Raw genomic sequence first — 72,089 nt, 5'->3', positions numbered from 1 at the left:
TCTCCTGCTCCCGGGGTTGCGGCGAGTCAATGCGGGTTATTATAACATGGGTTTCGCCAAGAAAAAAAATTCTCAAGAGTGGATCAGTACCAACTGTTCGCGATCAAGCTTCATCTCCGGAAGAAGTAAGTGTTACACATCGTCTTTAAATCACCTTTTTTACATAATGTGTTAAGCATGTTAGGGGCTGTTCGCGGCTAAACCTGAGACATGGTCTAAAGACAAGTGTTATGTCGTAACGTCAGTGGTTAAACGCATTTATATTTTCATATATATAAATGTATGCAGAACTATGTCTGTCCACAAAGTGAATAAAGAGAATGTATCTCCCTACATTCCACTAGGTTGTAAAATAATCTTATCTTGATGGTTTGGTGTGGGTTGCTATGGTCACCAGAGATCTGGTCCTGCGCCTGTGTTAGTTGCAGATTGGGGGGTAGACCCCCTGGTGACTTTATTGCGTGTCTGAGGCACTACATCTAGTTATGTTCTCATTTTTTTGTTGATTTGGGGACAGTCTCTCAAAAGCTACAACATACTGCACCACGATAACAATGTAGATTCTAAGTAAATGTTATTTCTCTCATTGCAAACTTCGTATTTATTTATTTCATGCCAAACACAGTCACAAGATCGCAAAAGGAGAGACTGGGAGCTGCCAGAACATTACAAGATACAGCTGTGGCCACCTAGAATGCATCCGATGGACTTTTAGGGTGTCTAGACAACCCAGAAGTGTGAGGAATGAAAAAGCTAATGAACTGCATAACAACCATCAACCCATTTCCCCACTTATTCTGCATGTATAATCATTGCTTTTCAAACCACTTTGACTTTGCCACATACCATTCTGTTCTTGGGCTTTGGTACTCTAATGGACATTTACTCACCATTTCATCTTTTTCTAATCTTATGCGCTCTCTCCTCCCCTCTTTACAGTCAAGCACAATTTATCCTTGGACCCATGAGAGCATTCCTTGAAGCAGAAACATCAAAGGATGTATCCGGTATATGTGACATTAATTTGTCTGAACGGCTTTTAACAGCCTCTCATGCAGACATGGTCGAATGCAAGTGTTTCTGCAGTGCGGGAGCTGTTGTAGACTTTAGCATGCAATCTCTCTTCAACCTTTTTCCTTTCTAATCTCACTTTCTTTTCCCACCTTCCCTGCTCTCTGCTTCTTTCTCTCTTCCTGGCCAATAAACCATCTGGCTCAGTTTGATCATTGTGCTTAGAGGAAAGCTGTAATTGGCTATATGTTTATTCTGCATGCTTTATAAAGAACCTCAAGAAACCTTGTCATTTTATTTGTCTGGGGAAGGCGCATTAAAATCTACATGAAATTAAAACTGACCCTACGACACACATTTTTGTGGTTTTGTTGTGAACTTGTGTAAATCAATTTACTAATTTTATAGTAGAGGAGTAATTGTAAGTTAAAAGGTGAATCACGTGATAAGTATATAATATAGTATTTGGGAAGTTCATTCAAGTTCAGTTTATACTGGCTCATTAAAACTGTTAAAGGTCAGAATATTTAGTTTGCTGGCTGTAATGGAGAGATGAATTGAGCTCCAAGTCTCACGGGTGAGATTTCATTAAATAAAAAAATTAAGTTGCAGTTCTAATTAAATTGATAAAAAGTTCCAGGATCAAAAAAGTCAAGTAACGGTTTATATCTTATGTTTGCGGTTGAAACCCCTTTTATGAGGTCATATAATCATAATGGTAAACAGGTTTCTAAATGAACAAAAGTAAAATATGTCTCCTGTTTTTCATACCCATCTCCCACCATATGTTTCTGCAACGGGAATGCCACACGGGAGTAAGAATAAGAGCAGCTGTTGTGACAAAAAACGTAAAATTCACCCAAAAAATTGAATCATGTCATTTCGAACCTGTAGGACTTTCTTCAACAGAACACAAAAGAAGATTTTTGAAGAATACTAATAAACAAACAACGGTGGTACCCTTAGACTTGTTTTTTTGGTCTATAAAATAGATGTCAAAGAGAACCATACCACCACTGTTTGGTTACCAATATTCTTCAAAATATCTTCTTTTGTGTTCTGCAGAAGTAAGTAAATAATACAGGTTTAAAATGACAAGCGGGTGAGTAAATGATGAATTTTCATTTTGGGTGAATTATCACTAAAAACAGAAAAGTGACAGAAAAGTTGATTGAAAGTGATAGAAGGCATATACAATTTGAAGACAGCTGGTGTTTAAGATCATTGCATGAGGGGGGTTGAAGATCTCAAACTCTAGAGAATTTGGGGACCTGTGATACGCTGTGGCTTCCAACTGAGTGATGTGGATGTAAGACTCTTCACTTTGCTGCTTCCAAAACTATTTTTAAATAACTGTATAAAATAGCAATTGGCTTTTAGACTGTCTGACTCTTATAAGGGTCCTGAAGAGTTCGACTGCATGGAACACTAGCATTAGGGACCATCCAATGAAATAGTGTAATAGGTTTATTATTTGTTAATTTTCTTGCAATTGTTTTACAGTTTGTCACAAAGGATAATAGTCAGGGGTCTGTATATCGAAATTCTTCACTTACACCCACACACATAAATATGCAAGAATGACACAATAACACAAAGGACTCCAATCAAGATTAATTTAGTCCAAAGCAGAACATGGATCTTGAAAGTGGGTTCAATCTACAAACCGAATGTGATTACCTGGTTGTTTATTTTGTAAATTACGCTTTCTAGATTCTCCGTGAGATTTTATTAGTTCCACTCATGTCATCTGTCTCAGTCAGCAGTTTAATGATCAGAGTGTTTTATTAATGCTTAGCAGGTAGAAATGAGGAACCAAAAACATGAACCCAGATGGACGATTTTGACTTAAAGAACCCGCAAAGATCTTTTGCTCTCTTTCTTTCTAATGAACAGCACTTACAGTAATCGACTAATAGAGAACTAGCATCTCTCTGCTTTCTCCAAAGAGTATTAGAGATAATCTAATAATGGAAGATTTGTTCTTTTCAAATCCTCCCCCAGGAAGGTCTTTTCATAAGCGGTGAAGTGCCATCTCTTATTTTGCCCTTGTTGTACCGCATTGTCATGGGAAGCCTCGAGAGACCATTTAATCATAACGGCTCAGTATCTTCTTTTATGAGATGGTTTTATTTTTTAATGGAATTAATTATTGAATAGTCTAGTTCATAATTAATTAATTTAAGTTCATAATGTGTTTTCTCCTATTTGGAAAGAAAGTTTTTTAACTATTGTGGCTCTCGGAGCAAAACTTTAAATGGCTGCTGGATTATTTACAACATGCACACCATGTTTTTCTGGGTTAAATTCACATGATTTAATTATTAGATTAGGAGCATCAAAGTAGTCACAGGGTTGACTAAAAAATCTCAATCATTCAAATCTTTCCAAATATCTCATATGACCTTAACACAATGGAATTGCAGTATGTCTTGATCAAACAATTTGAAGATTGAAGCATGTGTTTTTGAAACAATTACTCATGACAAATAAGAGTCCATATTGCAATCAGGATGATGTAAGATGATGTGTTTCTCTAAGTGGAGTGAATCTGGTCAATTTTGCTAGAAACGTTACGTGTCCTTTACTCAATGAAGGCTGAGTAAAGTTATCTTTTAGGGCCCTTCATGCCATAGCAACTGCTATTCGCCTGTAATTACAATCAGCTGCATCAGAACATGCTGTCCATAATTGCTTTGAGATGAAGGGTACTTTGGAAGACAAAACCTTTTGAGCAGGTTTACACAATAAGTATAAGAATTATATGATATATCTTCCATTTAACAGGTGTTTAATTGCTGTTTCGATTAAAACCATTGAATATGTATACTTTGATTCCTAAAACGTCGACTAAAAGATGCATGTGAATATAACTATAAGTATTGTAGAAATGTTAGATAAAAACATGAAAAACAAAGATACGATCATACCATACAAGTTTCACTTATCAAACACACGTAGCATTTTAAATATCTAGTATTTTATTAGTTTGTTGTACTTAATATACACTACTAAGGCAATAACTCCATATATTTACAATTACATATAGTCTTTGTTTTAACAACAGAGCCAAGTAGTCAGAGACTGTAATTAATCACAACAGCATGCAAATCTTGGCACTTGGTCAACAGATTTTGTTTTCAGGATATGTTAAAGGTTGAAAATCAGCAAGTCCCTGGTTGCATAAAACATTTTGAGTGTTTATATGAAAATATGCAAATGAGGAGTGTTTAGTTAATCATATCGACTACGATAAGATATCTGTCTACACAAATTATCACATAAGAGGGCCACCTATTAAACAATTACAAGAATCTGCATGCCGAAAAATGTTCAAATACGTCAATATGCTTTTCATTACATTCAAAGTAGTTACAAACACCACTCTTATGTGTACAGAGGTGACCACTATACAGCACATAAAGTACAATGTAAACACCACTATCAAAAAGACAACCACTGTTTACAGCCCTGGGGTAGACTTCTTCTCATTCTTTAAAAACTGTTTTTTCAGAATTTCTATTTCAGCAAACCCAAGAGTACCCAGAGACTCCCGCTGACACAGGGAACATGAAAACTCCACTTAGCTGATGGACCAACACGTTTGATCCAGTGCTGCCCCCTACAACCTACAAAACCTGAAGGATCTACTGCTGGATCCTAGTGATGGATACCCCAAGAAACCTTCAGGGGTCATATGTGAGTTTTCTTGTCACAGTGTTGTGTTTATTGACTTTGTAATCATGATAACCAGAAACGGTTGGTTGGGAGGGTGTGTGTTGCAGCAGGGGGTTCATGGTGTATTGGCGCATGGGCCTCCCCGCTCATAATCCATCCCCGTCTACCACCTATACGCTTCATGAGTAAATGCTACTTTTAAAGAGTGCGAGCGGGAACATTTCCAAATCTTCTTTACACTAGTCAACTACACCGCAAATTAATTGAAAAATGTTTGTGCAGCATTGTGTTTGTAGATGTAGAGTTTAGATGGCACTCAGCCAGTGTGCCAAAGCCCTTTCTCCAAAATGATACACACATGCATATTTCACTGTTATTATGTACGTTTGTATGAAAGTTAGATTAAATGTCTTTATTTTGTAAATGACTTCAAGCTTAGTGATGATATAAATAATAAAATGTATAAAAAGCAAAGAGATGTTTCGTGATGACCATTAGTGGGGTGCTTTCCAGAGCTTTAGTAAGGGTCCTGTATATCTATATCATTTGTCTTGTCTAGACCCATATTTCCTAATGGTGACATTAGCATTGCTAACATCTGACCATCAAATACACTCATTCTCAGACGTCAGACATCTCACCAAAACAGATTTTTAAAAACATGATTTTGCATTAATTACAGACAAGTAAGCCCGCACTACACATTTCCCACCCTTTCACAAAAATTACAGTTGTTCACATTGACCATTAACCAGTAGCACAAGGTCCTACTTGTATTCTTTTAATGCATGTTCACATTTTCCTGTCTCTCATAGATTATAAAACAATCAGTAGTGCTAGTATAATTATTGTAATTAAAATCTGAACATTATAAAGTAACTCTTGAACAACTGGATTTAACAGCTGCCGGGTTTTGTTAAGAAACAAATAGAGTAAACATAATTATGGGTAAAAGCATTGGTCTTCTACACAGTTAAAATGACCAGGATTCTGGATCAGGTTAATGCAAAAATGAAAGTGTGTGTGAGACATGGATAAATGTCAGATGAAATAACCAGTGCCGGTTCCGACACATGCTAAACCTTTGGTGAATACGTTTCCTCAGGCTTCACACACGACCATTCAAGTTATCATTGTCTTTGACTGCGAATGCTCTCATATCGAGGCAGAGGACTGCTCATGTACCACAGTTAATTTACAATGACTTCACGACTCACAATAGATCCACAGACATTGTCTTTACCGTCAGGGTAGAAACAGCTAAGTGCAAAAATGCCAGCCTCTTGCAGTAAACTGTTTCGTCATACTCCTCTCTTTAGTCACAAATACAATCTGAAATGGTCTCCTGCTTTTTCCAATCAACCTGTAAACTGTTCAGCAACAGACCTTTACAGTAAGACTTCCTTTGACGTCTAGCTACAGTCGTTTTGGTTAATGAGGGAAATTGTTGAGCAGGCAAATTTACCAAATGGTGGTCATTTTAAAACTTGGACCGGGAGAAGAAATCAAACAGGACATTTTAACAAACTGCCAAACCGCTTGGTGTAGTAAAAGATAATTTAGCATAGTGCAATGGGCTATGCATAATAAATTATACATTTATCACATTTTTAAATAATTTTTTAAGTTTCTCAATACTACATGTTGATCTACAGTATAAACGGTGAAATGTTTTCTATAATGCTCACACGTTCTCCAGATCGTGCATGATCAGGTCCTGTTCCTTCATGTTCTCCTTGCCTGAAGACCGGCTGTTTTCACGTACACTTCTCGCATTTCCTACCAACACCAGCCCTTGAATGCGACTCTGTTGGGGACCTCCAGCCTCCACAGGCAAATTGGCAGGAAGTACAGCATTCCCCTGCAGTCGATGTGAATAGGTCCTACTTTCCCCCGAATGTGTTGTACAGAGCTGCAGTTTAAAGGCCGCCTTGAAACCTTTGCGAAAGTTTTCATTGAAAAACCCGTACACTATGGGATTGACACTGCTGTTACAGAATGCCAACCAGTGGGCCAGAGGGTAAACATAAATATTAATAATCCGATGTTGCCGTTCACTCAAGCTAGCGTAGTCGCTTAGCATCATGAGTGTCCATAATGGCAACCATGAGAGGATGAAGAGTAAGGCAACAACAAGCAACATTTTAATAACCCTCTTCTTTTTTCCTGACACCATCTGACGGCTTTCATATCTGCCTTGCTTTCCTGATCCAGAGCCTGAAGTCCTGACTTGGCTCATAGAGGTGGGCATTGATGTCTTGAACAACATGATACCAATCCGGGCATACATGATGACAATGAGCGTGAGAGGTGCCAGGTAAATGTTAGTAAAGAGCACTGTGGTGTAAATCTTGCGCATTTCTTGGTTAGGCCAGTTTTCACGGCACCAGTAGAAGGGTTGTGTGGTGTTGCCGTCGCTTAGCAAGATGGAGACACTGTGTTCTTTGGTGACCTGTAGCATGACACCTGATGGGGACATTATGGAGATGGCTAGAACCCAGATGATAAAATGATGAGGGTGGAGGTTGAGATAGTCAGTTTCTGTTTGAAAGGGTATACAATGCAGCGGAATCTGAGACAATCATGAAAGGCAAGGGAGAGATGATAGGAAGGAGGAAACATGAAAAGCAATGAGTAGAATGAATGAAAGACAGAAAACGATGCAGATGATATTAGACAGAAACAAAAAATCTAGCATGTAAATGGACTCACAAACTTATTTACTCTTAATTTTGAATGTATTTTTACCCACCTGTCCACAGCGATAGCCACCAGTGTGAAGACAGAGGCGGAAACCGATATTCCTTGTACCATCCCGCTCAGCTTACACACTAAACTGCCGAAAGGCCAGCCTGTCAAAGAGAGATGACAACTCACAACAGGCCAAATACCACTTTGAAACACAAAACACATTTGCTCACAAAGGTTTACTATTGTTCAGGAACATTCCAGTTCTTTACAAACATAACAAAATAGTTATAATCTCTATACGCCAATGGCTTTGGAATTAAAGTCTTCTTGGCATCAATTTGTAATGCATGTTAAGTGACAGACTCCCCCATCTTTCCAATCTCGCCTTTACCTTCTCACTAATATTTTGCTCAATTGTTTTTTTCCCCATTATTGACACCATTTTAACACAATCCCATGACTCTTTCGGCTTACGAAGTGTGACAGGCACTTGTTGTGTGTTGAGTGGTGCTATCTATGGGGATTATAGAGCAGGCTGAAGAGAATATCAGCGCTCAGTCATTCTGGGACCTATTGTTTTTGCTCACCTCCTGCGAGTGAACTCAGAAGATTGTCTTAAGAGGCCTCTGATTCAATTTGTAGATATTGTGCAGAACCTGGTCGATGTGTGGGTGTGAATAATGATGTGAAATAAGAAGAGGTTTTAAAAACAGATGGTGGAGTAGAGGCTATCTATCTATATCTATCTATCTATCTATCTATCTATCTATCTATCTATCTATCTATCTATCTATCTATCTATCTATCTATCTATCTATCTATCTATCTATCTATCTGCATATTACTCACTTATAAAGATGTATGCTTATTCTAAAAATGGTAACGTCATCTGCAGCAATCAAGTGATATGATGGATTCAAAGTAATCATCTGTAATAACTGTTCACATTTTTTGAAGAAGTGCTTAAAAGTCTTCACATGCATTTAAGCTTTTTCAGGAACCCTGGATTTCAACAGGGCTCAGATTTTGTCAAAGATAAATTGACTTGACTAAAGAAAATAGCCTACAGTGTTTGGTCAATTTCAAGAAACCTTTTCTTTAAAAGGTTCTCGTAAAGAAATCTGATTTTAAGCATTCCCAAGCAACAGAACTCATTCAGCAACAATAACCTACATTATACTGTATGAATGTGTTCTTAACCTTGTTCTATTTTGAATTAATTCTAAAAGAGGTTCTTCGTCAAATTCAGAGGACTATACATTTTAGGCCACTGCTTGGGGCAATGCAGTCGCCTTTGGGGTCACTACTCAGGCATGAATTTAATGAAGTCAGATTTACTGCAGTTGAGCGTGTTTCTTGACAACATAATACCTTGATTCCTGAGGTGTTCTGCCTTTAGAAATCTCTTTGCAATTGATGAAATATCATGGTTAGGTGAGGTCAACCTTGGTGTGTTGTGAATGTTGTACAGTGCTTTGGTGACCTTAGATTACACATTTTTGTATAGGATTACATTTAGATTACTTTTGATTTAAATCTTATTTGATGTAGGTAACATATATTGAAGCAGGACAATTGTGTACTAATTTGACAGATACAAGGAGGAAATATATTATATATTTATATTTTATATATTATTTTATATGATGTTACACATCCCTGTACCGTAGGTGGCGATATACACCTAAACATGTTGCGACCCGCCATTAAAAGGAAAGAAGAAGAAGCACGTTCGTTGATCGTTATTCACTGTTCGATAACGTTTAAAACATCATATGAGGAGATTATTTCACATGTAATTTCTGTAGACGTGTGTGTGCGTGTGTTACTTGCAGTTGATGTGTTTTGTCAATATAGTTAGTTTTTTTACTCTAAACAAAACATAATTGTGGAAATCATTCAATATTTGACTGTGGTTGTTTTGTTAAATTCCTAAATTATTTGTCCATACATTTCTCATTTTTATAAAAAAATGTTTATTTGAAGTTTAATTTATTGTTCACTGCTAACTATTATAATGTTCACTTTCAAATACAAACCTGGAAGCAATGTCCGGATTTAGTAACATTAAAGGTATTTAATAACATTTAAACATAATTTTGTAGCAATAATACATTACAAGTATTTATTGCCATTAAAACAGCGCCGTTTCATAAATTACTTCCGAGTTGAAGTCAGAATTAGGTGACGTGTATCTGCACGGGCTTCGAGTGGAGTTGACGTATTTCTGCTTTTGAGTGGAGCTCCACTCGCCCCATCGGCTGCAGCCAGCCCCTATTGCAAATCCTAGGTATTTTTGCTTGGAGGTGTGGTTCAGTTGTAGCACAACGCTTGGTATAAACTTTCTCTGTCGTGAGGCGCGTGCACCTGAAAGTGTGACACGTGCGGCAGCAGACAATCATACGGAACATGGAAAGCATCATCAGTTTGATTGACTTCTCGCGAGGATCAGTGCAATTCACTTTTCTGTTGAAGATGAAGAGATCGAGACTGAAAACTCTGCGTATGCTCAAACTAAACATGAACTTACCTGGTTAAAAACCCAAACCATCTTTGTGATACAGGCCACTGGTCAGAAACGAGATGATGAAGTGTGCCATGTCGTTTGTATTGCACTCTATTCTTGACTTCTTTTGGAGCGGAACATTGTGGTTGGCAGTACAACTGTACTATTCATCTTTAATTAAGGAGGACCACTCTCCTGCGGAGTTTAGCCCCAACCCTTATCCAATACATCTGAACAAGTCAATCGATGTCTTCAGGATTAGAAAGGTAAAGCCAGGAGAGTTTAATTAAGGTTGGAAGTAAACTCAAGGAGCATCACACTTTGAAGCAGTGTTTAGATATTCCACAGGCCTTTGACTGAAAGAAAATCCTTTCACAATTTCTGCTTTACATACTCAAACGCGACTTGACCCTATAAAGTTATCTTTGAGCACTTGATGTACTTTGAAATTCGTGAAATTTAAAGGGCCCTACCTGATCAAGGAGATCCTGTGATAACAAATCAGGTTCTCTAAAACATCTGAAAAGTCTGGAAGATGTGCAACTTTGAATAATTTCTGCTTTGATTTCTCTGTCAGTATCTGCAAATTAAGAGTCCTTTGCAAGTGCATCAACTTTTGGTACACATCTACATTTTTCCCTGGGTGTTGCATACCATTTCTTAAAGGGATACATTTTTTATCTCAATCTCAAATTATTCCAATCCTACATGACTATTCTGCTGAACACAAAATATATTTTGACGTTTGTTGGTAACCAATCAACACTGGACCCCATTGACTTGTATGGACACAAAACCAGGCATTTCTTGAAAAAAAAATATATATATTTGTGTTCCACAGAAAGCCAAACCGGTTTGGAAAAGCACAAGGGCTAGATTAAGCAATGCAAGAATATTCTAGGTGGAATGTCCCTTTAAAATATGCACCATGAGCTTTTTACAGTATTTGTTGTCTTGACAAGCATGTGGTTAATAATGTGCAAGTAAGCCTATGTGATCTTCTCAATTCTAACTGTCTTGGAATGGCTAGATACAAAAGCATACTACGGAGATATAATCCAAAATGAGAGCTTTAATTTACATAACATAAACACAGGTGCTAAAACAACCACATGTAACATAATCAAAGGCAGTAAATGAACTCAGGAACAGAAAGGGCTTAAATACACAATGAACATAATCAGGGAGAACAGAAACTGGTGTGGGGCATTCAACAACCGGGGAAACAAGGGAGCACAGGCAATACAGGAACACAGCAAACAAAATAAACCACAACATAACGTAACACCAAAACTGACTGAAACTGACACACTAACAAGTTGCATGAGTTGTATAATTATATCACTGCTGATGTTTATTGCAGTCATCATTATTGAATTGCATCCCATTAGTTTTTCTTTTTCTGTTTAAAAACAGAACAGATCATGTCCCATCATGTGTTCTATTCTGATCTTTTGATACATGCTAACACAGAATGTGTTTTAGTAAAGCTGTATGTCGCTCTGCTAAATTCTGCACATGAACCTGCAAGTCATTTCATACATGTTCTATGTAGATCTATTTTACACTGAAGTTACAATAAGTTATTTTAGATCTCCTGTCATCCAACCTTTTTTACTGCTCAAAAGCACTTTAGACGTTTTCCATAAAGTATAGAAAGATCAATCTGTTATCCAAATTGTTTTCTGCTGCTGTTTTGCTGCAATACTTTAAATTAAAAAGTTGATCTAGTAACACAACATGCTGTGCACCACCTGGAGTTTTCTGTAAGAATACGTGTAAAAACTAAAAACGACTACCTCCGCAGAGTGGCCATGATGAGCGATGCATGGATCTTTAGATCAGAGGTTCCCAAACTGTGTGTCGCGCCCCTCAAGTGGGTAGCTCAGGATAATAAGGTGGGTCAGCATGTCCTTGGCTGTTGTGGTCCATTACAGTAAAAATAATGAGCGTGGGCAGTATGAAACCCCTGGTTCATCTGCGCTGGTGTCACATCGGTGAAAGCACAATAAATGTCATTGTTACTTTTGGGAATAAACTGTTTGTCTTATGCGCCGCAATAGCCAAGTTACTTTGTGGGTCATGACTTGCGAAGCTTACTAACATCATTTGCTTTATATAACTCATTACTCCCTGACTTATTTTTAAAACCAAAGAACAAGTCAGCTCTGAATGCTCGAAGCGTTCTTATATTTTTCGCCATGCTCGCTTTCACTTACTTTTGGCCGCATGTATATGACATGATTTTTAAAAATCTATCGAAAGTAGAGGTATCATCATCGATACACTGTCTGAAAAAAAATACTGCGATAGTTACATGTTTCTATATTTTTGCACAGCACTATTAATAATATTATTTATCTTAATTGTCAGTTGTTCTTTTTAGATTTTTGCTATCCCATACACATAGGACACATCATATATGGTATATTTGTAAACTATACATAAATTATATTGTGGAGAATGGCTATTGTTACACAGAAAAAAATTATGTACAAAGAGTAGTCACCACCATTATATTTATACTTTAGGTTTCATCTATTCAAATAATATTTTTTGTTTATCACTAACAAATTTAGTTGTATATTCAAAACTGTTCCTTACCTGTGATGATGTTGTCCACCAATGTTGTGGGCATGCAGAAGATGCCAACCAACAGGTCACTAATGGCCAGGTTAAGAATAAAAAGATTGGTGACTGTACGCATGTTCTTGCTCCTTAGCACAATGAAGCACACCACTCCATTTCCCACCATGCATACTATAAAGATGAGGAAGTAGGACACTATAAAGATTGCAGACACCAAAGGCTCATGCAGGTAAAAGTCCACATAGGTGACGTTTGAGTAACGATATGGACGAGTGAAGGTGGAGTTCTCTGAGACATTGGGGATATTCTCTACAGTGGAGAAGAATGTTGGTGATGCAGTGGAGTTTGGGTCCAATAGTTTTAACGCCATCTCATCTCTGTGGAGAGAGAATGAGAATATTACAGACAGTATGTGACGTGAGACAAATGAAACTGTGGACAATAGGTGTTATATTAGAGGATGATCTCATCCTCAGAGAGGATACATTTAGAAATGCTGATACTGGCAAGACAATTTATTTCACATTTATACATTTGGCAGACGCTTCTACCCAAAGCAACTTACATTGCACTGTATTATACATTTATTTCTGACTATGTGCAATCCCCTGGGATCGAATCCATGACCTTAGCATTGCTAGTGCCATGTTCTAACCACTGAGCCACAGGAAAGTATTATTGTGAGTACATTACTTCCCCCTGCTGTGCTGTTGCATATGTTCATCACATGATTGTTTTAAATGTTTTATTCACATTATTACACATTAATATTCAATAATATTCAATAAAAGTGTATAAACTCCATATAAATTCCATTAGCTAACATTTAATATGTTGTTTTCTGTGTAAGTGCGACATACTGTATAAATGAAATATCCACGAAGTAAAGCACATGCATTTTATATTGCTTCTTGAGTTAAATCCACTTGTTTCCTTGCAGCTGCTCTGGTCTTTGATGCTTGCTAAGATAATGTCAATTAGAAGGTAAAACTTTAAATGTGCACATAAACCCTTTAAATGTGAAGGAACTAGAGTTCTTGTACAGCATCTAGCTAGATCCTTCACATTTCACATATTTTTACCTAAAAAATGGTTTTAAGGACATAAGTAAAATAAGGTGTACCGTACAAGTTCATGCCCGTTCAACATTTATTATAGGCATTACAGACGTTTTTACTGAATTATTTAAGAAAAATGTCAAAAATGAAATGCCACACTAGCCTTAAAATTCATTATTCATCTTGATCCGACAAAGGACATTACATTTCAAAAGAATAAGACGTGGTGTCTGTAAATGGGTGAAATTCAAGGTTAGGTCCATGTGCATTTACTGTCATTGTAACATTTACCTACCTAGTCTCTGAAATTGGCAACATTGGTCTCTCTAAGGATAATGGAGTAAACTAAAAAAATAACTACTGCAGCTTCAAATACTCAAAATACGAAGAACAATATGGCCATCTTCAAACACACTAAAGCAGTGGTTCTCAAACTGTGGTACTTGAAGAGAACCTTAGTGGTTCGTGACACAATGGAAAAAAACACAGCTTAAACACAGAGAAGGAGCAGACAGATGCTTGTGAGTCTCTCTTCCGATGAGCTGAGTGTAAATTAAGCTTCTAATGTATTTCTGAACTGTTGTTCAGAATTGTTGTTAATGCTGTAAAGCGCTAATTCAACACGCACGTCTGCATCCATTTTGAGATTAAATCAATGAAGCGCTGGTTTAGCAAGAGTCTCCACAGTAAAGTGTGAGTCTAATAGAAAATGAACAAAACAGACTTACTTAAAACAGACTATAAGCACCACCATAACACCTATTTAACCTGTCCCATTTATAATACTATCTCTGGATATCTGTTTGTTATACAGCTGTTCTCTGCATGTTTATGCATATATTTATTCTTCTTATAATATTCCTTCCACCTTGTCTGTCTTTAATGCTGGTTTGTAACAAAGTTAATAAATCCCCCATAAAATTCATTTACAGAGTCCCGTTTACAGTGCACTACAGAAAAGTGTTTTGTGTCCACTATTACTGCTGACTAAATTGAAGAACAAAACTATAACATAAATAAAATAAAGTGTGTGTATTATTTATAATATTGGAGGATGAGGTCTATATCTAATCACGGGGCAAGTGAAGTTTCACAGCTCTACTATTAGTATTAGTGTTTATTTCATGTGATTTTCTATGTTGTTCATTAGGTGGTACTTGGAACAACTCATTTTATTAAAGGTGGTACTTGATCTGAAAAGTTTGACAACCACTGCACTAAAGCTTAAAAGGTAATTGTTTTATCAAACATTTAATGTGGTCAAATTGAAAAGTTTGCTACACCTTTTAAACAAAAACATTAGAGGGACAAACCCTTCCTGTGTTGCAGAACTGGTTGTGTTTAAATAATTCCAGAGTCCCAAACACAGAGGGGGCTGAATCTTCAGATGCATGCATTCATTAATCTGAATTAAGTTGTCCTCCAGTTGTGTTTTATATCAGGTTGACTCAGACTGGAGACAAATTTCAAATAGATAGATTTCAAATCCTTCAAAGTTATAAAATAAAATTTCATCTTAGCTCTGTTTACTAATTAAAAAGGGGTTTCCCTAAATGTTATACATTTATTTGTATTTCTGAACACGCTCAGATGAGATAATGTAGCAATTAAATCATGAGTGCAAAACAGTGCATAACGTGCTAAGAAAAAGATTGTGAGCTATACATCAAAAATACATTTGAAACTGCCATCCTTGTGATCAACATTTTTTATATTTACATATAAATTGCCATGCATCATTTATTTACAGTCTGTTTTGACAGAACTTGATATATACTGATCACTCTTGTCCTACAGAATTTATGAAATGTTGCTGTGGACTCTGAAGGATGTGACCTTCCCTAGCCTCATATTTCAGGCAATAGGGTGAGCAGATATCATCTGAGTTATAAATTAGAATGGGTTTGACAACTATTCTAGCTACCTTGTTTTATTTTTTAAATAATGGCCTTTGGGTTGAATGGAGAAAGTAGAGAAAGGGGTTAATCCCTTTGCATTCCTTTACTGTAGAAAGTTTTGATGTGTTTTTAAAACACAGTCAAGACAATGACTTGCATTAATATATTACAAGATATAATTTAATCCTGCTCTCTCGGGATTATGAAGCAATATAAAAAATGTGTCTGGATATTTTATGCATGGGCAGCTCAGTCCCTTGTGCTTTGGGACTCCAGTCAAAAGTTCACAAGCACTTAATTGCTCACAGACACTGATCCATTAAGTATGAAGACTCACACACACTGGAGAGATGGCCCAGGGATGATTTATGAAAATAAAAACAGTCAATTTGAAATTGACTGGTGGAACATCTACACACAGCCAGATTGCTATTACTCTCAATAAGCACTATATGGCACCCTATTCTGACAAGGACAGTGAGACAGAGCCGTGAAAATGTACTCATGATTATTAAGAAGATTAACCCTTGTGCATCAATTTAAAAAGCTTTACACTAAGACTGAAAATGTGTCCAAACACGGTCCTAAAAATATTATATATATACATCCATATATTACACACTTTCAATGACTTGTTTCAAGAAAACAAATTGTTAATTCTAAATATTTTCCAAATACTAAATGTGAATATGATTTGACAATGAACCCTCATAAAATTATTATATATTCATTATTTCTTATTATTTTTATATATACACTCACATTTTTGATCAATTTTATTGCTGTTTTATTGTTTCTTAAAATCTAAAGTATTTGTGGTCTTAAATCATTTGAATTTTAAAGATACGTCTTATTTCTCTCTGTCAATCATTTTATGTAAAGCCCTTTGAATTGCCCTTGTGTATGAAATATGCCATTTAAATATTTCTGATTTTTAATTACAATCTAAAAAGAAATATGTAAATAAAGCTAAAATCAAAGCGCAATGCTAGTTTTTAATACATGGAGCTTCATTTCAAGTCTGAAAATGAGCTATGACATTCATACAAATGCAAATTGATGACCATAAAAACTTTCCAGCCACAAGATTTCTCCTGCAACAATAATCTGCTTTTACCTAAACCAAGTATCTAAAGCTTTTCTACATATCCAAACATAACTATTTTCATTAGACATGCTAAGAAAACACCAAATGTGGATTGCAAACTTGCGATTACCTGGAGTAACCTTCCACATTGACAGATATTCATGTGAATTTTTCTGATATAGCCAAGAACACTGGAGTTTCATGTTTCCAAACACAAATAAGTAAACTCAAAATAGGAGCTTGATTATTCTGTTCTGTCAATGAGGCTTACGATATAAAGCAGCTGCCTAGCAATGACAATTCCACAAGCATCCGGTCCTAACCCCAACTCCTCTATTCTTTCCCCCATTATTTAATTAAGTAAATATAATTCGCAATACTGTATCTCGTGGTATGACGTTTTATGAAATTCTAGCCGTTCCACTGGTGCTACTCATAAGTCTATTTTAACTAAAGCATTTTAAAACAGACAAAAATGATTCTGCCTGGTTAAGTCCAGCTTTCAAACATTACTCAGTTCTGCCATTTATGCAATGCAATCTAACCTTCAATGTAGTTGGAAATTTTATTCATGACCTTTTGCATCGGGCTTGCTTGAAATCTTTTTAATGCAGTCAGTATGGAGAGCATTTTACCACACACCAACCAGAGGAGTATGCTTAGTTAAAGCGGATTTTAGTGAATGAAGCCTGCATCTATTTAGCCTAAACATTTTTACTAACTGGGTTCTGATCTTCTCTACAGTCACTATATGACAAAGATTAAATATAATACATAATCCAGGCCATGTATTACTTATTTACATTATAAACAAGTTTCCTAAAAACATATTGTATCAGTGGCTTGATAATATATTGAGATGTCCTGTCCCCTACTGGCAATAATGCCTCGTAAATGTCACAGTGTTTTTGTACAATCAAAAGTGATGCATTAGTTTATTTAATTGCATAATGGTAATGTTGATATAAATATTTAACTTATTGGATCAGATAACCCTCACCATGGGACAATAGAAAACATTTTAAAATCCAAATGAAAGTGATGAAATCGAAAGGATGCTTACCTCGCATGTTAAATTCAATTCAAGCATTAACACAGCCACAAGAAACTGAGAGGAACACATGTGTGCATGAACATCAAACTACACATGAGCTATAACAATAAAGGATAATGCACTATTTTACTATAGTTAAGCTTTTATGCAAAGCTTAGGAAAATCTAATTAAAATTTTAACATACATATATTATAAAATGTCTGTATTATAAACCATAAATAGCCTACCACGTGCCCTATATATGGCTTTATATTAAAAAAACGTATCGCTTTTCCTGTGCAGTTTTATCATTAAATACATAGGCTATTTAAAATGTAAACTCTGTTCGTGTTCAATATGTGAAAAATGTTCTACTTAAAAACAACGAAAATGTCTCACCTGCTACGAGGTCAACAGTCCCACACTTGATTCAGAGGAAACTCTAAAGATAGGCCTATATGTAGTCAGAAACTATTTGATAAAATATCCACTGTAAGATGTGTGTACCCTATAAGCTGTTTTTCTTCTGAGTGAACTTGGTGCTGTTCTCCGCTGCGCTCACGCCTGAAATAAACTGCTGTCACTGCACGTGATGCGCTTCCAGTGATCAAACCTGACGGAGATATTCCCGCCCCACCGATGAGAGGAGGAGAGTATCTAACAACCTCCACGAAGGCTTCAAATTACCTGAATGCAATAAGGGAGTCATGATTTTTTTATTAACCATTCTCCTTAAATAGAACAAATGCAAACATGCTACTTTTATGTGACGTCGTTAATCATCCACTATCCTATGCAAAAAAAAATGATGAAGACTGGAATCACTATTGCAGGTTTCAAACCCCTACAAAGCTTTGTTTACACTTAGTAATGCAATTTGCAAGGTTTGCTTTTGGAGCACCATTTTATAATCACCATAATCTAACAAAATAACAATTATTTTCCTGCATCAATTTGTGTCTTATGGGACACAAATGTATCAGTTATTATATCAGAAACATTCTCTAGGGGAAGAATGGGGGGCATGTGTTATGTGCCTGTTCTTTGGGGTACAAAAAAAGTGTTTGATGCTGTGAAGAACCCATTAAAGGAGTAGTTCACTTTCAAAAGACGTTTTCATGATAATTTACCCACCCCCATGTCATCAAGGATGTTTATGTATATGTTTCTTTAGTCGACAAGAAATTATGTTTTTTGATGAAAACATTCCAAGATTTTTCTACACGTAGTGGACTTCAATGGACTACAAACGATTGACGGTCAAAATTACAGTTTCAGTGCAGCTTCAAAGGCCTTTAAACGACACTGGACAATGAATAAGGGTCTTATCTAGCGAAATGATCAGTCATTGAAATGTATATGCTCAATAAACACACATGCTCGCCTTGCTCTGCGATTCGCATTCATGACTTCACATAATACGCAATTATGTTGAAAACCTTGCATGTTAAACTTGTAAACACTGATTCTGTACTTCCGCCTACGCCAAGCGTGACCTTTTCAACGTAATTACGTATTATGTGAAATCATGAACGCGTAAATTATCATGAAAATGTATTTTGAAAGAGAACTACTCCTTTAATAGAACTTGTTAACCTGCGTCCAAGTTACTGTAGGCTACATAGACTATACTTTGGTCATTGTTATGTGAAGCAGATAGTATTCATAATACTAGCCCACTCTCATGAATTGCGTATAAATACCACGACCTATGCAATATTGTGTAATACGTTGGCCTACGCCAAAGGTCGATTTTGCGTGCATAATATGATACGCCAATTTAACTTGGGTGCATATAAAACAGCAATTTGTCTCATTAACCGGCCCACTAACCCAAACCCTAAACCTAATGTTAGCGTGCGTGCAAATTATAACCTCTACCCTAAATCAAACCCTAAACCTAACAGAATTATTTTAATTATTTCAGTGTTTCCACTTCATGTACGTTTAAAAATGGCTGCTCTCCACCCAGGTACACGCAAACATTGACGTATCATATGCATGCAAAATCGAACTTCGGCTTACGTATTACACGATAATTCAACAGCGTGTTAAATATTTATATATATGTGTATTCTTATCATATTTATTGATATCAGATAACTGTAATATTTGTGAGGCCATTAAAAATAGATGGATTACATTTAGCAGTTTTGCCACTAAACCGAAGCATTTTCCTCCTTCTCCTTAACATTTGTGGGAAATTAAGAATGTGGAATACAAATTCAATAACTGGTCTTAAGGATCCTTGTTATGGTAAAGATTACCCTAAATATTGTAGCTCATTTACCGTGAGCAGCTGGCTGCATTTATAATAAATCCAATATCTTTGAAGTGCTGTGCCCAGCTTTGGAATAGAAATGTTTTGACATGCACTGTCAGAACATCACGTACATCCTTTGTTGTTTTTATGAAACTTTAATATGGGCTGTCATACAGAGTTGTGGACAAATATTTTTTAGTGAGCCTCAACAGAGAGTCTGTGTGTGAAATGCTGTGTGTGAAATTCACACTTCCTCTCCCTTTCTTTACTGTTTTACTGAAAAACAGCTTAACCCATCTGTTTTCCCACATATGCTAATTTAACACATGGAAGCCTGCAATGTATTCATATGTTGTCTTTAATTACCTGAATCAAAAAAATTGTTTGTGGTGTTTTTCCATTTTCTGATCTATGTTAAATTAGTTTTCTCTATTTCAAGAACATGTTACATTTATTCAAAACAGAAAGTTGTTACCAGAATCAATTGGTTATGCAAGCATACATGCACACTTGCATACAACCACAAGAAAAAAAGTTGTCAGTAATTTATCCAACTAGCAACAGTATTTTTTCTTGGTTTCTCTAGCTTTCTCTAATCCTATAACTACCTTTCTCTCTATCTTTGAAAGTGTTGACGAGGAAATGCATTGTGCTTGCAAAAGTGGCCTTGGCGTCGATCCTAATGGTTAGTCAAACTTTTTCACATCACCTACTGTGACAAAATGTTTTTTGCACAGCTAGTGGTAAGCAAGGTAACAGAACAGAAGAATAAGCAACGTGAGTGGTTCCCCCAAACACTGATTTCAAAAATAGTTTGACAAAAATCAAGCGACTGTTAAATGCATGAGGCATTCTGCTGCCAGACATCTTGGTTGAGAAATGAAATATTTGTAAATAGTTCAGATAAACTACTGTTTGACAGCAACGGAATGGCACAATGGAGGAGTAGGAGAACAGTCATGGCCAAGATTGTTACATGATGATACAAGCCTATTTGTGACGTGCACTATTGGCACGCATCACAGGTGCCTGACATTCGGAAATTGTACAGTGACTAGAAAAGGGAGACATCTGAAACAATCAAATAGCTAGGATCCTGTAGAACCTCTAAATTCAGACTGGCAAGGAAATATGTGTTAAAGATTATTATCTGGATAATAGAAAATACAAAGCATGAGTATACTGCAGAGTGATTTCCTGTCAGGTAGAAAATTGGGATGCAATTGCTAACCCTGTGACTCGATCAGCTCCCTTCTTCCCGAGGTCATGAATCAGAATATCGTGTACACGGGTTCGGGCACTGGTAAGAACTCTGGCTCACTTCACATTGGGACACTTTTACCTTTTTTTCCTGTGACGTGTCTGCTTAAGCGCGTTGTTATACTTCACAGCTGGTATTTATCAACAACCGGCAAAACCGACATCTCTCTGACTTTATTTTATTAATATCGGTTGAAGTACATATGAGAAACGCTTTCATTATTCTGTTACATATCAGTGCACAAATTTACTCAATTATTAAATTGAACTGTAAAGTAGATTGTGTTGCCTGCCTGTCTAGCAACGTTTGATTATACATAATATAAAATAGCCTATGTCTTTCAAAAGTTCTGTAATGTTCATGACAAAAAGGTTTTGTTAAACAGATTAGTTCTTCAGACGTTTATTTATTGCACTGTAAACCCGAACAAATTTAGCAATACCAAATTTTGATTACTGATTAGCTAAATAAAATTTTACTACAGTTCACAGTATTATTCTAAAATGCATAAATCAAACACCTTGACTTGTGCAACTCAAATTGAGCAAGGGGAGACTGATCATAGGGCTGTATGCACAGACTATGCTCATTGGTAAAAACACGCGAGCTTCGCAGACCGTAATCACATGCACCTATCTTCTAAACAGTGGTAACCACAAAACTGAAAAATATGTCAAACTCTTCTAAATATCTAAGAGAAGTGAACATTAAACACTATCAAGTCTTTAAATTTATTAAAAACATATAAAATAATCATATTTTTCAAAATGTACTCTCCAAATGCAGTCTGGCGCAAAGCATGCTGGGAATCTTTTCTGCATACAGGCAGGATCTGCTCTCCACTGCCTCTCGCTTGTGTAGTAAAGTAATTGCTTCGCTTGCCGCTACTTGCTTAATTTAAGTCAAATATACTAAAGGCGAAAAGTAAGTTGTTTTATCTCCCTACAAGTAATCGTAACTTAATAAAAACTAGTAAAATGTATACATTTCGACAACTGAGTAAACTTAACAAATAATTTGTAAGTAAGGACAACAATTAGATTTTACAGTGATAATTCCTTTTGTATGTTTATAGTTCCACTCTTGATACCAGATTCACGTTTTGGATTACTCATTTTTTGTGAATTTATGTTTTGTGGAGTTTTGCCTTTTTGTTCATTTGTCATCAATTTTACTTGTTTTGGATTGTTTATTAATCCCTTTTCACTGGTACTCTGAGTTTGCTCTTCTACCCAGACCACAAGCGTGACAGTCATACAGAAAGACGTATAGTGAGCTGTCAACTGTATGTAAAACACATATGTGATATGCAGTTTAAATGTACTGTATGTTAAAATTACAAATAGAATTTTAAACTATTGTATCCCTGTCAATCACAACACAATGATAGATAAGCGGTTGTTAACTTCATACTCAATTTACAGGTTATTGTAATACTGAATGAGGAATTAAATAGTTTATGCCATGGGTTCATTTACAGCTCAAGTGGAGTGTTTAAGCTCTCTACAATATTACTCCTCCATTAGTCCATCAGCAACCTGTATACCTGTAACACTCTGAAGGGTGAGGTGAATATTAACTTGTGAATCTTTAGTTTAACACTGTTTACTTATTGGCAACAATAAAGGCCAGGAAAACAAAAAAAATCTGTGAGTGTATCAAAAAACAAGTTTTTCTGGCAAGTATTCCACAAAGCTGTTGCTTGAAGAAATGAGTGTTAGACTGCCATGATGATGTTTAATGAAGCAGTCAAGCACACTGCAAATTGCCAGTCAATTAGCATAAGTGTTTCTAAGCGCCCACAGCCTTGTTACGGCTATATGTGAACCAAATGGTTTAATGAATCGTGTGTGCTCACGCAAGAGACTCTCACTGCTTTTGATTTTGGTAACTTTCTCAATATGGGCAGAAAATCGCAGAGAAGTCATTATCTTTAGTATATTACATATAGAAAATGGTGGAAGATGAAATCCCATTGAAATCTCAACATTTAAAAAAATCTGAAAACATGCTTATCTTTGAAATATGTATTCATACAATGGTTCCCAAGTATCAGTCTACAATAATTTTGTAATGCCATCTAAATTGGACTGTTTGTGAAACCCTCAAAATAAATATTTTTGAAAGGGAAATATCATAGTTATATATTCTGGGAAATGTGGAAAGCTAATGCTGTTAGGGGATTAGTCTTGGTGAATACTGTTTACCATGAGGATGTTCAAAAGTGATACATGTTATTATGAGACAGGAGCTCCCAAAGCAAAAGGAAACAAAAAATAGTGCAATAGAGAGAATTCAATAGTATGGAAGTCAATTTTGAGGTTTATTAGAGGGGTACGAAAAAAGCAATCTATGAATATAACATTGTTGAAAAGATCAAGAAAACAAACAATTTTCAGAGGGATATGAAAGTCATCTAAATAAACTCAGAATTGGAAATAGACACAATAAACATAAGCTGTCCGTGCTAATACTACTTTTCAGTGCTCTACAATACTTTAGACCCAGCAAAAACTTTAAAAACTTTAACTCCCAGACTGATGGACACCTTACTCTTTGTGATAGTGTAAGTAGCTTTGTGCCAGGCGATCTTAAAGTTGCTTAAAGTTATAGCTGTTAAAAATATTTTTATTCCATCTGTTCATTAAAGATATTGCAGTACATCCTGCTACCTTAATCAAAACTTCTTGTAGCTTTTATGAATAATGTATTTGATTGTTATTGATCACAAGAAAAATATGGCTTTTATTTTTTGGTACCTCACTATATAATCCAATAGCCGTTTCTTTTAGGTTTTACCTTTAAGATCAGAATGGAAGCCACAATAGTACACCATAAGGTAACATCAAAGAAGAAAGAAACAAACTCTTTTACTCATTAATTTATTTTGCGTTACACAACAGTCAAGCTCAAAGCTGCTGGCAGTGCTGATATTTTTACACCCGTGACAGCATATCAATTCTACAGTAATGTGCATATCTATATATATTCACCACAATATGCAGTCCGTAGTACCAATCTCCCATCGATGCTGGTGCTGACTGAAAATAAAAATCTAAATGTTTTCACAGAATGCTGCCAAACATTTTTCCTTTCATCCCTAAAAAATCCCATACAAGCAGTGTGTACGAAAGGTTGGCTAAGGACGTACTGGATTTTCAAAAAGTCTAGTATATTAACACGTTTCGTGTATTTAATATATTTAATTACTGGATTAAATAGTGGATATTAAATTAAAACGGTATGCCTTATGATAAAATCAAAGACATAACCACACTTTGTAGAACAAGTGTTAAACAAAATCAGTAACACTCTCCAGAACCAATAAGCATGTCAATACATGTAAGATTAGGTTTGAAGTTTTCCAAGTTAAAACTAGCTGTGAGCACAGAAAGGGGTACAACACCATGCAGGGGGAAAGACAGCTCAGGAGCCTAAACAAGACAAGAAGTTGAATTGTAAAACTAGAACTTGACAAGACTAGACTGGACTAGACTAGCATAAACAAGACTAGCTTGTCAGGACAGCTAAGGGAAACTAATGGTCTGACACGGGACAGAAAGACACAGGGGCAAGGAGGCTGGGCACACACACGCAGACTCCGAGCACATGGCTAGCTGTCAAAACAGTGCTTGGCAAAACCTAAACACGAAACAAGCGAGTGATCAGATCCGGGACCTAACAGTTAATTGTGTGTATGAATAGTCAAAGATGAAATGTAGTGTAGGTGTACAAAAATAAAACATTAAAGTCATAATGTAAGATTTATTATATTGGAACTGTGTCAGTTTGCCAGCACAAACCTGTTTCCAGTTTAATTTTCATGTCATTTCTTCAGCATGTTGTGACAAACCTTTCTGCTTGATTTGAAGTGAGATGTCAAAAAGTCTTGCCTTTCATGTACACCAGAAAATGTATGGTCAAATACATTAATGAACTATACATTTTCTGTATGTCTAAGGCACACTGTGCACATGGGTTAACGTTTCCAAAGTAAATTGGCATCAATGTGTCACGTTTGGTGGTGAGAAAAAGACAGAGGACCTAGGCGCAGAAAGCGGGTAGGGGGTTATCCTCTTATCCTTTCACACCATTTCCTCTCTCACTCATCACCGCACACCCGGTTCCACTCTCGCTATCATCTGTCTCTCTACATAACAAGCCTTTCAATTAACGATGATAAAAAATGAAACAAAAACCCACGATGGGGTAAACCAAAAGAACATCAAGTTGAGAATAGGAAGGGAACACAGGAACATTGACTGACTGCACTAGATAAACAGGACTAAATTACAACTCTAGACATGACTACAACTAACTAAACTAGACTACATTAGACTTACGTGGCAACACGAGACAAGGCAGGTGGCAAGGGTAGCAGCACACAGCAAAATGATCCAGCACAAGACAGAAGACACAGGGGCATTAAATATGGGATCAAATCAAGAGGGAACAGCTGTGTGGCATTGTTAATTTTGACAGCAAATCTTTTTTTAGTTCAAGTCAGTCTTTTGATGAAAATGCAATTAAGTTTTAGTCACATTTTAGTCAACCCCATCATTTTAGTTTTAGTCTAGTTTTAGTCGACGAAATATGAAAAACATTTTAGTCAAATAAACATACATTATATTTAGTCTACTCAAATATTTAGCTTTCCTGTAGCTCAGTTGTAAGAGCATGCCATTAACAAAGCCAAGGTAATGGGTTCGATCCCAAGGGATTGCACATACTTAGAAACAAATGTATAGGATTATCCAATGTAAGTTGCTTTGGATAAAAGCGTCTGCCAAATGCTTAAATGTAAATCATTTACTTGGTGTAAATAAATGTTCGATACAAAAATTCAACTGTTTTGATATCATTTACTTCACCTAAGAAAATAAATTAAACCAGGTCATTACCTTTATTTTTCAGAAAAAGCAGTAAATAGATATCCATTGTTGGAACACAGAACATTAGACCATGAACGACATGTCCCAGTTCATTCAATCCCATTTGACTCAAATGACTCAACCAAAAATTTCTCAAACGCTATTGGCTCAAGGCCTCTTTGAAGAAAATAGCTGCCTGCACTTTCTTTGCTTAGACAGTAGTTAATGAGAAATAGCTTTCAAAAAGACATAAATTGTATTACATTTATTTAGTCATGCAAACATGTTACATATTTTGTTCGAATGTACAGTTTAACTCACTACATCATTTCTATAATGAGTAGAGGACAGTGCTAGTTTTCTTTTGGCTGACTCTGTTGCATTACACGTTATGCAGCAGTTTGTGTTAGTGGATAAATTAACAGGCATATTAAAACTAGTGGTGGGCATAGATTAATTTTTTTAATCTAGATTAATCTAGATTAATTCCAAGATTAATCTAGATTAATCTAGATTAAAATGGCTCATTTGAATTCTGCCGAAGGCATTCAGAATGTGTGCTACCCAAATAATGACTAAAAGTAAGTCTTTGAGAACGGGTGTCTAAAGCCAGGTGGCGCATTAGACCAGGGGCTCATCTCCTGTTTCCAAAATGCATCACAAACTGCTTGAGAAAGCTGTTCTACTATGATAATTGGTGATGAAAATTAAATTATGTTCAATAAGATGAACTTGTGACTCCTGAGATAGGCGCAGGCTCCCCGTGACCCGAGGTAGTTCGGATAAGCGGTAGAAAATGGATGGATGGAAAATGAACTTGTGTTTACTTCCGCATTAGCTAAGGGATTCTTTGCATTTAGGTGGTACTTGAGACTGGAAGAGCTCCTACAGTACATTTACATTTAGTCATTTAGCAGACGCTTTTATCCAAAGCGACTTACAAAGAGTGAGGGAGCAACAAGCGATATGTCATACAGGAGCCATAATACATTAGATCTCAATACAAAGTTACTGATTTTAACTAAAGCTAGACCACTACCTGTTCAGAGAAAGTTTTTTTTTTTAAACCAATTCCGCATTGCACAAGGTGCAAACAACCTTAGTCTTGTCGATGTTTCCATTGGGAAGCTTCTTAAAAATTAATATTCCCTGAAGCAAACCCGGCGGCTTCATAGCTGCATCCATGTTAGCACGTCACGTTTGATGCGGTAATTTCACAGTAACGTTATGTTGTGTTCAGACCAAACGCGAATGGCGTGTCAAGCGCGAGTGATTTATATGTTAATGCAAAGAGCCAATAGACCTACTTGCTGCGCGAATCGCGCGAATGAAGCCCTGGTTATGAGATGATGAGGCGGCTTCTGCTTCCGCTTCCGCGAATGACGCGAATCACGCGAGTTGAAAAATCTCGTTCTCGCTCCGTACAGTGCAGTTAAGCTGGTATACATCCGCGCTAAAATATCAAGGTGAAAGTCATCATAGCTTGCGTAGTATAGACCCAGCTCCCAACCCAACTTTGAGAATAGATTAACGGCGACAATTTTTTTAACGCGCGATAATAGTCTCACTGCGTTAACGCCGTTAACGCCGTTAACGGCCCACCACTAATTAAAACGTTTGAGCTTGCCTTTCTAATGTGTTTCGGATGTCTCGGCTGCAGTCGCGCTTCAAGTTTGGAATTAATGAAAACGAGGAAAGAAACGAGGGGGTGGGGACAAAGACGAGACCGGAGAGAGCGCATATTAAGTAATGATAACAATAATATACCTCTCTCCACACAAAACACAAGGCTCTATCATGATCCTGCCATTAGATCAAGATAAACTTTACATCAATGTAAAAGTTATACTCAAAAAAAACATAATGAATTTATCTGACAGGAAAGATATACTATATGTGTTATTATAAATCAGGAAACCAAAAATATAGTTTTAAAAAACAAAAAAACACTTGTAGAGAATTAAGTTAAAAGAGGAAATGTTCATACTTCTCTGAGGAGCTAGATGAGACATCTGTTTAATGATAAAAAATTTATGCATAACAGAAAGCAGTGCTAGACATAACGCTGCACTGTACAGTTATATTCTCTCGAAAAGGAAGGATAAAAGCCAAAACTGCTTCCATATATCCTCTTCTAAAAACGATTCGGTCTGTCAGCCACGAATTAAATTAACAAGACTTAAACCTAATTAATTTCCACACCACCGAATTACACAGTTGTTCTGCAAGCAAATTAAAAACAGATTGGAAGCAAACATACAGTACACTATATTATAAACCTCATAGACACATGTTAACATCAAGTCACCCCAAAAACTCTAATATCAGTTATTATTAAATATTCACAATTGTATGGGGTTCACAAACCGACCTTACTCAGTTAGCCAACATTTAAAGCAAATTGGGCACATTTATATGAAGCGGCCTGTCAGGATCCTTGTCATTTGTGACTTTTCTATTGCCTCACATCAAATTACCACAACACAAGATGAGATAATTTAAAAGTTTTTCTCTCATCAGCACTTTGTGGATAACCCCCTAAAGTGAAATCAGTGAAATGTGTGTCTGTGAGAGACAGAGAGAGAGAGAAATTCAGAAATATATAAGAGAACATAATAAAGGTACAAGAATACACTGGTTAAAAATAGACAGACAATTTATAAGAGCACTATAAAACATTTAACACTGTCAGATAATGATTTAGCCTTTGTATACATCACATCAACTTCTGTTTGACAACAATATCCTTAAAATTAACAACAATAACCTGCAATAATCCACCTAGTTGGTAGACAATTGTCCTACCGGCTATATTAAAACAAATCCAATGCAGCAAGAAGACTAACGCCTATGAGACCCAATTGTTATTTTCTCAATCTATGTTAAAATATTCATGAAATGTGTGCTGTCCACTATAGTGTGTTTTCCCAGAAACATAATTTCTCTATCTCCTTCTTCTCGATCCTTTGTGCCATGTTTTTAACCTTACCTCGGATGCACTGAGGAAAATTAATCTGCCTGGATGAGAGTTCTCCTTGTCCAAAATATGAACTTTGATAGAGAATTTTCAGTCTTTTAGTCTTATTAGTCTCATTGTTTTTTACACTTATTAGTGTAGTCATATCTGGATCTGTGCTGCCCACTATTGGTTTTACTGTGTCATTGTCTTTACATTATTATAATTGTAAGTAATTGTATTATTAAAGGGGCCATGTGGCGCAAATACTTGTTTTTCTGTGTCTTTGGTGTGCTCTAAATTCCTCATGCATGTATTAGATACGTAAAATTGATAAAATTAAAGTTCCGGAACAAAAGATGCATTCTATCTGAAAGCGAATGCTCTCCCAGTAAAGTGGGCGTACCTGTCAGTACGATTGCTTTGGAATCTGATGTTAAAAATATGGTAAGAGGCGTTACATTTCCGTTACACGCTTGCAGTATTCGACCAATCACTACTCACTTGTTAACTGGCCAATCATAGCATACCTCACCTTTCAGAGCTATGAGCTTTGTAAAAATCTGCACGTTTCAGAGAGGCAGGGCAAAAAGGGGATAAACAATGCACGGTATGTGGAAAATACAGCGTCTTTTAACACTAAATCGTACATCGAAAACAAACAATAATATTCGTTATCATTAATAATAATTATTAACATGCATCTTCCATTCTTTTATGTGACCCCTGTCCATATACAGTAGTAAATGTCTGACTTTTTTGCTGGGAGCATTACTAATTCAATTACATATTTAACATTTGTGTTATGAACAGTTATTTTGAAGTCATGAGTGATTCAAGCCACCAGAAATCAAAAGCTGCTCTCATTGCGATTCCGGGGTATCCAGTATCCTGCACAAACCTGCTGAAGGGTAGCTTTTTTCCTCAGGCTACTAAACTGCTCAACAACAAAAACTGTTAAACTTTACAAGCGAACATTTTTTTACCATTCACTACAGTTTAATGGACTATAACGCAATATGCATTGCAACCTAATGCAATAACCATCTTTTACCAAATTTACTGTACATACCTATATCTGTACTATATGCACTATATGGTTGATCCATTCAAGTTTAATGTGTATATATTGTGTATATTGTGTTTACACTGTCAATATGTGTATAATGTATATTGTCTTTTTTGTACAGTCTGTCTATTTATACTTTGTGTCATGAACTCGTGGTTAGGACACAGACAGAGGACCCAGGGACAGACAGCGGGTAAGGGGGTTTTAACAGACTTTAATACAAAATGACAAAACTAAAATCCAGTTAACATATGACAGAACTACAATAAACTAAACAAGACTTGACAAGGTACAGGAACTCACCACACAAAAGCCATACACAAACACAACAGTACAATGAACCAGCACAAGACAAGAGACACGTGGTCAATATATAATGAGATAAATCAAGAGGGGACAGGTCCAGATCAAGAGAAACATGACAAGATGGGGCATAATCATGACACTTTGCACTGTTCGTCTGCACTACATACTGTCAATTAAGTTAGTAAAGTCATACGGTTGTTTGTCAAAGAGTATTGTATACGTACCCAAGACTTTATGACAATAAAGTGAGTTGAAATTCTGTCTCAAAATTTTACTTCTTTGGAAACAAGCAGTGATGTGTGTTTAAAAGCTTGTTATGCATGTTAAACATATGTTTTAGGTCAATGAAACATCTGAGAGATATTCATAGCTGGTTTAAGGCTGTTTGACTTTTATTCACGAGTTCACACGTAAATATAACTGATAGAGAAAGGTTATGCATATTTGGTGTGCTGCCAAACTTTGTTTATAAAACATAATTTTGAAAGTTGAAGAAATTAACCTGGACATTACACCCACTGCTAGATAATGCTTTCCTTTTCATTTTTTTTCAAGCATATTATAATATTTGCTTTCCATTTTTGTCATTTGTACAAGGCACAAGGTGTTATGTTTTTTTGTGTGTGTTCAAATGTTTGTGTGACCTTTCTAAAACCTTTAATTTTTGAAAGAGTAACCTCTTTCTATTTCAGATATTGTGGTGTGTTTGATATCAGTGAGTAAAAACGAAGAAATTGTCACTAACAACCACACAGACAGGAAGTGTTAACGCAATAGAATTTAGAAAGAACGTTGAGAGAAGAGGAAATTGATCAAATATATGACTTTACAAGATAGAACAAGTCAGAACATTGTCTATCTGTATTCCATAGCATTTTAATCACTGTGTTACATGGCTTTAGATCATTTAGGATCTAATTCCTCAGAAATAGTTATAAACCAAGACAGGACATTTAAGCCAAATCACGTTTTTCTTTACAGGACATCAAATAATGTGAACAGGTTTGCTTGAGGTTTAGGTTTAAAGGATTATCATTAACCTGAAAGTCTAGCCTCACTAATGTAGTGAAACAATGCGTGTGTGGTTTCATCATAGTTCTCTTTCCTGGTCTTGAGGGCGTATAGCTTTTGTATGTGTATATCTTGTGTATATTGTGTTTACACTGTCAATATGTGTATAATGTATATTGTCTTTTTTGTACAGTCAGTCTATTTATACTTTGTGTCATGAACTCGTGGTTGAGACACAGACAGAGGACCCAGGCGCAGACAGCGGGTAAGGGGGTTTTAACAGACTTTAATACAAAATGACAAAACTAAAATCCAGTTAACATATGACAGAACTACAATAAACTAAACAAGACTTGACAAGGTACAGGAACTCACCACACAAAAGCCATACACAAACACAACAGTACAATGAACCAGCACAAGACAAGAGACACGTGGTCAATATATAATGAGATAAATCAAGAGGGGACAGGTGCAGATCAAGAGAAACATGACAAGATGGGGCATAATCATGACACTTTGCACTGTTCGTCTGCACTACATACTGTCAATTAAGTTAGTAAAGTCATACGGTTGTTTGTCAAAGAGTATTGTATACGTACCCAAGACTTTATGACAATAAAGTGAGTTGAAATTCTGTCTCAAAATTTTACTTCTTTGGAAACAAGCAGTGATGTGTGTTTAAAAGCTTGTTATGCATGTTGAACATATGTTTTAGGTCTATGAAACATCTGAGAGATTTTCATAGCTGGTTTTAGGCTGTTTGACTTTTATTCACGAGTTCACACGTACATATAACTGATAGAGAAAGGTTATGCATATTTGGTGTGCTGCCAAACTTTGTTTATAAAACATAATTTTGAAAGTTGAAGAAATTAACCTGGACATTACACCCACTGCTATAATGCTTTCCTTTTCATTTTTTTTCAAGCATATTATAATATTTGCTTTCCATTTTTGTCATTTGTACAAGCCACAAGGTGTTATGTTTTTTTGTGTGTGTTCAAATGTTTGTGTGACCTTTCTAAAACCTCTTTCTATTTCATATATTGTGGTGTGTTTGATATCAGTGAGTAAAAACGAAGAAATTGTCACTAACAACCACACAGACAGGAAGTGTTAACGCAATAGAATTTAGAAAGAACGTTGAGAGAAGAGGAAATTGATCAAATATATTTTACAAGATAGAACAAGTCAGAACATTGTCTATCTGTATTCCATAGCATTTTAATCACTGTGTTACATGGCTTTAGATCATTTAGGATCTAATTCCTCAGAAATAGTTATAAACCAAGACAGGACATTTAAGCCAAATCACGTTTTTCTTTACAGGACATCAAATAATGTGAACAGGTTTGCTTGAGGTTTAGGTTTAAAGGATTATCATTAACCTGAAAGTCTGGCCTCACTAATGTAGTGAAACAGTGCGTGTGTGGTTTCATCATAGTTCTCTTTCCTGGTCTTGAGGGCGTTTAGCTTTTGGCAGATATATACTGTAGCACGTACATCTCATGTCAGCAAGTCTGTCAGCAAGACAGAGAAAGAGAGAAAGGAAATAGCATTTAAAGAAGACGAATTCCTTTCTTGTTCAGACTTCTAGACAGGTATGTGAACAGAAATATTTTAACCATGTTTGCATTTGTTTGCACGTTGCAGTAAAGCAACATTGCCTCTTGTGTCTGGATTTGCAAATAAATAAAACACCAGTCGTGTCATTAATTCACGCGGCTGCTTGCGCTGAACGTATTGTCTGATATTTCAGGCGCAACAGAGGAATAATTTGGTGTTACAAAACATGCGTAATTTGAATTGTAAAGAACATTTGGAAGCAGATTCTTGTAATAGATTCTTCTATTGTTTCTATATGTCGCAACAGTTTTAACAACTTTATATCCGCGTAAATTAAAAATTACGTTTAACTACAATAATCGAGACAAACAAATGTCAACAATTTCTGTAAGAATGTTGTCAATTGAGGGTGGATGTGTTTTGTTGGACAATTTGTGATTTAAAATATGCAGAAAACAATATGGGGGAAGTGTAACTCTTTTAACTGTCTCCGACTTCTGTTCTCAGTCAATTTTAATGTCACTGTGATACATTTCGACCGTGGCAGCTTTGCTTTTCGTTTCCTGTGAAACATACAAGCACACGCATGGACACAAACCTAAAAACAGAAATGAAACATCATTTATTTCAAAGGTCTTGCATAGCACAGGTTACATTGTGTTCTGTTGATACTTGATTCTGTGAAAAAGAGATATTTAACTAACATTTCATCATTAATTAATGTCTATCATTTACATTTAAATATAACATATACCTGAATAAAACATCCAATGCTAACAACTACAATAAATGTCATGAAGATTGTAACATGTATCTCAGTCATGAGAGTGGTCCACATCACTTTTAGAACTCTCTTATCTCTTTGAAAATTACCATTGTGATCAAACAGGTTCAGCTAAACGCCATGTTTATCTTCTTGTCTTATGTCCCACATAGCTACATGAATGGCGGGTGAGTTTAGATACTTTCTTTTATATATTTTGACTCCACTGAAACATATTTTTACTTTAAAGGCCTGTCTTATTTTAATGGTGCATTGAATAAAATGAATCCATAACTAATTTCATTGTAATCTACCCAGTGAACACATCAAAGATTGGTTGAATATTATAGTGTTCATTTGCACCCAGTTGAAGACAAGGACTACCTTGCTAAAAAGCTGTTCCTTTCAAAACAGTCGAAGCAATTAAAATGAACTTAAATTGAAACATTTCAGAACACCATAACCTCTGTGCTCTTATCAACCAGATAGCAGCTTTGAGACTGAATTCCTGCATACGCATAATTCGTACCGCAAGCAGCATGGCGCCCCACCCCTAACCATAAACAGAAACCTGTGTCGTTCCGCCCAGGCATGGGCGCAGCACCTGCTGTCAATAAGGACTCTCAAGCATAGCAAAGAGGAATATGGGGAAAATCTGTATTATGCTTGGAGTTCAGCGAACACAAAGCTCACAGGTCAGTTGCTTCCAAAGTCGAATTCAAAATGTTCATAAGCGTATGAGGCAAATAAAAGTGTTCAGTGTTTAGTCAAGTCATGGTTACATCTGTTTTAGAAATATCTTCACTATACAGTACAGTACCAATATATAAATTATTTGGACTTTCTTAAAAAAACACTTATTACGTACAGTCTGAACCGTTCCCCTGATTAAGCATGCAGTACGAAACAAACTCTGCTTTGTTCAGGACCTGAAGCAGTGGAAAGCTGGTATAAAGAAATTAAAGACTACAATTTTAGCAGGCCGGGGTTCAGCTCGCAAACAGGTAAATCCACAGATTAATGCTTTTTGGTGTAAATTTTGACACAACACTCTGACCAATCCTCTGATGGTTTCCCCCAGGTCACTTTACCCAGGTAGTGTGGAAGGACACAAAGGAGCTGGGGATTGGCCTGGCCACTGATGGAAACACAACTTTTGTAGTGGGTCAGTACCTTCCTGCAGGAAATATCAGCAATGCTGGATATTTTCAGAAGAATGTTTTACCAGCCGGCTCTCCTCTGGATTCTAAGTCCACTAGTACTGGTAAGCAAGTTCTCAAGTGCTAGTGATTATTTAAAGCTGAAAATGTTGGTAATCATTAGTATATAGTAAATACATTTTTAAATATCTTACATAACATTTAGGCAACAAAGTGGGACAAACACATGGTGCATCGAACATGCATTCGGACAGAACACCAGTGCATCCTCGCAGTACTGCAACATCACCACCAGGGGGCAAAGCAGTGCCTCGTGTTGGTAGCGGTTGTCCAGGTAGGAACTCAAAATACTATTTACATTTATTTATTTAGCAGACGCTTTTTTCTTGAGCGAATTACAATTGTGGAATACAACAACCAACGAATTTTTGTTAAAATATAATGCATTATTAATAAAACAAATTCGAAGTCCCCTTTCACGTCTATTTTTTTCTCTTCAATGCATAAAGTACACATGAAGGCATACTGACAATATAAATAAAGTTATCATTCTTATTATGTTCTTTCAACATCCCATTCAACGTGGGATTTCTTTGTCTTTCTCCACATCAAATAACTTTGTGTGTTCGTGTGAACCAGACAGAAGCTTTGAAATTGAGTTCCTACAGACCCACAACTCATACCGCAAAATACACGGAGCACCACCCCTCACCATAAACAGAAACCTGTGTGGCTCTTCGCAGAAATGGGCGGAGCATCTGCTGTCAATCAGGACTCTCATGCACAGCAATGGGGACCATGGAGAAAATGTGTACTATGCATGGAGCTCAGCTACCAAAAAACTTACAGGTTGGCATGTATTGTCTGGACTAGTGCTGGGTGTAAGTAGTTACTCAGTAACTATTTAATTATATTTAATTAATTATTTAATTAGTAAGTGTAATTTAATTACTCTATTTTTATGTAATTTAATAACTACTTTGTGCAACATATGTGTGTGCAACAGTGGAACTGACATAAAAATTCTAAGTCTAACTTGCTATAATTCTCTTTATACTTTGGTAAGTTCATAATGATATTTTATCTAGTTTTATATTATTTATTTGAAGGAATCAGAAGAGCCGTTTCATGTCTATTCTTAACTAATAAAGGTTGATATAGGATAGGCCATAAAAAGTAATTAATAAGTAATTAAATACTTTTTGGGGAGAGGAATTTGTACAGTAAACTAATTACACTATTGAACTTTCCTGTAGCTCAGTGGTAAGAGCATTGCGTTGTGGGTTCGATCCCAGGGGATTGCAAATACCTATGTAAAATGTATAGGATAAAGCAATGTAAGTCGCTTTGGATAAAAGCGTCTGCCAAATGCCTAAATGTAAATGTAATGCTAAATGTGAATATATAATTAGTAGGGGTGGGAATCGTTTGGTCCCTCACGATCGATTCAGAATCGATTCTTAGGGTCAGGATTCGATTCAGAATCGATTCTTGACGTACTAAGTAGCATACAGAAAACGTCATTACGTCGCATTTGCGCTCACAGTCAGACTAGTGTTGGCACTTTCGATTATAGTTTTGAACTGTCACATATTGTATTTTAATACAACTGAGTGCCCAACAAAAACAAGTGTATAAATTAAAAACAACAGGGCTCTCTCGCGGTTGACTTCCGCCTTTTTTGTTCCGATGACATCAGGTTATTATATTACTAATAACATTTTAAAATCTATGTTTTTTTAAATTGGTGAATCGATTTGAATCTCTAGAAGACTGAATATCAATTCATTTGTGACTCGATTTATTTCTACCACCCCTAATTATTAGTAACTAGTTATTAATTACTATTTCAGAGTTACTTACACAACACTGGTCTGGACTGGAATGTGTACTTACCTTTTAGGTAATTTTTATGTAAAACTTTCTATTCTTTACATGTGACAGGACGTGAGGCAGTGGAAAGCTGGTACAGTGAAATTAAAGACTACAACTTCAGTAGGCCTGGATTCAGTTCCAAAACTGGTAAATCCACCAGTTTACTGTCGGATAAGGATTTTCTCTAGTTCTGTTCTAACGAGTACCTCTGGTGGTCTCTTCAGGTCACTTCACACAGGTGGTGTGGAAGGATACGAAGGAGTTGGGAGTTGGATTGGCCACTGATGGCAACACTACATTTGTAGTGGGTCAGTACCTCCCAGCAGGAAACATCAGCAATGCTGGTTATTTTGAAAAAAACGTCCTACCAGGAGGCTCCCCAGTAGACGTCAAATCCAGCTCACCTGGTGAGTCTATTTAGCTACTATATTAAATTGTTAAATGTATACATTTACATTTATGCATGTGGCTGATGTCCCATGACATTTGCTCCTAACACAGGAACACTGTAGACTAACTATATGCAAATCATACAGTTTCGTCTCCGCAGACAGTAATATATTTTGTTGTTGTTTAGCTGACAGAGTTGGACAAGCACTTTCTGCTCTCAGCATCAGATCAAATCAGTTACCTTCAGCACATCCTACTTCTAAATCACCAGAACATAAGGGCCTGCCACCTCCACAGAGCAATGGGAAAAAAGGTATGTGGACTGGAGTCCATCCATCATTTTTCCAAGACTGCTTTTCTTATGCGAGGTCACAGGAGAGCTGGAGCCTAGCCCAGCACCTTGGCCCACAGGGTGCATCCTGAATAGATGACTAAAAGTGGAGTCTGATTACTAAATTATTTATTTGGATGAATATCTCTCTCTCTTCACGTGATGTAGGTCAGGACTTGTCACAGTTTCGTCAGTCCCTCCTCGACGCTCAAAACTATTACAGACAGCAACACGGGTCACACCCTCTCTCACTGTGCCCGGTCCTCTCGAAAGAGGCTCAGGACTGGGCAGCACATCTAGTTAGCATAAACACCCTGAAAAACAGTGGCAAAGGCCACGGAGAAGCTTTGTCATACAAATGGACCTCCAGCATGGTGCCACCAACAGGTTGTTTGAACAGTATACTGTATTCCTTCAATAAGAGCATTTATCTAGAATTTTCTATCTGCTTTTAAGAGGCTGCGGTAACCTGTAATGCTAGTTTGTAGACTCATTATCATTTTTTTGATAGGAAATGAGACTGCCGAATCATGGTACAAAGAAAAGGCAAAATACAATTTTGCAAACCCTGGCTTTCAGAGTGGAGCAGGTAGGCTATTCATTTTGTATTATTTATAAAAATTGCTGAAAAATATAAAAACAATATTCATGCAATGTTTATTATTTTATTATTCTTAGTGAAATATGTCAAGTGTGCATTTATACAAATAATCAACGCAATTATTAAAACGGTATGTTTGTGTTTACATAGGTAACTTCACCCAAATGATATGGAGGTCTACAGAGAAAGTTGGGGTTGGTCTGGCATCAGATGGAAAGGGTATGTTCATCACTGTGGCCTTTTACAAACCTCCAGGCAACATCGCCAACCCCGGCTACTTCCAGGACAATGTCAAACCTGCTGGAAAGTAATGTGCTGAACTAAGTGGAAGCATTTTTCATCTTTTTTAAGGATAAATCAGAATAGATAAAAAAATGACCCTTATATCTTTTCAAATTGGATTGCATGAAAATATTTCTGAAGAATTAGCAGACAATTTTTTAGCGTTTTGACTCCTCATAGTGACAAGGTGCTGTCTCCATACGACTACCTTCTTGGGGTCTTCTATGCCAGATGATAATTTGTGTGAGGAAAAGACCAATGGTACTGTACATGTATTCATTCTTCACTGATAATGATACCTCTGTCTGAAACTTGCATCTAGAAAATATATTAGCCTAAAATAAAAAAATAATGCCAGTAAACTGTCAAATGGGTTTCGAAAATATTTGTTTACCTTTTTGACTCTTTATCTCGGTCACACGCACACATACAGCAAATGTAACCCATGTGCACTGGAAAGGTTAAATGCAGTGGTGTAGTCAAGGGTAGGGGGAGATCGGGGATGGTTTTAACACTTCCAATCTCTCCAATCAGGAACTAGTTACAAATCACCTGATTCACTTCACACATGCTTAGTTTAGTCCTTATTCCACATGTGAGAAAGTAGAGCTCTGTGGCCAACACAGCAGATGCTAGAGGGGAAAAACTTACTTTGGTAAGAAAGTACGTTTTTTTTTTTTCTTAACTTCGTTTAATGATGGCAATGCCTGATTTGTAGTTAAACTAATTAAAGTTAAATCATGTTATTTGTGTGTCTGTGTAGATTTATTTCATACAAGTTCTTGATGCAGGTGCTCCAAACACGGAGCACCTGCTCCTTGACTGGGGAGATGACCCCAGGGTTGGTGTGTGCCTGGAGCATATCCCCAAAAATGCAATAGATGCAGGACAGCAGCTGGAGCAACGTATCCCCACAAAGAGGCTTGCTTGAGTTGGCCGGATGCTGGCTCTGCTTGCAGGGCGAGCCAAGTGAATCTGTTGCGTTGAGGAAAGAAGATAAGGCTCTGGTGGAGCAGGCACTACTGCAGTAGTGTAGAGTATAGATAGGGCTCCTGGGGAGCAGCACTACGGCGGCAGTGTGGTGTGGAGGTTAGGAGTCCAGGAAGCAAAGAAAGTTGGAGATAAAGTGGCCTCAGAGAAGAGGACTGGGACCTGTAGAATTGGTGTCTGGTGCGGCAGAGGCACGGGCCCCTACAGGGGGGGGTTCGCTGCAGCAATACTGGCTTCTTTAGAAGTGGAATTTGTTTCAGCAGAGTATGGGTTGGAAGCACGGGCCCCTGTAGAAGCGGTCGCTATGGCGATACTGGCTTCTGTAGAATTGGTGTCTGCTGCGGCAGAGCACGAGTTGGAAGGACGGGCCCCTGCGCCGATACTGGCTTCTGTTGAAGTGGAATTTGTTTTCAGCAGAGTACGGGTTGGAAGCATTGGGCCCCTGAGGAGGCAGCTGCTGCAGCAATACTGGCATCTGTAGAATTGGTTTCTGCTGTGGCAGAGGACGAGTTGGAAGCACGGGCCCCTGTGGGGACGGTTGCTGCTGTGATGCTGGCCTCTAAGTGAGTGGTGTTTGCTGCAGAACATAGATGGAGGCATGGGCTCCTGAAGGGTGACTGTTCTGGAACTGTCCGTGGAGGCCAGCTGATGGACAAAGATTGCCCAAAGTTCGCGACGGTCCACTTCCTAATGGCTGGGATGGTTGGGAGTGCCAGAGCGCATGACGACTCTGGCGAGGAAGGGAAGTGCATGGCTGGGCGCGGCGAGGAAGTGCAGCTACGTTTCGAGGCGTGATATGTAACCTGGGGAAATTGTCTGCCTCATGGCAAGGCCGCAGGCTCAATTGCTGCATCTGAGCCGGTGCTGGAGCGCTGAGGGGCGCTTGAATTGAAGCTGGAAATGGTGGTTAGTTCCGAGCATCTGAGAAAGCTGAATAAAGCTAGTGTGAACATGGTGTCTAGCATGGGTGCGGTGCGATGCGGTGCGATGCGGTGCGGAGGGTAGCATTTAGTATGCGACTCCAGGCTGATTGGTTTTCTGGGGTCTGGGCTGGGCTCTTCAATGCCTTTGATGAGTATCAATGTCTGCGAGCTGGATATTGCTGGGGAGGGTGAGCCATAGATGAGTTTGTGAAATATTTTATTTTTAAAGGTATCCTTTAATGGAGCCTGGAGGTTTTAGGTGGTGCTGAAGAGCTGAGGTCTAGAGTCAGGGCATTTGGTGGGATGTCATTGGGGAGGCAGATTCCAGCATGAAGGGAGGGCGGGCCTGAGGAAGAGCCGAGAACAAAGGCAGCCTCACGCTGAGGTCAGCTCCTTGGGCAAACGCAAATGAAGGTCTGGAAGGGAGGCAGCCAGGGCCGGCGCCGATAGGGGAGGAAGCCTCACGCTATAGTTTGACGGAAGGCCAGAAGGGCTTTTGCTTTCTGGCCGGGGAGCGCCCAAGAGCCCATATGACTGGCAGGTATGCGATGATGTTTAGTTTTGCAAAGGAATGCAAATCAGACATTTCAAAGGTTAAAACGACCATTACGTGTTTACGTGGATCGTGATGAAGACTTGTGATACCTTTGCTTGCAGATGGAGTATAGCCAATAAAAAAATGCTGTTATATCTTCAAATTTATGCGCGCATCTGTATGAGTCGAACACAATGATTGATTCCAGAGTTAACATTTGGGTCATGAGCCCAAGATGCATTTTTTTGTTCGGGTTGGCAGACGAAGGAGATCTTGCCGTTAAGCACCGATCGAATATACTGACAAGTATACCGCTGACGGCTGCGTGCATTCTTTGGGGCGAGATGTGAATGGGAACGGGACGCTATGTAGAAAACGTATGCCGCTAGATGATACAAACAGATTTTAGTTAACCAACAGTCACTTCCGGAAGCGCCGATTAGATTTAACAATTTCCAGAAGTTTACGTTTAGCTTAACTGACGTTCCCTGAGATCTCATGCTTGAGTGCAGCAGTGTCAACGCGGGGTGACGGAGGATAAAGCTAAATTGATGGTACTAGAAAGATTGTAGGCTACTCACCCAGCTTCTTGCGTAACAGCATGTTTCGGGCTACAAATAGAAGGGAAAACTCAGTTTATAAATGATAAATAGTAAAGTGTCGGTAATGAGGCGGGATGATTAGAGCGACTCATGGAATAACAGGAAGAATTGTCTCCACCAAGAGGATTGTTTCACTTCGAGTGTACCACCATTGAAACGTTAATGTATTGGCATAGGGGTACCGTTATTGAATTGGGTCGAAAACGGCAATCTTACGAGCCTGGATAGTATATATTTACAGGTGCCGGAGTCTAAACGCTCGTGTCCCGTTAGCAGCGAGCTATCGTTAGCAGCTCAAACGTAAACAGCGGGTATATGGAATCGCTTCCCGAATCTGCGGGGAAGATGTATATGTTGCCTAAATGCTTTCGGGCATGCTGCGTGGCTGCAGCGCTTTTAGGATCCATTGAATGCCTTACGTCTGCCCTGTGCTGATTAAATCCTTTAAAGTTTTTACGTTCGTATTTAGGAATATTTTATCGAAAAGCAAAAATAAATCGTGTAAAGCAAACAAGCTTCCGTGTTTGCGTGTGCGTCTATGAGCAACAATGTTGCGAAACGTCTGAGAGAAAGAAGGTGAGGTGGTTTGACTTCTTATAGGCTTTCAGGATGATTGCTGTTTGTTAATTATCTGCACGTGCTCCTCCCGAACCTTGTTAATAAAACATAATTTGATGTCTGCCAACACAATTTATTACTTACGTTTTACTTGCCACAATCACCTTTGGGTCAAAAGCAAATATCAGCCAAACTGCAGGCTAAAATATTTTTGTTTGTTAGTATTTTTTGTATTTTGCAAAAATAAACATGGCACTCGCTTAGAACAATTTTAAACATTTAATGTTAATAGTCACAAAATAATTGGATTGGCCACTCTTGTCTCTTGAGCTATGGTAATGTTTATTAAACATTGAACTTTAGACAAACTGTTGAACAGTTTGAGATACAAAAGCATATATGTATTTAAAAATAAATGTAACCAATTTTAACATTAGCAAGAGGCAGTGAATGCAGGTAGTTCAGCTCTCTTGAAATCAAACCATTTTTTCTGTAGGCTATGTAACCAAAATACACACGGTATTATTTGGAAAGTCTAACAGAAAGAAAAACTTTTGTTTTGAGTTTCCTAGGTCTGTGTATACATACACTCGGTGTATTTCTGTGTTACTCTGAGGCTCATATTAAAGGTTTGTATGTGAAGAGTTTCTATAGCAATGCTTCTACTGTTTCTATAGAGCTCTTTGTTGTAGCAATTAAAGACAGACTTTTTTCATGCCGTGTTACATATCCTCATAGAAATCACTTGCAACAGTATAGGAAGTAAAACAGCCAAATGAACTGTAAGCCTGGGTGCCTATTACATCAAAAAGATGCTCCCTAATGTCAAATCATACATATAAGTGGATTCGGTGCGTTTCAATGAATGATTAAAGATTAATTGTATTCTTGAAAGATATGACTTTTTTCATGGATTTGGTAAATTGGTGAAATTTAGGAGACACATCGTTTGTAAAAACAAGATCTCCAGATACTCTGATTGTTTATTGTAAATATTCATATTCAGGGGAAATTTGCATTGATGTCCTTTGGCTGTTCAATGTTTCTGCCAGGCATCTTTTGTTCAATTTGAAAAGTGGTGTATATTTGTGTGCAAAGCAGCTGTTACCATGTTAGTGTTACACTTTGAGTGTTAATCAATAATGTAGTGAGTAGGTTTGCCTTACACCCCTTTATCGTCTACACACAAAGCACAAAGTTACCCATGTAGCTGTTCAGGGCATATCAAAGTTTAGACTTTCTCAAAACCTGAGCTAGTCAAACATTAGTGCCCTAGACTGTATCTCTGTTTTGCTGCACAGTCAGCATACCTCAAAACATTAGGAAGTACAGTCAGTTTTACCTTCATTTTACATCTTAAAATTGGACCCTTTGACCTAACACTATAAAGACAGGTCAGACAGATTGTTAATTCTGAACTGTATAGAAGATGATGTCAAGAAGCTTTTGATTCCGCAACCCCGGATAAAAAAGCCCTGTTCTAGACTGAAGCAAATATATTCTGGGAAAGCTTAACACTAAAAACTTTCTAATGGTTTTGTGATTGCTGAAATTTGTCTGAAAATGTATTTGATCAAACCTGATCATAAACATTACATGCATGCCTAAAGTATATACTCCCATTTCATTTTGCTCTAGCTTGTTTTTCATCACATGCATGAACCGAATCCCCCACGGTATTGATGACACCTGTGATAAATAATTTACAAATCCTTTGCATCCCACTTGTGATGAGTCACACAAGCACAAAATATATTTGTAATATATTTATTTTAATATATTTTATCGCTTTTTCAATCACACAGTCTTTTGCTTAAGTGAAAATATACATTTCCAAATATTCGTTGCCAACAACCCTCAAACAGTTGTTTACATATATATTTAAATGTATGAATACCATTTTTGTCACAGAATAAAAACAACATACAGTAAGTGAACAGATGAGAATTTAAGCACAATATTTTGTTAACATGTTTAATGACCAGCAAAAAAAGTTTGAACTTAAAAGTGAAAGTTGATTTTATTTGAAGAGTTTTGTTCCAAAATGGGATAGCTTTTTTATTATGTAATCATATTTTTATTGTGTTTTATTGTGTTTGTTTGCTGTATTTTTGTTATTATTGCTTGAAACAAAACAAACCAACTGCATTTTTATTATATTTATTGCACAATAAAAAAACAAACTTATCTCATTTAGCAAACAAACTCTTCCTTTATTGTTCATATTTAGGCCAATTAAGATTAATTTACAGTCAAATTAGAAAATAATTATGATAAGTGAATATTTATAATAACCCGTGACTGTTTTATTTTGTAAGATGGATATTTATTAAAAAAATGACTTATAGTTCTGGTCAAGAAGGCGCACTATTGACCTTAAATCCAATGTAATGTATCTGTACCATTTATTAAACAAGTCTAAACATGCCGTGTACAGCTCAGTTCAGGTGGTGCTTAGTAACACGATTCTCGGTGGAGAATTAGGTTTATTCAGTGATAAAAGCTGGTTTCTATGCGTCTCTGGTTACCAATACAATACAAAGCGGTTTCTGGCATCCTCTCGCAGTTTTGTAACTACTGGTAACCGCTTACAACATCTCTAACCCAATCAAAAACAAATAACGTCATGAGAACCCATTTCTCTCACCCAATGAAAGCGCACAGAGCGTGACTGACGTCTCCGTCTACCACTCGTGTTTGCGTACGACAGTCGACGTTATTTAAAGCCGTTCTGTCAATTTCTTAAACTTTAGTTGGTGTTTGGCGGAATAGCTGCAACTGGGACGGATTTTATTTTCAAGTTGTCCTATTTTATTTGTTAACCGTTCACCATGAGGGAAATTGTTCACCTGCAGGCTGGTCAGTGTGGAAACCAAATCGGTGCCAAGGTGAGTTGCAAGAGTTTTTGTTCAGACACGTAATATTAAGTTAAACCGTGAATGAAAGTGTGGTCGTGAGGGACATTGCTTTACATAAACGTAATTATGTTTCAAGAGTGCTATTTGTCTATAAAATGCGAATTAGGTCCTGAACATAAATATATAGCGATTCAATTCAATATTCAGTGCTTTTCTTTACACGTCAGTTGGGTAGCAACACTTTAACTGACGTTGTGAGGAGCTCATCCCGTCAATGAGAGTCTTGCTGAACCCGTCAGCTAATATTGCTCACTTTTAGTCAAAGCTGGTTTAAAGGGCGCTCACCGGCTGTGGTTCCTCTCATCTGGCATTGACACTGAATTCACGAGTTCTCTTGCGCTGTTTTATCTCTTTACGATATAGCAGTGCAACGCAAATTTGGTATCTGTCGCAACTTTTAATACTAATTTTCTTTAAATGACACATGATGAAATGAAACAAAGCACTTCGCCCTACTGTTTAAAGTCAGAATCCTTACATTTCCTATGTATCCTCGTTCCCATTAAAGTCATTGTGAACCTACTTGTTACGTTTATTCTACGTTTAAAATAATGTAGTCTGTTTTTACCACAACCTTAACTTCATACATTAATGTCTTCCCCTTAAATTATTAACAAGTATTAACACATAGATCGCGGTGATGACAAAGCTCTGTAAAATCTTGCATATGTTTCTACGTATTCTTGTATATGTGATGTGTTACAAAGATATGATGCTTTGTAAAAAATATTGTATTTAGGTCGACAGTACTGGCATAGACCTGTTTTTTTCAACCTTATTTTTTTACAATTCTATAACGTCATATTCAAAGCATAAGTAAAGAATAATGCATAAATATTTAAATGAATTATTATCATATATTATTAGAAAAACAAATCAAACAAGCACACTGACCCCTGTCTTTTGGCCATGTGTGGTCGAGGTTATTGTTGTATAGTATAGTACACCACTTTTTTTGTTAGGACTACACCACTGGTTTCTATGATCTTGACACAGATTTTTCTTTGCATTCAGTTTTGGGAGGTGATTAGTGATGAGCACGGAATTGATCCTACGGGAACTTATCACGGTGACAGTGATCTGCAGTTGGAGCGGATTAATGTTTATTACAATGAGGCAACTGGTAAGTTGAATATAGTTTATACTCTTATAATACAACAAAAGAGTAATAAAAGTGGGGGAAAAAACGTGTTCTGTGCTGACATAGGAGGAAAGTATGTTCCTCGTGCCGTTCTTGTCGACCTGGAGCCTGGAACCATGGATTCGGTGAGATCGGGACCATTTGGACAAATCTTCAGGCCTGACAACTTTGTCTTTGGTAGATCTATCTTCATATTGGATGTTTTCATTTTAATAATTTAAATAAATATGAAAAAGAATTCCCAAATCTGCCTCTATTGCTTTTTAGGTCAGAGTGGTGCTGGAAATAACTGGGCTAAGGGTCATTACACGGAAGGAGCTGAGCTTGTGGACTCAGTTCTGGATGTGGTCCGCAAAGAGGCAGAAAGCTGTGACTGCCTGCAAGGTTTCCAGCTCACACACTCCCTTGGCGGAGGCACTGGGTCAGGCATGGGCACCCTCCTCATAAGCAAAATCCGTGAGGAGTACCCTGACCGCATCATGAACACCTTTAGTGTGGTGCCCTCACCCAAAGTCTCAGACACTGTTGTGGAGCCTTACAATGCCACACTGTCTGTCCACCAGCTTGTGGAGAACACAGATGAAACGTACTGCATCGACAACGAGGCCCTGTATGACATTTGCTTCCGTACCCTGAAACTCACTACACCCACCTATGGTGATCTTAACCACCTTGTGTCTGCCACAATGAGTGGGGTCACCACCTGTTTGCGCTTCCCTGGTCAGCTCAACGCCGATCTGCGTAAACTGGCCGTCAACATGGTGCCGTTCCCTCGTCTGCATTTCTTCATGCCAGGCTTTGCCCCACTCACCAGCAGAGGGAGTCAGCAATACCGGGCCCTTACAGTGCCTGAGCTCACCCAGCAGATGTTTGATGCCAAGAACATGATGGCTGCTTGTGACCCCCGCCACGGCCGCTACCTCACTGTTGCTGCTGTCTTCCGAGGCCGCATGTCCATGAAAGAAGTGGATGAGCAGATGCTGAATGTCCAGAACAAGAACAGCAGCTACTTCGTGGAGTGGATCCCTAATAACGTCAAGACCGCCGTTTGCGACATTCCGCCTCGTGGCCTTAAAATGGCTGCTACTTTTATCGGCAACAGCACCGCAATCCAGGAGCTGTTCAAGCGCATCTCTGAGCAGTTTACGGCTATGTTCAGGCGAAAGGCGTTTTTGCATTGGTACACTGGAGAGGGAATGGATGAGATGGAGTTCACAGAGGCAGAAAGCAACATGAATGATTTGGTGTCTGAGTACCAACAGTATCAAGATGCCACTGCAGAAGAGGAGGGAGAGTTTGAGGAAGAGGGAGAGGAGGAGCTTGCATAAGGAGATGATCAATCAAGTTTCTGGTTACTGTTTTGTTCAGTTCAATTTCTTGTATGTTCATTTTGTCTTTGATCTGTCCACTTTTGGTTCCAAAAGCAGCATATCTGTCAATGTACAACCATTTCTAATAAAGTATTTTGCCTGTTCCATTTGAGTTTTTCTTGGTCTGAGAATGTGTTGAATTTGTATGAGAATTAATATGGCAAAATGACTTATAATATTTATAAAAACCTGTGCCTGTTTTATTTTGGAAGATGGTTATTTATTAAAAAAATGACTTATAGTTCTGGTCAAGAAGGCGCACAATTGACCTTAAATCCAATGTAATGTATCTGTAGCATTCATTAAACCAGTCTTATCATGCCGTTTACAGCTTAGTTCAGGTGGTGCTTGGAAACACGATTATCGGTGGAGAATTAGGTTTATTCAGTGATAAAAGCTGGTTTCTATGCGTCTCTGGTTACCAATACAATACAAAGCGGTTTCTGGCATCTCTCCAGTTTTGTAACTACTGGTAACCGCTTACAACATCTCTAACCCAATCAAAAACAAATAAGAGTATGTGTTGTTTGCGGATAAGGTACGCGTAGTCTACGCATGGAAAATCGACGCGTACTCTACGCGCAAACAACGCGTTCTCGACGCGTGACGTCAGACGTTAATTTCGCGTGTTTTTGAGCCATCCGGCCACTTGCCCAGTTTAAACGTGTAAGCGTGATGAGTTCCCATTGGCTGCTGAGCGGAAGGGTTAAACCATTACTGTAGGCCTAGGGGGGTTGCCTTCCATTTCTGACTCCTTGCCATCACAATGCATGTAACATGTGAAAGATCCACTTATCTATTTATGTATCTACTTATCTAATAAGCTATTAGATATAGATGTTTTATAATCTTTTTTTATCGTTTATTGCCCGATCATGTTAGTGACTGTTGTAGCAGAGACCAGCAATGGATCAGCAGCGGTCAAGGGGTTAGACACTCTGGTCATCTCGTTTTAAGGTGTTTCGGTAAATGTAGGATCGAAGGCCGCTCGTCACGAAGACTAACCCACCTTTAACAAAAAAATGTTTTAGAAAACCTCTTGCCACAGTTTTAAGCCCTCTCCATAGATACATACGTTTATAATTGGTTAACTTCATAAATCAGTAAATTTATTCATCTTGAATAATTTATAGAATTTATTGGTAATATTAGGTTCTATATTCCTTTCTAATTTTCAAACTTTGGCTAGGACCCTTTTTTATTTCTTTGCAGTTAGAAACAAAAGGTTTAAAGTTTCATTAGACTTTATGAAAATAAAGTAATGTTTTATAATACAATTTTATTGAAATATAAGATAAATAAATACGAATTTATAGAAATCCATTTTTTCTTTACTCTACGCGTTGTTGAGGTGTTAAAATTCGCACGTTTTTGACCCTTTTGGCTTTCCATAATACACACGTCGTCGACTCGTCGCCAAACTTGAAGTGTGATTTTTATTTGTAATCCCAATGATGCAGTTCTAGAAAACAGAAGTAGAATGTAGTTTCTAGCAACAAAAGGACACTAATACAAGTTGGACAACAATATTATAGTTTTTCGTTAAAGTTGGCAAAGTGATTATATTAGCCTCTAAGCTTGTTGCAAAACCAACTGTTAGTTTATCTTGAAAGATCATGATTTATTAAGGAACATGAATTTAAGTTTAACAGATGATAAAAGCACCCTCTCAAAAATTAACCATGGTTTTACTAAAGTAATAGTACAGTATCTTGGTTTTAGTACAGTAAAAGTTTGTGACAAAGTGATCTGCTGTCTTCAGTATTAAAGTTAGTTTAATATATATATTTTTAATTAAGTTTAGCCTAATCGTAGTTATTAAACTGATATAGGTAGTTCCACTGTGAACTTTTTACAAACTACTGTGATTTGGTCTATAATCATTTGATGTGTTGTATAGCGTTATTTCTGTTCAATCTTTAAATTTGCAGGTATCTAATCTTGCAATACATGTGGAACCTAAAACCCAAAACCAAGTGTGAAAAGACAGTAAGCCTACTGTGAAGAACACAACTGAGTTTCACTGATAAAGTTCAGTTTGTGCTGTTATGTTTCCAGAGTATGCCTAACCGAGTTGTATTTTTCTGCATGCTCCTGCTCGTGCACGTACTGCAAAGTATACTGTAATCACTAATCAGCATGTCTACCATGGTGCCACTTGTGTACAGACCTGTGCATGAACACTGTTGTGTATTTATTTTGTTATGCCATCATATATAGGCTGGCTGTGTTGCAGAGTAATGCAGAAGGAAATTGAAAACACTCTTCTTCTTTGGCGCAAGTAGACTAGATAAAGTTTTTAACACTTGACCAGTGTACCCCTTTCATGTACCCCTTTAACAAGCAGATGTTTTAATATTTAACGGTCAATTTAAGACATAGTGACATGTAAATAAATAACGTTATTGACATATAGATTTCTTGCCCCTCTTTCTGTTCTTTTTTTTTGTCAATTAAATGTGCTTTATTGAGAGATCTTCAGTTTGGCCAGATCTTCAGAGAGGAAAAATAGCGGCACTTTTCATTAACATTAATATTAATACACGGGCTATGGTGTCCTGATGATTCACTTTCCATCAGGGTGTGACATTTTGAAACTAATTGGGCAACACTATATGTCCTGTCTCCTTATTTTAATTTGAAGAGCACATTAAGCTTTTTTTAATGCAAAAATTGAAAATGAACTGAGCTTCACATCTAACTTTAAATGCTTATTCTAGTGCATTCTTTCATGCACTTCTCTGACCCGTTTCTATCCTCTCTCAGGAGTCTCAGGATATTATCTGATGTACACAATAATTTATTTAATTATTGTGTACAATAATTATTGGATTAAATTATCCATTCATAAAGACTTTGTTTAGTCTTTTTAGGTTTCGATTCGGAATTGATCAATGTTTTGAACCAATCCGTTTGATGAGTTGATTAATTAAATATGGAAATAATTAATATTATATATTTATAATTATACATTTGAAATATTCATTGCATAGCATTATTCATGTATTTTTAATTTCAGTCTCCAAATGCAATCATGCTTCCTCTGAGTAAAACAAACTCTTGAATTTAAAGATTAAAACAATTAATTTTAATGTAAACGATAATAGATATGTATAGGAGCTAAATCTAAAACTTTAAACCACTGCATTGTTTGATCCCGAGATTGGTAGGTTTACGCAATTTCATCATGTTCTGTTGTTTGTCTCTTTGTTTCATCTCCATAAAGAACGAACAGACCATTTCTTATTTGCATCATCATAGAGTTTATTGGCTCCACACCAACGTGCATAATCCAATGTACTTACAGACGTAAGGTGCATAGAATTTCCATGATTTTGCTGCGTGGTTGCGAATGCCTTAAAAACCTTTTTGCCCATTTTTGCACCTGTTTTACACCATCGGTTAGGTCGTTAAAATACAAAATAAACCACCGTGTTAACCGCGCCCCTAAACGGCTAAAAATGGAAATAACACCGCATTACACAGTTTGGCTCCTACAATATTTTTTTATATATTTTCTTTTTTTTAAGTTCTGTAAAAAAGGATACTGAGGGGATTTAAAAAAATCTACATTTATTTATAATTTGTTGCCAATATTGTTCACCTGCAGGCTGGTCAGTGTGGAAACCAAATCGGTGCCAAGGTGAGTTGCAAAGTTTTTGTTCAGTCACGTTATATTAAGTTAAACCGTGAATGAAAGTGTGGTCGTGAGGGACATTGCTTTACATAATCGTAATTATGTTTCAAGAGTGCTATTTGTCTATAAAATGCGAATTAGATCCTATAAATATATAGCGATTTCAATATTCAGTGCTTTTCTTTACACGTCAGATGGGTAGCAACACTTTAACTGAAAACATGATGTTTCTTGACGCGGATTTTTCTTTGCATTCAGTTTTGGGAGGTGATTAGTGATGAGCACGGAATTGATCCTTACGGGAACTTATCACGGTGACAGTGATCTGTAGTTGGAGCGGATTAATGTTTATAACAATGAGGCGGTAAATTGAATATAGTTTATACTCTTAAAATACAATAAAAGAGTAATAAAAGTGGGGGAAACAACGTGTTCTGTGCTGACATAGGAGGAAAGTATGTTCCTCGTGCCGTTCTTGTCGACCTGGAGCCTGGAACCATGGATTCGGTGAGATCGGGACCATTTGGACAGATCTTCAGGTCTGACAACTTTTTCTTTGGTAGATCTTTCTTTATATTGGATGTTTTCATTTTAATAATTTAAATAAATATGAAAAAGAATTCCCAAATCTGACTCTATTGCTTTTTAGGTCAGAGTGGTGCTGGAAATAACTGGGCTAAGGGTCATTACACGGAAGGAGCTGAGCTTGTGGACTCAGTTCTGGATGTGGTCCGCAAAGAGGCAGAAAGCTGTGACTGCCTGCAAGGTTTCCAGCTCACACACTCCCTTGGCGGAGGCACTGGGTCAGGCATGGGCACCCTCCTCATAAGCAAAATCCGTGAGGAGTACCCTGACCGGATCATGAACACCTTTAGTGTGGTGCCCTCACCCAAAGTCTCAGACACTGTTGTGGAGCCTTACAATGCCACACTGTCTATCCACCACCTTGTGGAGAACACAGATGAAACGTACTGCATCGACAACGAGGCCCTTTATGACATTTGCTTCCGTACCCTGAAACTCACTACACCCACCTATGGTGATCTTAACCACCTTGTGTCTGCCACAATGAGTGGGGTCACCACCTGTTTGCGCTTCCCTGGTCAGCTCAACGCCGATCTGTGTAAACTGGCCGTCAACATGGTGCCGTTCCCTCGTCTGCATTTCTTCATGCCAGGCTTTGCCCCACTCACCAGCAGAGGGAGTCAGCAATACCGGGCCCTTACAGTGCCTGAGCTCACCCAGCAGATGTTTGATGCCAAGAACATGATGGCTGCTTGTGACCCCCGCCACGGCCGCTACCTCACTGTTGCTGCTGTCTTCCGAGGCCGCATGTCCATGAAAGAAGTGGATGAGCAGAAGCTGAATGTCCAGAACAAGAACAGCAGCTACTTCGTGGAGTGGATCCCTAATAACGTCAAGACCGCAGTTTGCGACATTCCGCCTCGTGGCCTTAAAATGGCTGCTACTTTTATCGGCAACAGCACCGCCATCCAGGAGCTGTTCAAGCGCATCTCTGAGCAGTTTACGGCTATGTTCAGGTGCAAGGCGTTTTTGCATTGGTACACTGGAGAGGGAATGGATGAGATGGAGTTCACAGAGGCAGAAAGCAACATGAATGATTTGGTGTCTGAGTACCAACAATATCAAGATGCCACTGCAGAAGAGGAGGGAGAGTTTGAGGAAGAGGGAGAGGAGGAGCTTGCATAAGGAGATGATCACTCAAGTTTCTGGTTACTGTTTTGTTCAGTTCAATTTCTTGTTTGTTCATTTTGTCTTTGATCTGTCCACTTTTGGTTCCAAAAGCAGAATAGCTGTCAATGTGCAATCATTTCTAAGAAAGTATTTTGACTGTTCCATTTTAGTTTTTCTTGGTCTGAAAATGTGTTGAATTAGTATAGAAATTTATATGGCAAAATGAGTTATGCCAAAACTGAAAAAAGTTAACTTTTTATATACTTGTTCAAGTAAACTGTAGTATAGCTTACAAAAGAAAAAAAATGAAAAAAATGAAAAAAAAAAATGTTGGTTTAACAAGAATAAATCCATTGACATTAACATATACAAGGATTAATAAATGCTGTAAAACTTTATTGCTCCTTGTTAGTTTATGTCAGTTAATGTATTTACTGTTAACAAATACTAGCTTATTGTTAAGTGTACCAATCTTGCTTAAAGATTTGCTTAAAAGAGGGACTTTACAGAATGTAGTGTAGATTATATGTACTCACCAGCAGATGGAGACAGTGAGTTGCTAAAATGTTTGCTCGTGAAATTTCTGCTGTGAAAAATATATATACTGAATTTCAGATTTACAGATAAAAGATGTGACGACGTTTGGAAATAAAAAGGTATGTGAGACTGGGAAAAAACACAAAATACAAAGCAGTCTTTCATGTGGTTGTCATTTTGTTGAAACGCATTGCCGTTTCATCAACACGTGAAACGCGTTTCCACACATTTTTCTAATGTTAGAGGCATTTATTGAGCATTAATAATATGTAAGAAATTAAATCTAGTCATCGAGACAGGTCTGATAATTAACTAGAAACTCGTTCAATGCAAGGGGGATTGCTTTAATTAACACGACACAACAATCTGGCTCAATTTCATGCAACATTGCAGGAATTGAGTGGAGTGAGAAGCCCCATTCATTTCATCAACTAGATGAAGATTGCATAGCAAGGCTTCATTTATTGAGTTATGGTTTCTTAAGTTTCTGGTGGTGTTTAAGAGAGATACCCCCCAAATGAAAATTCTGTCATTATTTAGCAACTTTACATACTGTAGTTGATAATATTAAGAGAGGTAAAACACTACAGAAAACTTCCATTGTAATGCATTGTATTTTATTTTATTGTTTGAAAAAGCTACCTTGACCTACTACCATATCAGTATCACAGTCCAAAATTATTACATAGACCAACATCCAGACTTTAATCCTATATTAAGATGTCTGTGCCGTTAAAAAAGAGAGCACTGGTTTTGTGCATAGATTCGAAACAGATTCCAGATTCAGCTACCCTTTACCACCTAATGTATGCATGTTATTCCTTTTAATTGTTTTTCTGATTTTACATCATCCATATGGCACTAGAAAAAGCTTCTGTCTGAGCAACATAAAACATCCTCTCTGTTTTAGCACCGCTATGTACACAATGTTGATGAAGCGCTCTAAACAGATGATGGATTGCTCTTTAACAGCCAAAGCAACTTCACTGTCACTGGTGCTGGAAAGAGAGAGATGGGGGAATAAGAGAGATATTATATGCAACGGGATGCAAAGTGTGGCAGCAGAAAGAGGTGTGAAACATAAATTAGGATGGTTTTAGGCTGCACAGATGGGCCAGTGCCACTCCATACATACAAATACCTGGAGCCTGAGGTGGACCTCTTTCATAGAATCATTCAATGGCACACCCGTGCAAGCAGGGAAACTGGCCAGTCCACAAATATAAAGTTGACAGGAGAACAGTTACGTACAATCAAAATGTCTTAATGTCTTTGAGCCTGTAACAGACAATATGAATCTAATAAATTCACTCTTTTATTCTTTCTGTGTGTCTGTTTTTTCTGGCTTTTGACCAGGTCCTTTTGGATACCCAACCAAGTGTTATTTAGGCCATATGTGCTAAATTTTTCAGATAAAATTAATCTGGCATAGAGCAAACATGGATGATGACAGCAGAGAATATTAATTGAACAAAGGCCGATCAACTACTGAGATGTGGTAAAGGTACAAATAATTCTTGATAAGCACACAGGAGGAGGCTATAAATGTAACATTTATAGTAAACATTTGGGGGCTGTAATTGTTGTATAAATGTAGTGTATACACAGAACTGGCATGGAAATACTTTCACTATTATAAAAAATAAACTTGCATTTATTTATTAAATGTCTGCACACCATACTCACACTATGGACTGTTTACATGCACATCTTAAACCTTTTTAAGCATTAATTTCACGCCTTCTGAAAGCTTGTTTCTCCATGTTTTGTGATTTTATCACTATTAATAACCCTTTAATAATCCCTTGTGTTTGTCACTGGGTTTTGCAAATATCTTTTCCCTGAAAAACAGTGACAATGTTTTAGAAAAGACAGCAAAGATTTATGAAAATCTCAGTCAGGGTATTGTGTGTGTGTGTTTCGATCTCATGGGATGTAATTTGAGATTTGTAGTTTCTATGCATATTTTTCAAAGAGATTTTAAGATGTCCACTTGCGTGCAGTATGCATTTAGTTTATACTCAAAGAAAACTTTAGCCATCCAGAGGTTGTGACCTCTATAAGCAAAAGGAGCTAAATGTTGCCTACACAATTTGGTGTCGATGGGACAATTTAAGAACTTTAAGAAAGATAATTAGTTCTGACCTGAAAAGATAATAAAGGGTCACAGAGCTGGTAAAGTATTTGGAAGAGCCATTTTGACATTGCCTCACATTTTGCTTATCCTTTCCAGAACTTACACAATATCTTTACAAGTGTGCAATTGCTCCCTAACCCGGCTGGTTTGGAAAATATTGCATTAGCCTACTTGCTTTGTTCTTGACAGTTCACTCTGACGTGAGAAGATTGGCCAAGCGGCACCGTTTCCTCACAGTCTCACTCCTCCTTGCCGCGGGCATGAGTGTGCGCACAGAGCTGATGGCTTCCGTCGCGCAGGGTGCCGTACGCGCAAAAGGGGTCCTGTCACTCACTCGGAGCGGCCATATGTGTGCCTGCGTGAGATCAATGCCAGCGGCAGAGGCTCCCGCCAGAAGACATTAAGGGAGCAGTGGGGCGTCATTACCCAGGCACCATGATTGATTAACCGTGAATCACGAGCACCAGGACCCCTCAAAGGCCCCAAGTCAATGGGAGGAGGGAGCCCCCTGCAGATGTGGGGGTGTAATTGCATCAAGGCTTGGCAGGAGGAAATGTAGGCAGGGGAGACAAACGCACAGATGAGTGCCCTCATTAGTGGGGGAATGAGATCAGTATTTCTCCTAATGTAAGCCATTTGGGTGAGTTGCACTGTCTGAATAGAGCTATGGAAATGGTTGAGCTAATCTTTGAAATGAAACGAGGCCTTTCATTGGATTCAGCGTTTTATGTGTATCAATATTTTCGTCCACAGGTGAGGTGACAAAAATAAGTGTCAAGGAGCTGATCAGAAGCCACCGAAGAATAAGAGAACCTTTTCTTTCTGCTCTAACACTCTGATCCTTAGCGGTAGGGAATCTCTGATGAGATGATGATCCCTTAATGGCCCCCTGCCCTTCCTCTCTCTCCCTCACTTCTCCATATCCCGGAGCCATGCAGCGCATTTGTGTGCTGCGGAGGGGTGACTAATGAAATCCAGCAAGAGGCAGCCAGCCCTGGGAATCCGACGCTAATGTTTTGTTTGGTATTAAGATGCGCAAAGGCAACTCAAACACCCACTGACTTGGACGCGAAAACATTTGGAATGGGCTCATCAATCAAGCCCCACCACGCTGGTCCTGTCTAATCCTGGGGTGCGTCACGAGCCGCGGCGACATGCCATACACTGCACACACACACATTAGATGTCATTCACACATGTATGAATTCAAAGGAGCTGAGGAGCTGAAAAAGTGACTCACAAACTGAAATTAGTATAGACATTTTGGGAGTTTGTGGCAGAGTGGGCCATTTTTCCTCTGGAGGTAACTCTGCTTTCCTGAATACAGTACAGTGTCTGGTTTTACTTTATATATACATATTTGAATGCGATGACAGTCGTACCGTCTACTGTAGAGCCGCCAACTCTATATTCTGACAGTATACAGTATTTTAATATTTTTGTATTGGCAAGGTTTTCTATTTCAAAAAAGCAATATAAAAGGTTTAAGCATGCAGATGTAAAAAAAGGCAATATTGTTTCATCAAGAGGGCCAAAAAATAAATAGAGGCCAACATAGAAACAAAATATAATAAAAGTGCATATGCGAGTATAAATAATCATATAGGTGGGTGGCAGAGGTTATGTACTGCACATTACCACAACCGGGTGAAACAGAATTTAACAGCATGGATGTCTAAAAACAGGGGAGGTGGTTCATGGGACAGATATTACAATGTGGTGCAGTTCTGTCAGTGATTACAGTCACATTTAACACATTTCAAAATTGCTGTAATTACTATATGATAATTGTGTGTGTGTTGGTTGTCAGATGCAAAATTGTAAACTGTCCAATTTTGTCCCAGTTTATGTGTGTGTGTGTGTCAAACACATAAAAAAACATTGGTTGTATGTGAAAAAAAGCATTTAACTTTAAAATCTTTACAAAATAATGTGACAATGGTCAATGAAAGACACAATCATCAAAAAATTAATTCTCACTTGAATGTTTTGTTTGCAGAGATCTAATATATGATTCCATTGTTACCTTATTTTTTAGCAGTTTATTTATAAGACCATCAAATGCAAGAAAATGAAAAGCTGATAGCTTAACGGGATAGTTCACTCCAAAAATTAAAAGCCTGTCATCATTTACCCACCCTTTAGTCATTTCAAACCTTTATGACTTTTCTCTTAAGCAGAACACACAAAAATATTTTAAAGAAAGTTGGTAACTGAACAGCACACATTCACTTATATTGTATGGACACAGAACCTTTGCAAGTGAATGTGTGCCGGTTAACAACATTCTTCAAAATATCTTCTTTTGTGTTGTGCAGAAGAATGTGTTGACATTCCAAGAGGGTGAGTAAATGATGACAGAATTGTGTTTTTGTGTGAACTATCACTTTAATGCTTCTGAAATAGTTCTTAAATTGTTCAGTCCTAAACTGATTTGGAATGGCTAATCCATTCCCCTGTTAAATGCTCTTTTATTAAAACAATATACTGTGAAAGTTTAATTCTTACTACAGTAAGTATCAACGATAACAAAGCTTAAGCTGTAAATCTAAGCCACATCTGTTTAAATTTTGATATAACTAACACATTAAAGGGGCTGTTCACCCCAAAGAATCTTTCATCATTACTCTATCATGTCATTACAAACATGTATGACTTTCTATCTTCTGCACTACACGAAGATATTTTGAAGAATGCTGGTGCCCGAACAACCTTATGGGGCCACATTGATATCCATTATATGAACACAAAACCACTGAGACATTTCTCTAATTATCTTACTTTTGTTATACGGACGAAATAATCAAATACAAGTTTTGAATGGCACGAGGTTAAAAACAAATCATTTCATTTTGAGGTGAACTATCCCTTTAAGGTTTGTAAAAGTCTACATCAACAATTCACAGGCAACTCCTACTGAAAATAATAAAAATAAATAAAAAAATTAACTATTTATAGTAAGACAGTAATACTTTCCCCCCTACATCCTTATTGGATTGTCCGCCGACTTGTGAATGCAATAACGTTTGCAAAATTCCTCAAAGCATTCAGTCTCTCAACGGTTCCTGAGCGAGGGCCGGTGCTTGAACCTCAGGCAGCTGAGATTAGGGCCCGTGATGACAGATTTAGGCAGACTGAAGCACACACCGTCACACCTCTCTGTGGTGGTCTTAATCAGAACAGTACACATCACTAATGGCATACATTGATTGATGAGGGAGCGTTCTCCTGGCACTTTTCCTTCTGATTGTGAACCGCAAAACAAAGCTGACTTTGTATTTCACAATATGTTCCGCTTTCTTTCACAATGTAGCATAATGAGCACATGATTACGGCGAAATTCCCATTCACTTGATTTGGTCTCTATACTGGACGGTTTCTTATAAACCAGGATATTGCTGAATTTTTGTCACTTAGATGCTTAATAGCCCATTTGTAGGTTAAGGTTAGTTGAATTTTTATAAATTAGCAAATGCGTAGGAAATGCAATTACTGAAGTTTTAACAAAAGCAACACACCATCGTTGCTTTTCATTCTAACCGTATTGCTTCGAGTTACGCTTTTCTTATGAACCCATTTAATTTGTTATGCTGCCATGATTGATTCATTAGAAAAACAATAACGTTAGATGCTTAATGTACCCTGATGATGCGCATGGCTTTGAGGCAGCATCATTTTGACCACCAGGAGGCAGAGACAGGCAGCCAGTTGAGCGGCGTGTGAGAAACGCAGCTTTTGGTGTAAATTAGCGGCTTCTATAGACACATGGAAAATGATCTGTTCTGGGTTGTTTCTCTTAAAAAGGCCCATTATAGCAGGAGAAAATCGGGATGTGTGCAAGCCAAACATTCTCAACTACACACGGCACAGAAAAGGGATACTGAGGCCTTCCAAATATTGAACTCAATTTTTTCCTTGTTTAATAATTGATTACAAAAATGCTATCACTCTGGTATTCATTTAGTTTTATTTCTGTGTATATTAGATCAATACTGGGTCTGTTTCCCTTTTTAATGTACACGATTCTTCACTGAATGTAATTGCAGCACTTGATGTCTTTGAAAATGCCTTTTCGAATGTCATCGCACATTTTTCTGCGTCTGCCCTTCAACCACTTTATCTGTTCACAATCCAAACCATTTCTAATGGATCAAATCCAGTTTCACATTTAATATAATGTTTCACTCTGAAATGTGTCAGAATTAGATTCCATTAAGATGGAATTAGGAACAGATTCTATTAGATAGATGTTTAAAAAGTGTTGTTTTTCTATAGTCAGGTAAGTGAATTGTAATGATGGTCCACATTCCTTATACATTGGCATATGTGAATTAAAATAAAATATATATTTTATGTTCTATTAAGTGCCACATCCTATCTCCTATCTCCTATCACATCCTATAGTGGGGCAATCGTGGCCTAATGTTTAGAGAGTCGGACTCGTGACCAGAAGGTTGCCGGTTCGATCCTCAGTGCCGGCGGGTAATGATTGTGGTGCCCTTGAGCAAGGCACCTAACCCCTACATGCTCCCCGGGCGCTGCAGTGATAGCTGCCCACTGCTCCGGGTGTACGTGTGTTCACCACTTGCTGTGTGTGTGCTTACTAATCACTGGATGGGTTAAAGGCAGAGGTCACATTTTGGGTATGGGTCACCATAACTGACAAATTGGTCACTTTCATCTCCATTTGTTGGGTATAGTTGCTGTTTTGCATATTTTAATACACAGAAATCCTAACAGGTATGATGTCTTTCAAATTATGTTGTGTTTGATATTTTATGATGTCTGGAATCTGTCATCAGGGGGTTACTAAAATAGAAACAGATAGTTCAGTGGTAATAAATACATTCTCTGAGAATTTATATATTTTTTTAGGTTTTGAACGAAAATGTCACATCCATAATGCTGGGATTACCCAAATGTTATGTCATGTTTTCATTCTAATATCATGAAATTTGATTTCAACATAGTATTCTATTTATGTTTCCCGATAGCCTCAGTGCATTACAAAAAACAGCTTTCTCAAGGGTCCTTCTTAAATGAAGTAAATGGCAGATCTCTGAAAAGTCTCACATAAAGCTGATTCATCTTTGCTGCCTGCAGACTGTCCGGCAAGCGAGAGGAAGAGCCTCTCGGGTGAAAATAGAATAATGAACCGAGGCGATTTCAGGCATTTGACTTCAATGGCATCCTTTAAGATACCGCACCAAAGAAATGTCAGAAGAGATTTTATCAGCATTTTGATAACAGAAGAGCGCCCCCTAGGTAGATCTCCACCACTGAAGGTCAGAGAGAGGTCAGGGTGGCAGGTGAAGGGAGATGTGGCAATAGAGGACCAGCACTGGCCACCCACTGTGTAATATCCTGTTTCAGTGAAGGGATAGGAATGGAGGAGAGACAGCCAGAGTGGGGGAGAGGGCGTTCGAATTCACCCTTCGGTCTGGAATTGCCAAGCATCCCTGTCCTGTATCTGTTCACTGAGCCCTCTGTTCTGTCTCTATCTCTCTCACTCTTTTTTCTCTCTCTCCCACGCTGATTATTTCCTGGTCTGAAGCCCCTGTGGTTTCCAAATGATTTTAAAATGGATTTCATTTCCTGTTGGGGGGGGGGTGATAGCAGTGGGACAAACCCAAATGGTAGTTGTGTGGGAGAGAAATGAGAAAGGGAGAAGATGAGTGTGTAAGAGAGAGAGAGAGAGAGAGGGTGCGTCATTTCTTATATATGAGGTTTTGGGTTTTGCCCTCAGGCCCTAACACCACGCAGCATTTTGTTACAATGCTCATTTCCTCTTAGAGCACTGGTTCAGAGACCCTGGATGTCTGCTCTCCTTTGGCATTTTTCGTGTTTCTACCTCACAGTTGTTTTTCTTATCATGTAAATTTATCTGAAGAAGAATCAAAAACGGTCAAGTTTGACATTTCTCTGATTCTCTTTAACTTTGTTATGTCACTTTATACAAAACATCATCTCTGTTCCTCCAATTTGCTTGGCCAAGAGGCAAAGTGTGATGATATTCATGGAATGATCTGTGTTTACAGTATTTCCGATAAGAGTAAACAGAAAGCGTCATTTTGACTACACTGTAAAAAAATCCCATTCAATTTTTTCAATTTTCTGGCAGCTGGGGCGCCAAAAAGAAACTATAAAATAACGGTTATCCCGGTTTTTCTTGTAAATTTGCTGTCTTTTCTGTAACCGTACGTTTTTTTTACCGTATTTTAAAAAATACATGAAAAATCTTTAAAGAAAACAGCAAAAAAATTACTGAAAAATTCTGCAAATATTTTGACGGTGTACTGTATAACAATTTGCTTGATTTGAAGCCTAACTTTTTGAATTCACCAAAAGATTCTACATGTACGTTTCATCCAAATATGCTCTCACACAAAAATACAGCTTTCACTCATGCTTTCACTCATTTTCAACATGACATAACTGCCTTCCCATGAGGCAGAGGTCGGAAGACAGAGAAAGAGAAGAGGAAGGAGGAAAGAGGAAGAGAGGGAGACGGAGTTCGATAAGCGCGCGCTATCAGAACGCACCCAAACACAGCGTCCGGCTGTTCTCTCCTGAGCACACAGAGGAAAACAGATACCCTTAGCAGGTTTGGGCACTTTTCCATGCTGTCTCTTCCCTCTTTTGTCACCCATTTCAATAGGTAGGACTCAGAAAGGATGTCTGTTAGGATGTTCGTGACAAAGAGTAAATACTGCAATTGTCTTCTGCACAAGAGGGTTTATCGTGTGTGAACCTCTGTCAAGCTATAGAGCAAACAAATGCTTTGGTAATGTTTGGTGAATTGTAAAAACAATGAAAAATAAAAATGAAATAAAGCATTTAGCTCAGACAGGCAAAAGTCATAACTACAGTATGATTCCTTTTGACAAAATGACTAAATTACAATGTCTACTGTAGTTAAAAGCGTGATAGAGACTTTACCTTAACTTTCATTCATTATCTTTAAAGCCCCAGATTCAACTATCAATATTCCCACCCTGCATTCCCAATGAGCTGTCACTTTTGTGTCTCCAAATGAGCAGAAACTCTCTCTTAACCTGAACCACCAACTTGTCTCTTACAGCTAATTACCAACGGCTTGTCACAGTTTATGCAGATGAAGCTCACTAACCCCACCCCCCCAACAGGAGTATCACCTCTCACAAACTAGTGTGAAACAAGTCTCAGTTATTTTCCTAGACAGCAAAATTGAGAGAAAATTTTGACTTTTTAAAATAGCAATGTGGAGATTTTAGTGGCATCTAGCGGTGAGGTTGCAAATTGCAACCAATGGCTCACTCCACAAGGGGACCCACCGTACATGTTGATAGAAATAGTTCGCGCTCACTCAATGGATCCAGGTTTGAACTGACAGGATTACCTCCAGTTAAATTGCCTGACAAATTACACCTGCCAGGTAAATTCGCATTTAGTTTGAGCATACTCAGAGTTTTCGGCTCAAGAAAGTGGATTGGTTTTGAGAGGGTTTTGTCACCATGGTAACTTAGGCTACAAGGCTAACCAGCTCAGAAGCAGGTTTTATTCAGGATTAGAGATCGCAAACAAAAAAAATGTGACAGCCGAGAGATTTCCAGGCCTCCTCATTAACATCAGGTTTATAGTTGTTGTCAAGGCCCAGAAAAGTACTAAAGACATTGTTAAATATGTCCATCCGCTCATAATGGCTCAATTTATTGAAGCGGCAACAAGACTTTATGTGCAAAACCCCCCCAAAATAAAGCACTTGTCTTGTCTGTCTAAGGTGCGCTTAAAAGAGAGCACTTCAACGCTTTTCCATTAACTTTTTCAAAAACACTTGGGGACCTAAACAGTGAGTGACCTTACCTTACATGTTAAAATTTAATCAGATTTTTTATACAAACAAGCAAACAAAAGGTGCTACCTAGCATTAGTAATGGAGTCAGGGGGGATCTTTCTGCCTCAACCTAAGCTCTACCCACAAAAAAAAAGAGGTATACTAAAAAAGTCAGTTTAATTGAATTTTAATTCAATGACTTGTAAATCTAATTTGATTTAACTTAAAAATTTAAGGCAGTTTTTAATTTTTATAGTTCAATAATAGCACAGAGATCTCAAGACTAATAATAATTTACGAATGAATATTTTAGGAAGACCTTATTTTCTGTATTCACATTTATTTTTAAAGTTCAATGTGCCCTGAATGAATAGATACATAGACTTACACAACGTACATAACACGAGGCCTGGCAAAAGTACTGTTTTGATTATCTCCTTTCGATTTTCCGAAAAACTCTGTTTTAGTCAAACTAGGAAAATTCCCGCTGCGATGGCCAACATTTTGATTTGAAACAGCACTTACCCCCATAGCTATAACACAGGAAACAAAGCCATCCTAAAAATCTCTCAAACAATTGCCATGAGGGCTGTCCACCAGATATTTTTATACGGGGAATTGAACTTTTGTTGATGAAAGGAAACCGAATCGGGCATCGGCCAGAAGGGGAGAGAGCCCTTACATGGGCAAGAGTGAGAGACTGTTACCAAGAGCAGGAGAGACGGCTAATGTGTGACCTTGACCGGCAGCATAAACTGTAGCATCCTGTAAAACCGGATTGCTTCAGTGGTCAGCAGGCCACCAACAGGAGGTCTCGAAAAATGAGGGGAAAGCAACACCTTTATTCTCTAGTGACCTATGCCTGATGTTCTTATAAACGGAGATAATGAATGCATGAGTGATTGTAATACAAACTGTTAGTCCAAATGCAAATGGAGCTAGGTGCTCGTTCCTTTAAGGTCCTTAAGGTGGAGCCGGCATTCAGAAGGAGAAGACCTCAGTCAGCTAGTTAAAGGTTGCTGGGATGGATGTAGGCAGTTTGGGGGTGGGGGGTGGTAGAGGGGTTGGACTTGGCTGTGCTCGGCAGGGTTTGATCAGCCTGGCTCAGGCCTAATCACACTCGCGTTGATTAACAAGCTGCGCAAACACACAGGGCATGATTGAGCTGCCCGGGTAAAGAAAATAACCAGCAATCTACGAGAAGCCCAGGACACACATGCCTTTCACTCGTCTGTCCTCAGCCCCAAACAGTCTCGTACAAACACACACATAAGAAAAACTCTCTCCCTCCAGAGTTCTTTTAATAATACCTCTGGACAGACTTCCAAAACTCTTTTTGTTCTACCCAATCACTGTCCTGTTTTGCTTTAATGTGACGTTGCACAAAGCGTTGAGGTAATTAATCACATATTCTCTAGTGTTTTATATATATATATTGTGGTTCCTTTTGTGCTCTTTCCTCTTGACCTTTCTCTGCATTGTTGCCTGTGACTTGTCTCATTTTGGAGACGTCACTACACCCACTTGAGCACTGGTGGGGCACGTGTGAGGGTTAAAAAAGAGGGTGCACCTTCGCCTCGTCACTCTCCTTCACACGCACACACATCCCTTCCTGCTTTAGCAAGCTGCAAATGAAACCAGATGGACTCATTTATTGCCAATTAGCTCCAGCGCTGTAAGTGAAGCCTCACCTATACAATTTGAACTTTTTTATTGGAACCTCCCAGCATCTCTAACACTGCATCTCAATAAGAGTGTCTGACATTTTTATAAGTTCCACCTCCCACAAAGAGAGAGAGACAGGGATCTGTTAAAAATGTGTAAATTAAAGGGGTGCTGCAACGAAGTGTCATGCATTCTGACTTCTTTATAATGTTAAACGTGCTGTCTTCTCGTGCTTAACATGGTCAACTTTTCAAAAAACGAGTTGGGTGTATTACATAGTATTTCTGTGCTCAATACACTCCCCCAGCGATCGCACAGATTTCGTAAATTCTTTCTCGAACATATAAAACTGTTCTGTAACAATTTTTCTTAGTCCCTTATTGTACAATTCTCCCGGAAAAGAGCGCAGCACCCCCAGGCGGCAGCACGTGGTGCAGGAGAAGGAGCATGCGCAGACGTCACTTTCACTTGAAAGCAGGAGAGAGAGAGAGCATATGTTTGTGAAGTTCAGGTGTTTGTTTGTTCACTGCATTTAGGTGTTGAATGTTATATAAATGTTATATAAATAACGCTGGATTTGGAGATCGTTTGAAACTGATATATGGAGCCATCCCAGCGCTAAAAGATGCCGGATATGAACCTTAATGTGGTATTTAGCAGGTTTTGAAGCAAAATTATAACGTAACGTATTTGTGGGAGCATTACTCAACAATGTATCTCAGATTGGATGGAGACTTGTGACTTTAAGTGGGTTTTGCATCTCTTCAATTCAAGACATAGGCAATATAGGCAACAATAATAAGTTTCACAATATTTGTAACCTTTCACAAGTTTTTGTTATTGATACATATATCAGCCACATGTAGTCTAAATGATGATTCTAAAAACTACAGAAGCTCTTGAGCGGCACTGAAGTAAAAAATCTGGCAACTTTACATCCACATTAGTGAGCCAACAGCAAATGGCTAAAGAGGGGTGAGCATGTGTCATTAATCCACGGAGCCACACATTTGGTGGTCCCAAGAGAACGATTTCTCATTAACTCCCTTGACTCCAAGTCATTCAGGGCAGATGAAGACTGCCAACCGTCTTGGACAACAATGCTTGGCATACAAATACTCCAATGTTTTTAGGGTTAAAAAGTAGAATGTAAACAATTGTTTCATCCATACAAAGTCATGGTATACAAAATGAACTATCCATTTGTTTGAATTTATTAACCCTCGAGTCATTAAAATGAAACTTGTGATTCTTTTTTCTTCGGAACACAACAGATAAAATCTTTCAGTTGTTTTTAAGTGGCACCCGATTACTTTACTATTTTTTCTGATGCCGTAGGAAATAATAATCACATATGAGATCTCTATAATATTTAATAATATCTCCTAAAGACATCAATGAGATTAAAGTCCTCTGTGTCTCAGATATTTCTCCTGAGAAAAAATCCAAAAATCTCTCAAACGTCTCAATTAGTTTCAGAACAGATCTCAACAATGTCACAAACTGAGCTGAGATTTGACATTTTTTGAAAGTTTTCAATATCCCAAGCATCACTCAATAACTTTATCCAAATCCAGAAGATTTTACCTTAAAGCTTCACACTCTTAAAGGAATACCCCACCTAAAATGAAAATTCTGTCATCATTTACTCACCCTAAAGTTGTCCAAACCTGGACTGCAAAACTTCTGATGAACACAAAGAAAGATATTGGGTCCTTTGTAAGCAACTGACATTTCTGGGACATCATTGACTAAAAAGTCTTTTGAACACAAAATTTGATATTTTAAAGAATTTAGGAAAGCAAACAATTCTAGGGCACCTTTGACTACCATTTTTATTTTTCCTTGTAAACGTTGTCCCAGAAATCCAAATATCTTTTTTTTGTGTCCAACAGAACATATATATTATACAGGTTTGGAACAACTTTGGGGGAGTAATGCATTACAGAATTTCATTTTTGGGTGGATTATCCTTTGAAAATGGTTTTGTTTCTATTTTGTATTTCTCATATGCAATTCACCAGAGCTTTGAAAGAGCAACCTCTTAGCAATAATATGTTTCTCTGGGAGTACTGTCAATTGAGACTCATTTGACACAGAAACCTATTGATCCTCAAATTTACTGACCAAACAACCAAGTCACATGCACACACAAAAACTGCTCTATGCTAGAATAAAACCGTAGCCTACAACTGCAAAGACTGAAGCTTGCATGTTTGTTTATTAAATATTCGAGCTCATCTGATTATGCACTCAGCCAGCAATAAGAGTGTCCTACTCGAAACACTTTTTAAACCCATTTTAACCATTTTAAACCAATTAAATAGATTCTCCCCTTAATCAAGGTCCACAGGCTCCATCTGGACTTGTTTCATACTTTTCAGGTTTCATTGTGTTTGTGGAACGTCAGATAGCTATCAAAAGTTCCACATTTAATTTAATTAGATAAACCACGAATTTTCATGTCATACACATGTCTCATGAGATTAATTAAGATTTTGTGCCCCATCACTCAGACTGACTGTAATATCCACCCTATCCAGAAATTCGAGGAAGAATTTTAACAAAAAACATACTCATACATTTGTTCTGAATGCGTGCCGATGGACATGAACCATTAGCCTCATGTTCCACGTGACTTCTCTCTTGTTTTATTTTTCTCTCCACCCTCTCTAAGCAAAGCCATATGTCTGCTGACTTGCATATGTCACATGGCTCATTGGCACACGGCCACGCCCACCTCTTAACATGCCCTGCCCCCTCCCTGCTCTTCTCCAATAATGCTGCCTACACGTGCCCTTGGAATTATCGGAAAAATGAGTTTCTGAGGTAAAAATATTGCATGAACGCCCTCTGATGTCGCATTTCCCACTGGGAAGTTGGGAAATAATTTTGATACCCGAGTTCCTGAGATGGGCGGGCCTTACACAATCAAAATGGTGGATGGAAGAAGAACTTCTGCTTTGTCAGATATGATTTAATAGTTTTTCCGCAACAGCGTCATTGCCTTGCCTTCTCGTTAAATAAGTACATATTTACATACATGAACAACCATTTGAAGCATACTGTAGGTTTTATACACTGTGAAAATAGCATGTATTTCACCAATATTGCAGCGTAGTCAGCAACCTGACTAGTAAAACTATACAGTAGTATGTAAGGTGGAAAACTATTACCATATATCATTTTCCCAAGACGAACGAATGCATGAATCTGGCGTCCTCCATTCTCACCTGAACACAACCAGCTCGGAAACATGACATCAGAAGTGGGAATTATCAAATTTCCGTGAGCACGTGAAGGCAGCATAAGTTTGCTGCTAACCCAAAACCACTGTAGGGAGCATTTGGGAGTCAATATGTCATCTCAGTTGATAATGTTTTAAAGGGAAGATTCTAGTAATCAATAATCATCTGCTGTAAATAATGTGCAAGTGCTTTAAAAAGCGACCTATGCTTTGTTTCCTGTAACAGCACAAAGGCTCCAAATGTAGATCTTGATTGCACTTGGATAAAAGTGTTGAAACCAACTGCTTAAATGTAAATGACTTGGATGCGCTTTCCAGGGGCACACGCATGTTTTGGTACTGTTTGGAGGACACTTGGCTTTCATGTTATTTTTGTCCAGTGTTTCTGTGTGTATTGAATTGAAGTGTCTTTCCAGTGGTCTGAATATGATGAGGAAGAGGTTATTTTCAGAGGTTATATTGAGAGGGGCGCTAATTGTCCCTGCAATGCTAATCAGTTCCGCCAATCCCAAGTGGGCCAGAAAGAGAGACCAATTTTCCTGTTACTGATCTCATGAGGGTGTGTGTGTAAGTGTTTGTGCAAATGTATGTGAATATGTCTGTAATTTTACATATACTGCATGTGTGTGTGTGTGTGTGTGTTAGATGATCCACACAGAAGTACAAAGCACCTAAAGTGTTCCCTTGGGAATGTCAGTATAGGTACCTTATTAAATGTTGGTCTAGCTCTTGTGTTAGAGGTGTGTGTCATTTTAAATGTGAATTTACATTTGTCATCTGGTGGTGGTGTAATTTAACAACCACATAACAAGCCATTTTGTTACCATGAACCAATTCTCAATGCACGATCAGGAATTGACCTGATCTGAAAACTCAAGTGTTCAGTGGTGAGTCTAAACAGTACATTACCAGATGGATGACATTATTTCTGTAGCGTGGACAGTTTCCGTTTGGAAGCGGGGCACGGGTGAAACTAATATTAGATATTTTAAATTTGGGTACACCGTAGAGGCATTTTCAATCTGGTCACCCAGCTGGATTCTCCCTTGAGGATTTTACACAGCCAGTCCAATTTATGTCTGACAAACTATCACAACACATTACATGACTATGCACTGCTTTATAACACAACACGCCCGATAGGAACTGCACAGATGTTACAATTACAGCAGCACTAGTATTACTTATATCTGCTTTCTGCTTTTATTAAGTCCCTTGGGACATATCGGGAGTAGGTAAATTCTGAGCAGCATGAATTCAATAAACTGACGTAACCTTTAAATCGAATTTGGAGGTTTTTTTCGACCACACCGAGTATGTCACAATCATCCTTGTTAATATGTTATGATTTCATTAAGAATAAACACAGGGGAGAAGCAACCCTTATAAGTTTGTGTCACCCACTTTGGGGGAAATAATCAATATATTTTATAAGCATTTCTGTTGCCAGGCAAAGCAAAAAATAAAAAAATTGGCCCTTGTAATATAAACAGACATCTCACCTCTATTACATTGCCATACTTCATATTAAAAAAGCAATGAGTACAGAGTAGGTTGACAGGCAACTGATGGAATTGAGACCTAGAACGGCTGATCATTACCAGATGACTGGATATATTCACATAAATGTTTTAATCAAGAGCAAAGCATAACACATGGATACTGATTAATTTTTAAATGATTTGAAGCTGGTGAGACCTTTATGTGTGACAGTGCTTTGACTTTTTCAGTCTTTCCCACAGAATCGTGTTATAGCAACATAACTCTTTATGGATTTAAAGAAAAATTCACCCAAAAACGAAAATACTGTCATCATTTACTCACCCTCAAGTTGTTTCAAACCTGTATAAATGTATTTTGTTCTGTTGAACACAAAGGAAGATACAGTATATGGAAGAATGTTAGCAACTGACATTTCATGGTACTCAGTGATGTCCCAGAATTGATAGGTGCTAACATTTTTCCAACAAAACAAAGAAATCTATACCGGTTAAGAAACAACTTGAGGGTGAGTAACTGATGACAGAATTTTCATTTGTGGGTGGAGTATCCCTTCAAGGTAGAGAGTTTTTCCAGGTATAAAGACTTTCCATCCCATAATAGGTGGCATCTTGGTATGATTATCTCTCATTGGATTGTGTGCATATTGTTTTTTTGGTCAAATAGTTATTTTAAAGCCACATTAAACGAGGACAATTAAAGGCCTTGTAGTAGGTCAGGGGATGATTGACATATGAGTAGGTGGTCCTAAGCTGTTATCTGGGACACATAAGAACTGCCTTTACACCACAGATGTGATGTGGTCGCATGAATGTCCAACTTCCTACAAATGCAGTTCCAATGATTCAATAACAAAAACATTTTGGACCCTGTTCACATAACTTAAAATTGATAGGCCTATGTTTACATGAAGCACTTAAGAAATGTGAAAGAGAGGGTATGATTTTCTCATGGAACATTTTCAAAGTGTGATGTCTTACAAGTCTTATTGCCAACAGTAGTCTGTTCTGGATGATGAGTAGTGAAGATATATGGTACGGCAAGGAGGCTGGAGGCGTGTCAGCAGTCATAATCAACAAATGACTGTAACACTATTGTCAGCACTGGCCTCTCTCATTAAAACATTCCCCAAACTGCCCACGTCGCCTGTAAAGTCCCTTTTTTATTTTTAGGTGTCTAATTAGGGGCCTTTGGCTTAGGCTTCTCACACTCTGTGTCGACTTTAAAGAGGTAATTAGGGAGATTATGTCTAGGCTGCTGTGAGAGTTTAGGGAAAACAGACTAAATAGATATATGGATCAAGTTTGTAGCTGGCAGAAGATCTTAAATGTTGCATTCCTTTTCGGTACCAGCATACAATCCCATGCCCAAAACCAGCCCCATGAACCGAAAACACTGCAGAATCTTTGAATAACCAGTTTTTCTATTACAGTCATAGAAAATCAAGAAATGAATGTGTTTTTGAGACTAAAATAGCGAGTAGCAAAGACATGATGTTATGGACCTGGCTTTTGCGTGAGTTCATGAATGCAAGTACGGCGCTATGCGACATGCAATGTTAAAAGTACAATTAGCCAATCCAGTAGAAATTCCTGCCTTGTCTTAAACAGCATGCATGCTGTTTTCAAATAGCCAGATAAAAATTCCCAGCAATTTCCTTAAAATTCCCAGAGGGATGTCTGTGGAGGTACTTATAACAAACGTATACAAAGACATTTTTTAAGAGACAGCTGAGTCAGGACTAAGATATGGTGCTAAATCAGAAGTCTGCTTGTTTCGAATTCTAGTCCTCGGAGAACGAAACTATTCATTACAAGCAAATACCGGTTCTGGCTACAGAACGGAGAAAATCAACACAAGACAGACAGACAGAAAAACAGAGCGTGATCGGGGAGGATGGCGCTGGACCAATATGTTGTAATGAAGTTGGAAGTGTCTGTAATTACACATGTGGCTTTGCAGCTATGCAAGTGTGAGATGTGAGAGAGCCAGAACTTTAACACGGAGAGAATCATCATTCTATGGCATCAAATTCAATGTATTAAAACAACAAAAAATACTATGAGACAAAGCCTGGGGACAAAAAAGGTTCAGTAGGCAGATAGAAAAGAGGGAGGAAGCAGAAAAACAGGCGGGGAGAGAGGAGTGCTGCTTGGTGTGGGCCCCGTGCTGTAAATTGCATCTGTTCCTAATTAGGGAGTGCTAATGAAGGCCTGTGTTCGTCCCGGTCCCACTGAGAGACGGGCTGGCTCACAGCCTTCATCGCTGAGATTGAAAGAGAGAGAGAGAGACCGACTTTAATATCGTTCAGTTACTTAACACTGTACCAAGTTTACTCTAAATGAAAGACTGTAACATAATGTAGCTTGTGATTAAAATTCAGCTGCTTAGATTCACATTCTCATAATCTTAACTGGGTATCCTGTTTCGTTTGTAGCGATGGGTTGCAGGGGAAAGGCTCACACACTCGGCGATGTAGGTGTGTGCGTGCACGTTTGTAAGCAGCAGGCGTAATTAGCAGGGATTTCTCAGATAACGAGTTTTTCCTCCAGCAGCAGGGG

General features: G+C 37.9%; 4 protein-coding genes and 1 long non-coding RNA gene across 7 annotated transcripts in view; 4 read left to right on the top strand and 1 right to left on the bottom strand.

Moving 5' to 3' along the window:
* LOC130419831 (uncharacterized) overlaps positions 1-5,163 on the top strand; it is a 5,429-nt gene extending 266 nt beyond the window's left edge. The window contains exons 1-2 of the long non-coding RNA XR_008906547.1: positions 1-125; positions 4,526-5,163. The exon at positions 1-125 is cut by the window's left edge and continues 266 nt beyond it. This is a non-coding gene — a long non-coding RNA (uncharacterized LOC130419831). The remainder of the gene's footprint in view (positions 126-4,525) is intronic.
* A 1,210-nt stretch (positions 5,164-6,373) lies between these two features.
* Positions 6,374-18,032, bottom strand: LOC130418743 (neuropeptide FF receptor 2). The gene is given in 5 exon segments (XM_056744824.1): positions 6,374-7,197; positions 7,200-7,261; positions 7,442-7,541; positions 12,491-12,852; positions 17,952-18,032. Coding segments are annotated over 4 exon segments (1,341 nt in total). The 5' UTR covers positions 12,846-12,852; positions 17,952-18,032.
* Positions 18,033-32,550: 14,518 nt separating this feature from the next.
* Positions 32,551-39,006, top strand: glipr2 (GLI pathogenesis-related 2). 2 transcript variants are annotated; one of them, XM_056747242.1, is made up of 13 exons: positions 32,551-32,893; positions 33,748-33,809; positions 34,107-34,316; positions 34,548-34,625; positions 34,703-34,885; positions 34,987-35,115; positions 35,421-35,630; positions 36,726-36,803; positions 36,881-37,063; positions 37,234-37,359; positions 37,546-37,764; positions 37,889-37,966; positions 38,129-39,006. In XM_056747242.1, the coding sequence occupies exons 2-13, from the start codon at positions 33,803-33,805 to the stop codon at positions 38,287-38,289; spliced, it is 1,662 nt and encodes a 553-aa protein (XP_056603220.1). In that variant the 5' UTR covers positions 32,551-32,893; positions 33,748-33,802; the 3' UTR covers positions 38,290-39,006. The 2 variants fall into 2 exon arrangements, with proteins under 2 accessions (XP_056603220.1, XP_056603219.1); XM_056747241.1 differs by having other exon boundaries at positions 32,552-32,893; positions 33,795-33,809.
* A 5,526-nt stretch (positions 39,007-44,532) lies between these two features.
* LOC130418902 (tubulin beta-4B chain) lies at positions 44,533-47,396 on the top strand. 2 transcript variants are annotated; one of them, XM_056745103.1, is made up of 4 exons: positions 44,538-44,756; positions 45,801-45,909; positions 45,994-46,104; positions 46,195-47,396. In XM_056745103.1, the coding sequence occupies exons 1-4, from the start codon at positions 44,700-44,702 to the stop codon at positions 47,253-47,255; spliced, it is 1,338 nt and encodes a 445-aa protein (XP_056601081.1). In that variant the 5' UTR covers positions 44,538-44,699; the 3' UTR covers positions 47,256-47,396. The 2 variants fall into 2 exon arrangements, with proteins under 2 accessions (XP_056601080.1, XP_056601081.1); XM_056745102.1 differs by having other exon boundaries at positions 44,533-44,756; positions 45,801-46,104.
* Positions 47,397-51,058: 3,662 nt separating this feature from the next.
* Positions 51,059-52,798, top strand: zgc:55461 (beta-tubulin family protein). The gene is made up of 2 exons (XM_056745151.1): positions 51,059-51,493; positions 51,584-52,798. The coding sequence occupies exons 1-2, from the start codon at positions 51,433-51,435 to the stop codon at positions 52,642-52,644; spliced, it is 1,122 nt and encodes a 373-aa protein (XP_056601129.1). The 5' UTR covers positions 51,059-51,432; the 3' UTR covers positions 52,645-52,798.
* Positions 52,799-72,089: the final 19,291 nt, after the last annotated feature.

Source organism: Triplophysa dalaica, chromosome 4 (genome assembly GCF_015846415.1).
Source record: "Triplophysa dalaica isolate WHDGS20190420 chromosome 4, ASM1584641v1, whole genome shotgun sequence".
Taxonomy (NCBI): domain Eukaryota; kingdom Metazoa; phylum Chordata; class Actinopteri; order Cypriniformes; family Nemacheilidae; genus Triplophysa; species Triplophysa dalaica.
The sequence above is the reverse complement of the archived record's forward strand: the minus strand, read 5'-3'. Positions and strand labels throughout refer to the sequence as shown.

What these genes read in the sequence shown, in the direction of transcription:
- zgc:55461 (XM_056745151.1), top strand. Translation starts at nt 51,433, where the DNA reads ATGGATTCGGTGAGATCGGGACCATTTGGACAGATCTTCAGGTCTGAC. An exon ending in GTCTGACAACTTTTTCTTTG is followed by an intron (nt 51,494 to 51,583) that starts GTAGATCTTTCT and finishes ATTGCTTTTTAG; the next exon opens with GTCAGAGTGGTGCTGGAAAT.
- LOC130418902 (XM_056745102.1), top strand. Translation starts at nt 44,700, where the DNA reads ATGAGGGAAATTGTTCACCTGCAGGCTGGTCAGTGTGGAAACCAAATC. An exon ending in GAAACCAAATCGGTGCCAAG is followed by an intron (nt 44,757 to 45,800) that starts GTGAGTTGCAAG and finishes CTTTGCATTCAG; the next exon opens with TTTTGGGAGGTGATTAGTGA. An exon ending in GCCTGACAACTTTGTCTTTG is followed by an intron (nt 46,105 to 46,194) that starts GTAGATCTATCT and finishes ATTGCTTTTTAG; the next exon opens with GTCAGAGTGGTGCTGGAAAT.
- glipr2 (XM_056747242.1), top strand. An exon ending in CGTCAAATCCAGCTCACCTG is followed by an intron (nt 37,064 to 37,233) that starts GTGAGTCTATTT and finishes GTTGTTGTTTAG; the next exon opens with CTGACAGAGTTGGACAAGCA. An exon ending in TGGCTTTCAGAGTGGAGCAG is followed by an intron (nt 37,967 to 38,128) that starts GTAGGCTATTCA and finishes GTGTTTACATAG; the next exon opens with GTAACTTCACCCAAATGATA.